This window comes from Capra hircus, assembly GCF_001704415.2.
Source record: "Capra hircus breed San Clemente chromosome X unlocalized genomic scaffold, ASM170441v1, whole genome shotgun sequence".
Taxonomy (NCBI): Eukaryota; Metazoa; Chordata; class Mammalia; order Artiodactyla; family Bovidae; genus Capra; species Capra hircus.
The window spans coordinates 39,929,264-40,001,352 of NW_017189517.1; the positions used below are offsets into that span (position 1 = coordinate 39,929,264).

Consider the following 72,089-nt stretch of genomic DNA (forward strand, 5'->3'; position numbering starts at 1 on the left):
GAGCACTATATTTCCTGCTGCCCTAGCTGCTAACTCCCCTGAGTACCTGGTGCTGCCAGAACCTCTGTGACCCTAGCAGCTGCACCACCTCTGTACCTGCCCCTCACTGCACCAGACCCAAGTCCTTCAGGGACACCTCAGGAGCAAACCCCAGTGGACGACCCACATGCAGAGGTGGAAATAAAACCACAGTTGAAATCCAGGGGCAGTGTGGCTAAGGAAGAAGACCCAAAACCTTCCCATCAGCTGTACAAGCTGCAGGTTAAATTCACATGATCAATTAGACAGATTCTGTGTCTATGGAATATATAAAAGGACATTGAGTGCTCCCACAAGAGAAAATGCACTAGTTCTGATAGCTGTGAACATTCGGGGCAAGAAAACACAGGAGTAGGACCAGATTAGAGCTGCCCCCACAGGAGATCCAGAGACCAGCACAGTGTTGGAGGGCATGCTAGAGAGGTGAGGTGGACTGTGACTCCCAGGAAGGGAAAGAACTCTGACAGCAGTGACTCAAGAAAAATATTTATTATTCTTATCTTTTGACTTGTTCTGTAGTTTCTTTTGGATTTTTTTTCCTTTTTCTTCCCATCTCCCCATTGTTGTAGATGTCGATATTATTGGCACTATGAAATCTAAGAAAGCTTTTGAGTTCCTTTTTTTCAATTGCACATTTTATTGTTGCTATAAACCTGTCCTTATGTTGGGATTTTGAAGTTCTGTGGCGCTTTCTGTTTTTGTTTTTGTTTTTTTTCTTTCGTCTTCTTTTTGTTTTCCCATTTTTTAAAATTTTAATTTTTGAAACCAGGGAGGCCTGGCGTGCTGCAGTTCATGGAGTCACAAACAGTTGGACAAGACTGAGCAACTGAACTAAAACCCCGTTATTATCTTTTCTGCATTTGTTGCTTTGTTTCCTTTCCTACTGTTCTTTTCCCCTTGCAGTTAATCTTTCATGTATGTAAATCTTCTTTATCTACCTCTATCTAAATTTACATATCTATTCTTCCTTTCTTTTCTTTCATTCCTTTCCTCACAATATTTGTTAGTTTTGTTTTCATTGTTTTATTCCCCATTTGGCAACTTGCTTTAGTTCTGTTTTCCAGTTTGTGCTTCAGTTAGTTTTGTTCTTAACTGTTAGATATAACTTTTGGTTTACTTTGTTCACTAGGTCAATCTATAGTACTTAATTTTTGTTGGACTGCTTTGATTTTGCTTATGAGCGTATATGTATATGTGTATATTCAATTATTTTAATTATTATTTGTCTGATTTAGTAACTGCCATTTGTCTGGGGTTTATCTTTGTTTTCTCATTTTGGGGTATTTGTTTTAATCTCACTTAGTACCATAACAAACCACTGTGGAATCTTCTTTCCTGACCAAAGATCAAGCCATGAGCCTTTGAAGTTGTAGCAGTGACTCCAAGACCCTAGACTACCAGAAAACTAACCTAGGGAGTATCGAATAGTGAGAACTCCCACAAAAGAAGCCATTTGAACACAAGGCCCAGCATCAATGAACCACCAGTAGCACCCTGTGCAGGATGCCTCACCCAAACAACAACATAACAAAAACACAAACCCAATCATAAGCAGGCAGGATTGCCACCTCATTTAGCCTTGCACATGAGAGGATAAACAAAAAAAGCTCAACAAAAATATCACCCTATATGAAGCTTACACAAACCACTGCTCCAACCTTAGGAGGGCAGAAACCAAAAGAAAGGAAGAAATCAACCTTGAAGCCTGAGAAAAGGAGACCTCAAACACAATAAGTTTTTTAAAAAATAATGAAAAGGCAGAGAAATGTTGCACAAATGAAGGAAAAAACTAGCAACACAGAAGTCCAAAGAAATGAAGAGGAAATAGGCAAACTACCTGAAAAAGAATTCAGAATAACAATAGTAAAGATGATCAAAAAACCTTGAAAACAAAATGGAGAAAATGTTAAGAATCAATTAACAAAGACCTAGAAGAATTAAAAAATAACAATAGAAAGACAAACAACATAATTATTAAAATTAAAAATACTCAAGAAGGAATCAATAGCAGAATATCTGAAGCAGAAAGACGAATCAGTGAGCTGGAAGATAAATTGGTGGAAATAACTTCTGAAGAGCAGAATAAAGTAAAAATAATGAAAAGAACTGAGGATAGTCTCAGAGACCTCTGGGACCATATCAAATGCACCAGCATTTGAATTATAGGGGTCCCAGAAGAAGAAGAGAAAAAGAAAGGAACTGAGAAAATTTTTGAAGAGACTATAGCTGAAAATTTCCCCAACATGGAAAAGGAAACAGTCAATCAAGTTCAAGAGGCAAAAAGAGTCCATACAGGATAAATCCAAGGAGAAACACACCAAGACACATACTAATCAAACTAACAAAGACTAAACACAAAGAAAGAATATTAAAAGCAGCAAGGGAAAAGCAGCAAATAACTTACAAGGGAAACCCCATATGTTTAAAAGCTGATCTTTCAGCAGAAACTCTGCAGGCCAGAAGGGAATGGCAGGATATATTTAAAATGCTGAAAGGGAAAAATCTACAACCAAGATTACTGTACCTGGTAAGATTCTCATTCAAAACTGATGGAGAAATCAAAAGCTTTTCTTTTGATTGACAAAAGAAATCAATCTTTTATTTTTGACAAGCGAAAGTTAAGAGAATTCAGTAGCACCAAACCAGATTTACAACAAAAGTTAAAGGCACTTATATAGTTAAGAAATAGTCAAGATACAGTCAAAAGAAGAAAAAGATCTACATAGTGAACCCCAAACAATTAAGAAAATGGCAATAGGAATATATATATCAATAATTACTTTAAGTGAAAATGGATTAAATGCACCAATCAAAAGAAACAGACTGGCTGAATGAATACAAAAACAAGACTCATATATATGCTCTCTACAAGAAACACACCTCAAGCCTAAAGACACATATAGACTGAAAGTGAGAGGATGGAAAAATATATTCCATGCAAATGGGAAGCAAAAGAAAGCTGGAGTAGCAATCCTCATATCAGATAAAATAGACCTTAAAATAAAAAAGATTACAAGAAATAAGGTAGGACACTACATAATGATTGAGGGATCAATCCAAGAGGAAGACATAACAATTGTAAATATCTATGCACCCAACATAGGAGTACCTCAAAACATAAGACAAACACTAACAGACAAAAAAGGAGAAATTAACAGTAACACAATAATATCAGGAGACTTTAACACCCCATTCACACCAATGGATAGATCATAAAAACAGAAAATTAATAAGGAAACACAAGTCTTAATGATACATTAGATGAGATGGATCTCATTGATATCTTCAGGACATTCTTCTCAAGTGCACATGGAACCTTCTCCAGGATAGAACACATCTTGGGTCACAAATCAAACTTCAGTAAATTTAAGAGAACTGAAATCATATCAAGCATCTCCTCCGACCACAATGCTATGAGACTAGTTATCAATTACAAGGAAAAAACCTGTAAAAACACAAACACATGGAGAATAAACAACGTGCTTCTAAATAACCAACAGGCTACCTAAGAAATCAAAAAATTTATAGAAATAAATGACAATGAAAACATGACAACTCAAAGCCTATGGGATGAAGCACAAGCAGTTCTAAGAGGGAAGTTTATAGCAATACAATCCTACCTCAAGAAACAAGAAAAACATCGAATAGACAACCGAACTTTACACCTAAAACAACTGGAAAACAAAGAACAAAAGAACCCCAAAATTAGTAGAAGAGAAGCAATCATAAAGATCCAAGCAGAAATAATTGAAAAAGAAATGAAAGAAACAATAGTAAAGATTAATAAAACTAAAATATGGTTCTTTGAGAAGACAAACAATTGACAAACCTTTAGCCAGAGTCATCAAGAAAAAAAAGGAGAAAAATCAAATCAATAAAATTAGAAATAGAAATGAATAAGGAGAGGTTACAAGAGACAATGCAGAAATACAAAGGATTGTAAGAGACTATTATAAACAACTATATGGCAACAAAATGGATAACCTGAAGAAATGAACAGATTCTTAGAAAAGTTCAATCTTCTAAGACTGAACCAGGAAGAAATAGAAATTATGAACAACCCAATTACAAGCACTGAAATTGAAGCTGTGATCAAAAAATCTCCCCCAAAACAAAAGCCCAGAACCAGATAGCTTCACAGGAGAATTCTATCATTTAGAGAAGAGCTAATGCCTATCCTTCTAAAACTCTTTCAAAAAACTGCAGAGTAAGGAACCCTTCCAAACTCATTCTACAAGGCCACCATCACCCTGATATCAAAACCAGACAAAGACAATACAAAAAAAGAAAAATACAGGCCAATATCATTGATGCAAGAGTCCTCAACAAAATTTTAGTAAACAGAATTCAGCAACACATCAAAAAGCTCATACACAATGATCAAGCTGGGTTTATTCCAGGGATGCAAGTTTTCTTTAATGTGATACACCATATTACCAAATTGAAAGGTAAAAACCATACGATAATCTCAATAGATGCATCAAAAGCTTTTGAAAAAATTCAGCACCCATTTGTGATTAAAACTCTTCAAAATATGGGCATAGAAGGAACCTATTTCTACATAGTAAAAGCCATATATGATAAGCTAACAGGAAACATTATTGTCAATGGTGAAAATCTGAAAGCATTCCCCCTAAGATCAGGAACTAGAGAAGGGTGTCCACTTTCACCACTATTATTCAACATAGTTCTGGAAGTCCTAGCTACAGCAATCAGAGAAGAAAAATAAATAAAAGGAGTCCAAATTGGAAAGAAGAAGTAAAGCTCTTACTCTTTGCAGATGACATGATACTGTACATAGAAAACCCTAAAGATACCATCAGAAAATTCCTAGAGCTAATCAATGAGTTTAGCAATGTCATAGGATACAAAATCAACACACAGAAATCACTTGCATTTCTATATACTGACAATGAAAAATCAAAAAGAGAAATTAAGGAATCAATCCCATTCATCATTACAACAAAAAGAAAAAAAAATATCTAGGAATAAACATATGTAAGGAGACAGAATAACTATACACAGAAAATTATAAGACACTGATGAAAGAAATCAAAGATGACATAAACAGATGGAGAGATAGTCCATGTTCCTGGGTAGGAAGAATCAAGAGTGTGAAAATGACTATACTACCAAACACAATCCACAGTTTTAATGTGATCCCTCTCATATTACCAGTGGCATTTTTCAAAGAACAACAACAACAAAAAAAAAAATTCACAATTCATATGAAAACACAAAAGACCCTGATAGCCAAAACAGTCTTGAGAAAGAAGAATAGAGCTGAAAGAATTAACCTTCCTGACTTCAGATTATACTACAAAGTTACAGTCATCAAGACAGTATGGTACTGGCACACACACACACACAAAACAGAAATATAGACCAATGGACCAAGATAGAAAGCCCAGAAATAAACCCATGCCCCTGTAGTTACCTTGACAAAGGAGGCAAGAATATATAATGGGGAAAAGACAGCCTCTTCAATAAATGGTGCTGGGAAAACTGGACAGCTCCATGTAAAAGAATGAAATTAGAACACTTCGTTACACCAAACACAAAAACTCAAAATGGATTAAAGACCTTAATGTAAGACCAGAAGCTATACAACTCTTAGGGAAAAACATAGGCAGAACACTCTATGACATAAATCAAAGCAAGATCCTCTATGATGCACCTCCTAGATTAATGGAAGTGAAAACAAAAGAAAATAGATGGGATCTGATTAAACTTAAAAGCTTGTGTACAGCAAGGGAAAGTATAAGCAAGATGAAGAGACAACCCCCAGAATGGGAGAAAATAATAGCAAATGAAACAACTGACAAAGGATTAATTTCCAAAATATACAAGCAATGCTAGAAAAATAAACAACCCAATCAAAGAGTGGGGAAAAGACCTAGACATACATTTCTCCAAAGAAGACGTACAGATGGCTAACAAACACATGAAAAGATGCCCAACATTGCTCATTATTAAAGAAATGCAAATCAAAAGTACAATGAGATATCATCTCACACTGGTCAGAATGGCCATCATCAAAAAGTCTATAGACAATAAATGCTGGAGAGGGTGTGGAGAAGAGGGAATGCTCTTGCACTATTGGTGGAAATGTAAATTGATACAGCCACTATGGAAGACAGTATGGAGATTCCTTAGAAAACTAGGAATAACAGCAATCCCAATCCTAGGCATATACCCTTAGGAAACCAAAATTGAGAGACACATGTATCCCATTGTTCACTGCAGCACTATTTACAATAGCTAGAATATAGAAGCAACCTAGATGTCCATTGACAGATGAATGGATAAAGAATTCGTGGTACATATACACAGTGGAATATTACTCAGTCATTAAAAGGAACACATTTGAGTCAGTTCTAATGAGGTGGATGAACCTAGAGCCTATTACACAGAGTGAAGTAAGTCAGAAAGAGAAAGATAAATATTGTATACTAACGCAAATATAAGGAATCTAGAAAAATGGTATTGAGGAATCTATTTGCAGGGCAGCAATGGAGAAACAGACATAGAGAATAGACTTATGGACATGGGGAGAGTGGAGGAGAGGGTAAGATATATGGAAAGAGTAACATGGAAACTTACATTACCATATGTAAAATAGATAGCCAACAGGAATTTTCTATATGGCTCAGGAAACTCAAACAGGGGCTCTGTATCAACCTAAAGGGGTGGGATGGGGTGGGGAGGCGGGAGGGAAGTTCAAAAGTGAGGGGATATATGTATACCTATGGCTGATTCATGTTGAGGTTTGACAGAAAACAACAAAATTCTGTAAAGCAATTATCCTTCAATAAAAAAATAGTAAATTTTTAAAAAGAACATAAAATGGAATCACAAAACATACCTAATTAATTCAAAAGAAGGCAGAAGAAGAATAAAAGAGTAATAAAGAGCAGGAGGGTTAAATATTAGTAGCAAGATGGTAGATTTAAATCAAATTACATTAATAACCACATCAAATATAAATGGTCTAAACACTCCTTAGCTAGAGACTGAAAGATTGAATACAAAAGCAAGACTCAACCATATACTGTCTATAAGAAACCACTGTAAAAATAAAGGTACACCAAAAAAAAGTGAAAGGAAAGAAACAATATATCATGCTAATATTAATCAAGAGAAAGATGGAATGGCTGTATTGATATCAGACAGTACAGATTTTAAGTAGATAACTGGTGTCCATCAATTAGGACACTCAATATTGTTAAGGTCTCAATTCTCCCCAAATTGATCGACAACAATCCAAGTAAGCATCTTAACAGTCTTTTTTGTAGAAATTAAGTAGATTCTAAAATTTACAGGGATATGGAGAGAAATTTGAATAGCCAAAACAATTTTGATAAATACAAAGTTGGAAGACATATATCTAAACTTATTATAAAGATGTGTTAAACAAGATAGTGGTGTGTTACTGTAAAGATAAACAGAACAATGGAATAGAAGACAGAATCCAGGAGCAGATTACACTTGGACAATTGATACTTTACAAAGGCGATTCTTTAGAGAAAGGTTAGTCTTATCAATAAATGTTGCTGGAGCAATTGAATATCCATGTTAAAAATATTAAACTGGAATCTAAGACACACTATGTACAAAAATTGACTTAAGATAGATCATACAACTACATTTAAAACCTAAAACTACACAAAATTTAAAAGAAAACATCGAAGAAAAATTTTCTTACCTTCAGTTAGATGAAATTACTTAGATATGACACCAAAGCAAACTCCATATGTTGTCAGACATATCAGAAAAAAAGAAAAACCAGATTATCAGTGGATGTTATTTTTTAGGTGAAGAATTTTGGAGCAAACCAGCCTTGATAAAATTTCCCACTGCTGCTGCTGCTGCTGCTGCCAAGTCGCTTCAGTCGTGTCCGACTCTGTGTGACCCCATAGATGGCAGCCAACCGACCAAGCTCCGCTGTCCCTGGGATTCTCCAGGCAAGAACACTGGAGTGAGTTGCCATTTCCTTCTCCAATGCATGAAAGTGAAAAGTGGAAGTGAAGTCACTGAGTCATGTCCAACTCTCATCGACCCCATGGACTGCAGCCCACCAAGCTCCTCCATCCATGGGATTTTCCAGGCAAGAGTACTGGAGTGGGGTGCCATTGCCTTCTCGGAAAATTTCCCACAGACTACTAAAAATCAGAAAATCTCGAATCCATGAGGAATAAATCCATTGTTTCTCCTTCATCCATATCTTTCTATGCCTTAGAATTGTAGGAAGAAATAAAAGAACAATTGGACACAATCAAAATACACCAGTGATTTTCTGAATCTAGTAATAGTCAACCCTATATATATTTGTTGTCTCAACAAGAGAAAAAACAACTTTCCTCTTCTAAACCAGACCCTTGGGTATCAGGCTGTTTGTTTCCATCAGGCTATTGGGTTTCCATCATCTGATGTCTTCAATCATCTGATCTCACCAATCTCATCTTTCACTTGCCAAACACCAGAAATGTTTATAATTTTTTTTTTGGTGGGTCAGGGGAGGGGAGGAGGACACCATTCAAGGATATGAACATGTCTATCCACCTTAAAAGATTGTGCTCTTTCTGTAAAACATAATCTCTTAATCTCCCAGGACCTCAGTGTTCATTTCTGTAAAAGGAGAAAGGAAAAATGGCCTTGTTTTTAAAGTAAAATACATGTGTGTAGATAATATGTAAAAAACCTGGAAAATATAAAACAGTAATTAACAGAGTACATCAGGGTAGACAGTCAGGAGGTGGAAATCCATGAGATACAGGATCATATCAACTTCTATACAAGTCTGTACTCTCCACATTTTCTTTAAAAACATCCGTTATATTTGCTCTCAGAAAAAATGAGATAACATTTTAGAAACATAGGGACTGTCTTGTTAAGACTATCTTTTAAATGATGAAAGAATATTTTAATGTGTGCAAGCTCAGTTGTGTCGAGTTCTTTGTGACTCCATGGACTGTAGCTCACGAGGCTTTTCTGTCCATGGAATTTCCCAGGCAAGAATACTGGAGAATGTTGCCATTTCCTCCTCCAGGGGATCTCCCTAACCCAGGGACTGAACACTCGCCTCCTACATTGCAGACAGATTTTTTACCACTGAGCCACCTGGGAAGCCCAGATATTTTGATATGAATATTCAAGTAAATTGTTAGATAAAATAATTCCCATTTCAATTAGCATTCATATGTGTGAAAATTTAGGAAAGATAAAACTACAGACACTAACAGTGAGTATCTCTGATGTGTTGTAGTAGACAATATATACATATATGCATATATATATATATCTTCTTGTATTTCTGCATTTTCTATAACGTGTAATTATTCTACAGAAAAATATTGGCAATAAAGACACTATACTCTTACTGTACCTATTGTATCTTTCTCATCCTTCTATATTATAGGTGATAAAAACCCATAGACTACTTTTCCCAGATGCCATTTCCAGCTTTGTGTCTATTAGGTTATTTCAATGAGAGGTACTATCAGGAAACTAGAAAGTGAGAGAAAGAAAGAAGCAATTTTTCTGTATTGTTTTTTCTTTTCTTTTTTTCTCTCTTTTCTTCTCTCTCTTTTATTTCCCTCCTTTCCCTTTCCTTCCCTCCCCTTTTCTTTTCTTGATTCCTGGTTAGGCAGAAAGGGCCTAGTTGTGCAGTTAAGTCATGGATGCTCGGGCAGCCTAGGCAGCAGTGTGCTCCAGACTCTAGTTCTAACTGTAGCCACGAGAATTCCAGAAAGCTGACACAGCACTTATCTGCTCTGATTCCCATAGTTTCAGTGCACTCATGTCCTTTGGCTCCAGTGACAAAAATAACAGGTGACTTCAAGCATGCAAATTTCTACAACATCAGTGTTGCTTTCTCTCACACACATGAATACAGGCAGACACACTTACATTGTAAAATAAATTAACAATGAGAATATGTTGGTCTTGGAGTATTATGATATTACTCGTATAGTTCTTTTCTTTCAAGTAGAAGCCGCCTCTACTTTTCATGCATGAGGCCTCCTGTCTGATCCCCACATTTTTCTCTTCATTCTTATATCTCTATTGCATTCTCACGACAGGATTCATTTTTTGACATAAAACATTCCTTTGCTGATTCTTCCTCTGTCTTGTCCTTAATCCAGTATGTTCAAATATTGCCCATTCAAAACAAGTTTTCAAGCCCCCTTGGACCTTTAGGAGGAAAAGACAAGGGCCTCAAAGGTGAGAATAACTAGTAATCCTAAAACAAAAGAGTCTGATTAAAAGAAAACTAGGAATTAAATGTGCACCGATACCCCAAGGACTTTTCTGGAGCATAGAAAATCTATGCTAGATTTCTTGTCCATAGTCACATGTATTAATGGGCCATGTGTATCTTCAAATACTCTATGGTTCATTTTAGGCTTCTTTTTTCCTTTCCCCGCTTCTTGCTATGCCTTCTTTATATGGTAGTGTTAGTTCCATACTTGCAATTCTTTTCCATAAGTTTCCTGAAAATTCCCAGGTATTTTCTTTTCATTTGAGCTATAGTATTGTTTTGATTACATCTATCAACTCCTGAGATAGGTATTAAGATTACTCTAATTTTATACTTACATACTCAAAAAAACTGAGGTATATAGAAGTTAAAAAACTTACATGAGAACACATGAATAATAAATAGCAATCTGGGGAATAAATTCATATTTATCAGATTGTGTATCCTATTGAAAATATCAAATACATAACATTCCTGCATGCACTTCCCTGACAACTCTCACAGACTAAGTATAAAGCCTTGTGAACAACTATCCATCTATTTATCTACCTACCTACCTATGATCTCTAGATGATATCTATCATCTCATTTTCTAGATTTTCTCATCTAGAAAATGAAGAAAACCTCTGTTCAAAGTGCATACAGGAATAATTCTGGTCCAGCTTGGTCTTTCTTTTATGGGCCCCCTAGAGAGTAAGATAATTCCTTCTTACTTTAGAGTCCTCAAGAAAGACCAGAAAGGGACCAGCTTTGGGGTGTTAATCCCAAGAAGAGTTGTATCACACTGCAACTCTCACCTGTGATCTCAGAGTGTAGCAACAATTGGTTGTTGTTTTTCAAATTACCTGTGTGCTGTGATTGGGATTTCCCTGGTGGCTGAGACAGTAAAGAATCTGCCTGTAATGTAGAAGACTCAGTTTCAATCCCTGGTTTGGGAAGATCCCCTGGAGACGGGAATGGCAACCCATTCCAGTATTCTACCCTGGAGAATTCCATGAATAGAGGAGCCAGGTGGGCTACAGTCCATCAGGTCATAAAGAGTTGGTCACGACTGAGTGACTAACACACACACACACACACACACACACACATTGTGATAATGTAATTGTCAATTCTTCATCACCTTTACTTAAATTTTTTAAAGAAATTTACTGTAGCATCACCCTAAGTGGTCTAACTCATAGGATCATTAGCCATTGGCAGTATCTAAGTTTTAGTACTGACTGAGCAAAACAAAATCCCCAAATAGGGCAACTCAAAGTTGTATTCCTGGAGGTCATAGGTCAGAGGGTTCTCTGTGGGAGTTCATTTCTCTGCACTAGAAGCACTTTTTCCTTCACTGCTGTGTTCCCCCACATTTGACTAGGGATTTCTCAGCCCACTTTGGCCCTGGCAGTGACACTGACTAGCTTGCATTTCTCTTTATGTGAAGACTCAACTCCAGTAAATTCTTCTATCCTGCTTTTGCACTTAAGATGTGCCAACATTTAGGCAGTATGTGTGCCTATGATCATGCTGTTTGTTCATAGCCAGGCTTGGATATTGGTCAAGGCCAATGACTTAGGGACTATTATATACTTTGTATATAGTCTGATAAAAATTCTTTTTTAGATAAAGTTATCTCTAACATGTGTCAAAATTTATTAAATTGCTAGTGAGGGAAACAGCAAGACAACAAAAATGTTTAGAACAGAGTGTGCCTGTTCCAAAAGGACATTGAAATGGAATGTTACAAAGTTGGAGACTATGAATACTTACATAAATGCCAGCTATTTTTTTATACTAATTCAAGTTTCCTTTTACGAAGTCTTAAACACATAATGTCCTTGCCAGTTGTTACTAAGGAAGCTTGTAGCAATAGGGTTCACCCTAACTATCAGTCAGAAGATTTTAAAAAGCAGGGCATTTACGCAGCAAATGTTCTGAATATATCTGCCTGAAAGTGAAAGAAAGTGAAGTCGCTCAGTCCTGTCCGACTCTTTGTGACCCCATGGACTGTAGCCTAAAATGCTCCTCCGTCTATGGAATTTTCCAGGCAAGAGTACTGGAGTGGGTTGCCATTTCCTTCTCCAGAGGATTTTCCCAAGCCAGGGATCAAACCTGGGTCTCCCACATTGTAGGCAGATGCTTTACCATCTGAGCCAAAACGGAAATCCATATATCTGCCTGAGATTGGGGTTAAGCTTGCATCCTCCAGCAATAGTAAATAAGAGGACCATCTATCAGGAAAGCATGAAACAGTCAATAGAAATTGGAAACAGAATACCAAATAATAATTTAGTATCAGCAATTTTTTTTCAAACTGAAATGAAGATGCAAAATATACAGTTTGTCCATTTCTTCACTTCAGTTCAGTTGCTCAATCGTGTCCGACTCTTTGCGACCCCATGAATCGCAACACACCAGGCCTCGCTGGCCATCACCATCTCCCGGAGTTCACTCAGACTCTAGTCAGTGATGCCATCCAGCCATCTCATCCTCGGTCGTCCCCATCTCCTCCTGCCCTCAATCCCTCTCAGCATCAGAGACTTTTCCAATGAGTCAACTCATAGCATGAGGTGTCCACAGTACTGGAGTTTCAGCTTTAGCATCAGTCCTTCCAAAGAAATCCCAGGGTTGATCTCCTTCAGAATGGACTGGTTGGATCTCCTTGCAGTCCAAGGGACTCTCAAGAGTCTTCTCCAACACCACAGTTCAAAAACATCAATTCTTTGGCGCTCAGCCTTCTTCACAGTCCAACTCTCACATCCATACATGACCACAGGAAAAACCATAGCCTTGACTAGACGGACCTTAGTCGGCAAAGTAATGTCTCTGCTTTTGAATATGCTATCTAGGTTGGTCATAACTTTTCTTCCAAGGAGTAAGCATCTTTTAATTTCATGGCTGCAGCCACCATCTGCAGTGATTTTGGAGCCCCCAAAAATAAAGTCTGACACTGTTTCCACTGTTTCCCCATCTATTTCCCATGAAGTGACGGGAGCGGACGCCATGATCTTCGTTTTCTGAATGTTGAGCTTTAAGCCAACTTTTTCGCTCTCCACTTTCACTTTCATCAAGAAGCTTTTGAGTTCCTCTTCACTTTCTGCCATAAGGGTGGTGTCATCTGCATATCTGAGGTGATTGGTATTTCTCCCGGCAATCTTGATTCCAGCTTGTGTTTCTTCCAGCCCAGCATTTCTCATGATGTACTCTGCATAGAAGTTAAATAAGCAGGGTGACAATATACAGCCTTGATGTACTCCTTTTCCTATTTGGAACCAGTCTGTTGTTCCATGTCCAGTTCTGACTGTTGCTTCCTGACCTGCATACAGATTTCTCAAGAGGCAGGGTTGGTGGTCTGGTATTCCCATCTCTTTCAGAATTTTCCACAGTGTATTGTGATCCCCACAGTCAAAGGCTTTGGCATAGTCAATAAGGCAGAAATAGATGTTTTTCTGAAACTCTTGCTTTCTCCATTATCCAGCAGATGTTGGTAATTTGATCTCTGGTTCCTCTGCCTTTTCTAAAACCAGCTTGAACATCAGGGAGTTCACGGTTCACATATTGCTGAAGCCTGGCTTGGAGAATTTTTAGCATTTCTTTACTAGCATGTGAGATGAGTGCAATTGTGTGGTAGTTTGAGCATTCTTTGGCATTGCCTTTCTTTGGGATTGGAATGAAAACTGACCTTTTCCAGTCCTGTGGCCACTGCTGAGTTTTCCAAATTTGCTGGCATATTGAGTGCAGCACTTTCACAGCATCATCTTCCATGATTTGAAATAGGTCAACTGGAATTCCATCACCTCCACTAGCTTTGTTGGTAGTGATGCTTTCCAAGGCCCACCTGACTTCACTTTCCAAGAGGTCTGGCTCTAGATTAGTGATCACATCATCATGATTATCTGGGTCATGAAGATCTTTTTTGTACAGTTCTTCCGTGTATTCTTGCCACCTCTTCTTAAGATCTTCTGCTTCTGTTAGGTCCATACCATTTCTGTCCTTTATCGAGCCCATCTTTACATGAAATGTTCCCTTGGTATCTCTAATTTTCTTGAAGAGATCTCTAGTCTTTCCCATTCTGTTGCTTTCCTCTATTTCTTTGCATTGATCGCTAAAGAAGGCTTTCTTATCTCTTCTTGCTATTCTTTGGAACTCTGCATTCAGATGCTTATATCTTTCCTTTTCTCCTTTGCTTTTCACCTCCCTTCTTTTCACGGCTGTTTCTAAAGCCTCCCCAGACAGCCATTTTGCTTTTTTGCATATCTTTTCCATGGGGATGGTCTTGATCCCTGTCTCCTGTACATTGTCACGAACCTCAGTCCATAGTTCATCAGGCACTCTATCTATCAGATCTAGGCCCTTAAATCTATTTCTCACTTCCATTGTATAATCATAAGGGATTTGATTTAGGTCATACCTGAATGGTCTAGTGGTTTTCCCTACTTTCTTCAATTTAAGTCTGAATTTGGGAATAAGGAGTTCATGATCTGAGCCACAGTCAGCTTCTGGTCTTGTTTTTGTTGACTGTATAGAGCTTCTCCATCTTTGGCTGCATAGAATATAATCAATCTGATTTCAGTGTTGACCATCTGGTGATGCCCATGTGTAGAGTCTTCTCTTGTGTTGTTGGAAGACGGTGTTTGCTATGACCAGTGCATTTTCTTGGCAAGACTCTTAGTCTTTGCCTTGCTTCATTCCACATTCCAAGGCCAAATTTGCCTGTTACTCCAGGTGTTTCTTAACTTCCTACTTTTGCATTCCAGACCCCTATAATGAAAAGGACATCTTTTTTGGGTGTTAGTTCTAAAAGGTCTTGTAGGTCTTCATAAAACCGTTCATCTTCAGCTTCTTCAGCATTGCTGGTTGGGGCATAGACTTGGATAACTGTGATATTGAATGGTTTGCCTTGGAGATGAACAGAGATCATTCTGTCGTTTTTGAGATTGCATCAAAGTACTGCATTTCAGACTCTTTTGTTGACCATGATGGCTACTCCATTTCTTCTGAGGGATTCCTGCCCGCAGTAGTAGATATAATGGTCATCTGAATTAAATTCACTCATTCCAGTCCATTTTAGTTTGCTGATTCCTAGAATGTCGATGTTCACCCTTGCTGTCTCTTGTTTGACCACTTCCAATTTGTCCTGATTCATGGACCTGACATTCCAGGTTCCTTTGCAATATTGCTCTTTACAGCATCGGATCTTGCTTCTATCACCAGTCACATCCACAACTGGGTCTTGTTTTTGCTTTGGCTCCATCCCTTCATTCTTTCTGGAGTTATTTCTCCTCTGATCTCCAGTAGCATATTGGGCACCTACAAACCTGGGGAGTTCCTCTTTTGGTATCCTATCATTTTGCCTTTTCATACTGTTCATGGGGTTCTCAAGGCAAGAATACTGAAGTGGCTTCCCTTCTCCAGTGGACCACGCTCTGTCAGACCCCTCCACCATGACCCGCCCGTCTTGGGTTGCCCCACGGGCATGGCTTGGTTTCATTGAGTTAGACAAGGCTGTGGTCCTAGTGTGATTAGATTGACTAGTTTTCTGTGAGTATGGTTTCAGTGTGTCTGCCCTCTGATGTCCTCTTGCAACACCTACCGTCTTACTTGGGTTTCTCTTACCTTGGGCGTGGGGTATCTCTTCACGGCTGCTCCAGCAAAGCACAGCCACCGCTCCTTACCTTGGAAGAGGGGTATCTTCTTACCACCGCAGTTCGTGACCTTCAACGTGGGATAGCTCCTCTAGGCCTTCCTGCGTCTGCGCAGCCGCCACTCCCCGGGATGCTCCTCCCAGCCACCAGCCCTGGCCTCGTTTGATTAATTAGCTTTTTACAATTTTGACTTTAGCAAAAATTGAACATAGCTTTACTTTATACACTGTTATTACAATCATGGTAATCAGTAAAGTTTGTACTTATATTGACATTATTCCTTTAATTCAACCTCCAACATCTAGGAAGAATGTTCAAATGAAATTCCAAAATGAATCAATCTAAATGGTAACAAACTAATTTTGTCTATGAATCTGGGCTTTTAAACTGTGTTCTTTTGCTATATACCTTGATATATTTACATAAATGCATCAAGAGTGGTACCAAAACTGAATTCCCCCTAAAGCTAAGTTTGTGATTAACCTCTCTATTCACAACTTTATTCCCTTTCTTCTCCTGTGCCTGTTCCCCTCAAGACTGAAGAGTATGGGGGCTTCCCTGGTGGCTTAGTGGTCTTCCTCAATCTGCCTACCAATGCAGGGGACATGGATTCAATTCCTGATCTGGGAGGATCTCACATGATGAGGATCAACTAAGCCCAGGTGCCACAACTATTAAACCTGTGCTCTAGAGCCTGGGCAGAGAAGGCAATGCACCCCACTCCAGCACTCTTGCCTGGAAAATCCCATGGACGGAGGAGCTTGGTGGGCTGCAGTCCTTGGGGTCACTAAGACTCGACTAAGACACGACTAAGCATCTTCACTTTTCACTTTCATGCATTGGAGAAGGAAATGGCAACCCACTCCAGTGTTCTTGCCTGGAGAATCCCAGGGACGGGGGAGCCTGGTGGGTTGCCGTCTATGGGGTCGCACAGAGTCAGACACGACTGAAGTGACTTAACAGCAGCAGCTAGAGCCTGGGAGAGCAACTACTGAGCCCATATGCCCTAGAGTCCATGCTCTGCAATGGGAAAGTCACCACAATGAGACGCCCATGCTCTGCAACAAGAGAGTAGCTCCTGCTTGCCGCAACTAGAGAAAAGCCTGAGCGGCGATGAAGACACAGCAGAGCCAAAAATAAATCAATCAATAAAAATTATTTTTTTAAAAAAGATTGAGGAGTATCAAAGTAAAGAAGGTATTGAAACCATATACAAACCCCAGTGTCCCTGTCTTATGAAAAAAAAGATTGGCTTTCGTCTCCCAGGCCTCCCCAGAGTCTTGAAAGGCCAGCTCAAAAGTTAATGATTAGAAAATGCGAAGATGTAGAAACAAAGAGTAGCTGTTGAGCAGAGAAACTGGTAACAAAGTAGACTGTAAATCCACCACAAAGCAGAATCACCAAACTCCCTGTTCCCTGGAAGATAATAGATAAAGGTCTGACACACATTCCTAAATTGTTTTTACAGGAAGCAGACTCCCACCAGATGAAAGTGCTTGATATTCTCTATTCTCTCGTGAGAGTCCCTTGGACAGCGCAGAGATCAAACCAGTCAATCCTAAAGGAAATTAACCCTGAATATTCATGGAAGGACTGACGCTGAAGCTGAAACTCCAATTCTTTGGCCACCTGATGTGAAGAGCTGACTCACTGGAAAAGACCCTGATGCTGGGAAAGATTGAGGGCAGGAGGAGAAGGGAACGACAGAGCATGAGATGGCTGGATGGCATCACCGACTGAATGGACATGAATTGAGCAAACTCTGGGAGATAGTGAAGGACAGGGAAGCCTGGCATGCTGCAGTCCATGGAGTGGCAAAGAGTAGGACACAACTTAGTGACTGAACAACAACAACAAATGCAAGGAGTTCGGGCATCCCATGTTCAAAAGACCTGCACTCAATGGCTTTCAAGAAAAGAGTTTTAAAGGCAGTGTTAAGGAAGGGGCTACAGGGTGCTTGATCAGCTTGCGCACAATTCTCAGATTTATTGGCAAGGTTAAGTTTAAAGTGTCACCAACCTTCCGCTTTCAACCTGAGATATACATGCTTGCAGTCAGCAGTTTTCTCATTATTATCTTAAATATTTAATGGAAGTAACAGTAGCTTTTCTGAGCAGTGAAACCAGTATATAGGCAATCGAGGAAGTTCAGAGTAGTCTTTTTATGAGATTATAATCCAAAAATATGCAAATCAGAGAGAAGACAAATAAGAGCACTACTTGGACTATGAGACTATAAAGCAGAGATCTCCACATATTTTTTTTGTCATCACTACTGTAAAAGACTCATTGATACCTCCCATAGTTCAATATTTTATAAAGTATGTGATTCTTCAATACAAATAGTTTTTAAGAATAATTTAAAATACTTATAAAGTTTTTGAAAGAAAAATGAAAATAAATTAATTTTGATTATATACTTCATATATCCCACTGGATAGTCTTATATGTGCTCTGGAATATGCATAGCTTTCTGTGGGGATCATTTCTCTACTACCAGTTTAGACATGTAACTCTGCTGTTTGAAAACCTGAAATGTTCTCTATCAAACACTTCCCAAAATATTGGTTCCAATTTACATTCTAGTAGTGGATGTTTCTTCAAGTTGTTCTTCATCCCTTAACAACAACTGAAATATTTGATATTTTATATTTTGATATATCTTTTTTCTATATTCTGCTAATTTCTTTTAAAACCATTTTAATGCCAAAGAAAATTAAAATAACAGAAATAAAAGGGCAACCCTCAGAATAAAATCTTTTCATTCTAAATATCAAAGTTTCTCAAGGTCTTACAATTTTAAAGAACAAAGTTTATCCATTCTCTATTCTCGATATTGTTATATTACAATGAACAATGTTTCTTAGTATAATGTCCTTGATAAAGAGCAGAACTGATCCCACAATTTTGCAGAAATTCTCATGAAAAGAAAGCTGCTTTGATGGAGTGGCAGTATTGAGAAGCCTTGGTTTTTGAAACTGTATCAGAGCACTTGAGAGAATGTGCTGGAGAGAATGTGCTGTTAGAAATCATATTTGACACCAAGAGCCCAAATACATAGACTTTAATCTGGGAGAGCTCAAAATGCCTTGTATGCTGTAAGAGCCTCAGGAAGAGCTGGCCATGCTTAATCTCACTTCTGTTAAAGCTAAACAAAATTTTCTTGTTTGCATACTCATGTATTTCTATATATTTCTACAGTATTACACATTTTGAGGTTATTTAGTGGGTACACAAAAGTCTACAAAATTGTCATATCTTGAAAATAATGAACAAATAAAAATAAAACAAATGGAATAGCAAATGAAAGCAAAATGTCAGCTTTATTAAGAGGGGAAAATAAATTGCAGAATATTGCTCATTTTGGGGTTTTTCCAAGTGGCCGCTAGTGGTAAAGAAACTGCTAGTGGTAATGAACCCATCTGCCAATGTAGGAGATGTAAGAAACACAGATTTGATCCCTGGGTTGGGAAGATCCCCTGAAGGAGGGCATGGCAACCATTCCAGTATTCTTGCCTGGAGAATCCCATGGACAAAGGAGCCTGGCAAGCTACAGTCCCACGGCATCACAAAGAATCAGACATAACTGAAGTGACTTAGCATGCATGCACTCTCATTATGAGAATAAATATGTAATAGAAACACAAATTTAAGCAATTTATTCATCACCTAGAGGCCTTTCTAGTCTAGAAGAATCAAAGAGAACCTAGGAGTTTCACTGCTTGAACTTCTTAATAGGGAAGTAATAGGACCTTCCCAGGTGGCACAGTGGCAAAGAAACCACCTGCCAAAGCTGGAGACGTGGGTTTGATCCCTGGGTCAGGAGGATCCCCTGGAGTAGGAAATGGTAACCCATTCCAGTACTCTTGCCTGGAAAAGTCCATGGACAGAGGTGTCTGGCAGGCTGCAGTCCATGGGGTCAAAAAGAGTCAGACAAGACTGGGCACACAAATATCAGAAGTACGAAAGAACATCTTGCATTGTCTGTGAGTGTTCTTTGCCTGATTCTACTATGTTGATCATTTCTTTCTTATTGAAATATAACAGCTAGTTTAAGGATATTTTTGTTTATCCAGTCACATACATTCAAAGCATCTCTGCTTGTGATTGATATTTGTCTGTGGCTTATTGTGATTTTACCATTCTTTTTTTTTTTTTTTCAATTTCAATATAGTCAGATTTTGTTTGGGGATTTTTCTTCAGAAATGGCCGAAGTAAGGAAGTATTCAGTTCAGTTCAGTTCAGTCGCTCAGTTGTGTCGGACTCTTTGCGACCCCATGAATCGAAGCACGCCAGGCCTCCCTGTCCATCAGCAACTCCCAGAGTTCACTCAGATTCATGTCCATTGAGTCCGTGATGCCATCCAGCCATCTCATCCTCTGTCGTCCCCTTCTCTCCTGCCCCCACTCCCTCCCAGCATCAGTCTTTTCAAATGAGTCAACTCTTTGCATGAGGTGGCCAAAGTACTGGAGTTTCAGCTTTAGTATCATTCCTTCCAAAGAAATCCCAGGGCTGATCTCCTTCAGAATGGACTGGTTGGATTAGTAGACGTGAATGAAAGAAGAGACATACTGTAATGTGGTCCAGGTTCAGATTCAAAATTGTAAAAAATTAATTCTATCTAAAATAAAGTTATTAATCCACTACAATCCCAGTCAAGACACTTAGCATGATTTTAGTGAAGCTTGACTGTCAGGTCTTAAATTTACCAGAGATAATGTAAAAGAGAAAGCCTGAAAAAATATGTAAGGAACAGTTAACTGTATCTTTATTATATGAAAAAGAGATTTGCTATCTCTTTTTCTTTCTCCTTTTTTCAGGAAAATACAGACCCTAGGGGTTTGAAAGAAAATTGAACAGGCATATGTTTCCAATACACTTTAAAGTTCTTTAAAATGAACACTTCTTTCCTTTAATTGTATTTCAGTTCAACTTGGAGATTCTCCTCCCTCTAAATGAGGGAAGGACCTCCTGCTTTCCCCATCACAGGCAGGGGGCGGAGCATCCTCTAGAAGCTTGGAAGAGTGAGCCGGCCCTGGCCAGTCTTGGGGGAGGAGCAGCGTTAGACTTCGGAGGCCTCGCAGAAGAGAGAAGAGAGGCTTAGAGGTAATGGCTGTCGTGGAAAGATAGTTATTTTCGGAGATTTCTGGAGACTTGGCAGTAAAGGTGAGAAAAGAAGGGACTGCTGCTTTGGAGTGGTGGAAAAGGAGCTTTGTTTTGTGAGAGTCGTAGTTTCTTTGAGGGAATTTTGACTGAATTTTGTATTCCTTCGTGATATTTTAAAACTCCACACTTTAAGAGTGGGGGAGGTGATCAGATTACACCTGCGGAAAAAAATACTTCTGGAGGTTGCAAAAGCTGACATTCGAGTAGGGCATTTTATGTTTCAGTCAAAAAGCAGTAGTAACAGAGATAAATGATGAAACAAAACTTGAAAAATTAATCTTCCTTATTTAAAAAAAGAGATTATGCTGTGATAATGAGAAATGAAGTTATTAGTTGGGAGTGTTGGGTTTTTCTATTACTTTGTTTGTTGATTGTATTTCCAACAAATCTTGCTGTTTTGGCGGAGTTTGTATAGTAATAATCTGAAATAGTGTATAACTGCGAATTTAAGTACTGAAGACAGTAAGGAGTTTAGTTTATTGTCAGGGAATACTCATTGTCTTAAAAGAATCACTTTGTTTATGGATGTGTAAAGGATGATCATTGTCTATGTCTCTACTTAGCTATCAAAAGAATGATATATTCCAATTTATACTGTAATACAAAAATATCTGTAAGTTCATGAGCTGAAGAATAATAGGCTTATACATATATAATAAAACACAACAATATGTCTAGTAATATGTCTAGTAATCTAACAATATATCTAGTAATGATGTCTAAGGAAAAAAAGAGGAAATTTTCCACTACTTTGCCCAGATTTCACTTAGCGTGAGTAGCTATGTCAGCATAAAAAAATTGAGATGAGAATTTAAAAACATGGGGGAAAAAGCTATCTGCCAAAAAAATAAGTAAATATGGAAACAAGGAAAGGTTCAAATTTGTTAGTGGAGAAATATAAAGTAGTGTATTCTAATATGTAGAATGAGGAAAAGAATATATATATATATATGAATACATTATTTGAAATTACATATGTACACAGACAAACACATATGATGAGGGAAAAATAAAGGGGATTTTGCTCAAATATAAACAGTAAACCAATTCAGGGGTTGGAGTAAGAATGATGTGTATTTTCTTCTTTAGACTTTTATATACCTTTAGTTTTGTTTTGTTTTTTGTTTTTGGAAGCATGGGATGGAGCTGAAAGAAAAATCCATTTTGTTACAGACATTTAAATACTCAAACACACCCCATTGTCTTTAGCTAAAGGTGGATTTTTCTGTGGGTCTGAGAAGGCTGGTTATCTGGTTGCTTGTGCTTTGCTTGCAGTTCAAATATTTAGACTACTGTCCAGACTTTGGTTCAAGCAGAAGATATTTATTTGTATTTTTATGTACTTTTGAGAAAGAATTAAAAAAATGTTCAAAGCATATTATGGAATAGTCATGTAGGATAGTTCACCATAATTTTGAATACTATGCAGCTATAAAAAGAATAAGCTAATATAGTGAGCTAAGTGCAAAAAATAAAAGATATAGAAGGTATATTCTAAAAATAAGCACGTTGCAGAATGGCCTGTAATAATATTGGTACATTATATGCAAGAAAATTTTGGAAATATGCATGTACTTTATTAATTGGAGATATACAAGTATAATTGCCATTTCCTTCTCCAGGGGATCTTCCTGACCCAGGAATCGAACCCGGGTCTCCCGCATTGCGGGCAGACGCTTCACCATCTGAGCCACCAGGGAAGCCCCAAGTATAATTGGAAACAGAACATTTCAACTTTTTATATATTACATTTCTCCATTTAAAAAATCTTATTCTGAAAATAGTAAGCTTGAATCAGATTCATTATGAGAAAATGAGATAAAATTTGAGAAATGTAAGATTATCTTGTAAAAGTTACTCAGAAAGAGATGATGTGGTGGTGGTGGTGAAGTCACTAAATCATGTCTGACTCTTGCGACCCCATGGACTGTAGGCCACCAGGCTCCTCTGTCCATGAGATTCTCCAGGCAAGAATACTGGAGTGGGTTGCCATTTCCTTCTCCAGGGGATCTTCCTGATCCAGGAATCGAACCCAGGTCTCCTGCATTGCAGACATGTTCTTTCTCAACTGAGCTATAAGGGAAGCCCAAAAGATGATGTAGAAAATATTTATTGATGTGAGAAGATGTTAAAATATGTTATTAGGAAGGATAAAAGTCTGGTTTCCAAAAACATGCACATTTATTAACATGTTTAAGAAAAATATATAGAGCAAGTCATTATAGTTTGACCATTATTGTGAGAATTTGCTTTCTTTCTTGAAAAATCAAAAGACGAAGGAAGATACACAATATGCACGAAGGATATAACAACAAACACTAAAATGAAATATAATCCCACTTTTATATGCCATCTACACAACTCTGAAGTTGAGAATGAACAAGTCTAGAAGCAAAAAAACAAAACCAAAAAACCCATCTAGAAGCCTGAGAAGGCTACAGTCTGGTTGGTATAGTTCCTACCCTTCCTGCCCAAAGCCCTGAGTGTCTGCAGTAGTTCTGGCTCTAGTCACAAGATGGCACTCACCAGGTGTCCTAAATTTTCTTTCAGGCAACCATATTTATGAAGTGGACAGACAAAGCAATGAGATATAGTTTCCGTTATGAGACAATATGTAGAATGTGATTGCAGTTCGTTGAAAAGTTGCACATGTATAAAATAAAAACACACCAAGACTGATATGAGAATTCAAACAGAAAGCATTAAAAAAGTAGTTACACAGATTGAGCCTATAGAGATGCACAATTCCCTTTTTTCCTGTCCCCAAAGCATACTTTTCATGAGGAAGATTATTTTAGTATCAACCTAATAACATAACTGTGTCACAGAGAACATTTCAAATACCAAGAACAAGAAGGAAAATAAACAAGGCCTCTGCATCACAGTTGAGATTTTTATCTCATTCCTATGTTTCAGAAGAGCATGCCTGCTAAAGTTTTGGTAGGGAAACTTCTTTACAGCTTTTCCATTTAATTGGTATGCTTCCCTGTCTCCTTTTGGACAGCTTAGGTTAATGTCTGAGATGCACATGATCTGGGGAATCTGTGTATGACACCAGTTGAGCCTCAGAAGGGCAGCACGACCACAAAACGGCCAAACAGGGAGAAGGCTCTGCTGGACAAACAGCTGGAGTAAGAATAAAAACAACCAGATCACAGGGGCATACCCTGCACGATCCATGTGATATTGGATAAGGTTCTTCCCATCTTCATGAAATATTTCACATTAAAAACGTGTTGAGAACTTGGGGTAGAAGAGGTATAGTTTATTTTGTTTGCTGCTCAGTAGCCATAACATTTTAAATTAAAAGACACATTTCATACTAAAATTATGTTAGGTTGATAATTTGAGATACAATTCTTTTACCCCTGTTCTGTAGCCGTAATGTTTTGTAATTAAAAGCCATTGCTTCTAGTTTTGGGGAAAATATCTCATGTGTTTAACCACTATGAAGAAACAATTGGAGAGGCTATTCAGGTGTCTACCAGAGGTTGCAGCCAGGGACCTGACTCTATAATCCTTGACAGCTTTGCTCAGTTGTTGTCACCACATACTAGATAGCATGTTGTTGTCATTTAGTTACTATGTTGTGTCTGACTGTTTGTGACCCTGTAGACTGTAGCCCACCAGGCTCCTCTGTCCATGGGATTTTCCAGGTAAGAATACTGCAGTGGGTTGCTATTTGTTTCTCCAAGGGCTTTTCCTGATCCAAGGACTGAACCCACGTCCCCTGCACTGGCAGACAGATTCTTTATCACTGACCCCCTAGGGAAGCACTAGATAACATAGTTACAAGTATTTCTTAAGACCTGCCTAAGGTCTCACAGCCTTCCTCAAATAGACTTCTGTACACTCTCTTGAATAAAGCTATTGATGCCGAACCTCATTATCTGTGTCCATGAGATCTTTGATTGCTTTGGACAGGCAAGGCAGCACTAGCAGCTTTGGAAACATTAAAGCCCAGAATTCCGTTGTGATAACCCTGTGGGATTTAAAAGGCCCAAATTATCCAGGAACACAAATAATGTCCTGCCACTTCCAAAGCCCCTCCCACATGCATTCTTTTCTCAGAGTACAACAGAAATAATAAAGATGTGACATTGGGTTTGTGCTATCATAATTCTTCTTGTTTTTCTTCCCCTCCCCTCCAAAAGATGTCAATGTCTCTAATCTCTTCTCTCTGATATTATTCTTCTGATTTGTAGCTTGTCTCCATCATCATTGTCCATGTTCTTTCTGCTTAGGGTAAACTTCTTATCTAATCCTTTTTTTTTTTTTTTGCCATATTTTAATCTAATCCAGTTGGCGCCTGTTGAAAACACTTTATTCCGGCTACTTTGTGGGTTTCAGAGGATAAGAAGGGGCTACAGCAGGTGAGTGCCATTTACCAGCCCTACTGCAGTAGAGTTAAGGGTCCTTCAAAAACTGCTTTTCTAAAAAACTAGGCAGCTAGAACTGGATCAGTGTCCTGAGAAATTTTCCAGGACACTGCATATCTGTTGATTGAGTTCCTGTCTATATCCTGGTGCACTAACTGAGTATGTTGCAAATCCAGTTTCTCTGTGGTTAATAAAGATTTCTTTTACCCGTTTCCATATCCTTCCTGTCTCATCTAGCTCTCACTACACACTTAGCTACTAAATTCTTTTTTTTTTAATTATTGTATCTTTAAATGTGATTTCATATTTAGACAACCTAGGTTATTGTCAGAGATGCTTTTGAGTTACACGTGTTTCTTTCTTTCTTTCTTTTTTTTTTTTTTTTTTTTTTGAGATACTCGGGCTGAAGACTTTATTTTCCAGGTCTGGGGACCATGGCTCGGCTAATGACAGTATCCTTGTTGAAAGTCAGTTGCCCATAGAGACGTGGTTTTACTCCTGAACTCTTGGATCTCTTCCATTGATCTGTATTAGTACCACACTCTCTTGATCATTGTTGCTTTCTAGTAAATTTTGAAATCTCAAAATGTGTGTCCTCCTACTTTATTTTTTCTTAATTGGGATCTAGTATGGAGACATGACAAGTTAGCATAGTTATTAAGGATTTGAAAATTTTCTCTCCACTCAGCTAGTAAAGGTCTCAAACCCACAACTGTCTGCCTGCTTCCTTGTCATAATACCTCTGTGACAAACTTAAAGGCTAAACATTGGGTTCTGCTGAGAGAAATCCATACCTCCTCACTAAAGAACCCTTGATGTCCTTTACTCAGATTGCTTAATGGAATAATTTTGATCTAGCCTGACCCTCCTGTTATGTCTGTGAAAGAATGATGGCTTCTCTCTTTACAGCCCCTGATGCACAGTTTTCTTCCTCTCTGTTTGTTAATCACAGGAAGAGCTGTGTCATACTGCAGCTCTGTTTCTCTAACCTGAATTAGTCAGAGGTGCCAAGAGACAAGGGTCGTGTTTACTTGTTCATCGTGATGATGGATGGTGTTGTGAGGGCTTCACCAACTTTACCTACATTTGATATATATATATAACTATATATATTGTTTTTGAATTAGCAAAACATTATCTTAAGAGAACTAACCCTCAGAATGATCCATTTGGCAGTATATAGGTTTTGTCACTTCCTGGGAAATGACACCCTTAGTTTAAAGGCAATAAAAATCTAAATTTCACTCAATTTCTTGAATATTTTGTGAACAAAAATGCTCAGTAAAGAGGATATAGAATTGCAAACAAAAGCACAAGAACAAGGAGTTGCCAATTGTAAATGAGGATTGGATGAAATGAACACTTCTCTCCATAACCAGTGATTATCAGTTGTCAGACTGCCAGGTCCCTGTGACACAGAAGAGAGATGTTGTAACTAGTCTAGGGTTGAGTGAAACTATAATGCAGATTTGGTCAGTGTAAGAGCATAGTGCAGAAATATATTTTTTAATTTGTGTGAGAATGTAGATGTATGTGAAAGATGGGGAGTTCATAGATAAGTATGGCAGTTATTGAAAATTGTGTTTCACCAGCATGTTCACCAAGAAGGACATAGATGAAGTAACACTCACTGGGGGTTGCAGTCATTAATTCCCCTACAATCAGAAAGTGAATGACAGAATCTTTTGTTCTACTCCAGAATACTCAAGAGACAGGATTCCAAGTGCAGAGAGCCGTGAGTACTGATCAAGAGAACATATCTTTCTGTGTGGAACTCAGGTAAAACTGGGTTTGGAGTGTTTTGTTTTGTTTTTTAAGTTTACCATCTTAACCATCTGTTTAAAAGTCTCTGTTGGATTTGTGACAGTACTCCTGTTTGATGTTTTTGATTTTTGGCCACGAGAGATGTGGTATCTTAGCTACCTAACCAGGGCTCAAACCTGTGCCTGCACTTAGTCACTCAGTCGTGTCCGACTCATTGTGACCCCGTGGACTGTAGCCTGCCAGATTCCTCTGTCCATGGGATTTCCCAGGCGACCATACTGGAGAGGGTTGCCATTTCCTTCTCCAGGGGATCTTCCCAACCCAGGGATAGACCCAGGTCTCTTGGACTGTGGATTCTTTACCATCTGAGCCACTAGGGAAGCCCTCAAACCTGTATCCCCTGAATTGAAAGGTGACACCTTAATCACTGACCACCAGGGAAGTCTCTAAGACTTTTGCCTTAATTTTCTTTTGCCCTCTTCCCAGCTTTGTGACCTTGCACATGAGCAAGAGTACCCATTTTCTGTTTTCAACTCTCCATTGAATCATTTTTCCCCCACTTCATTACAAGTGAAATTTAAATTTCATTGCTGTTTACATTTGCATTTCTTTATTAGGGAAGGTTAATATCTTTATGGATTGTTTAGTTTTAATTTTCATTTTGGATATTTGAGTTTGAGGAGCCCCATTGAACAGCATATCCCCTTTCTCTGCTGAACAAATTGAACAAACTGATATAAAACAAATGGAGTTGCAGATAGAAGCCTAAACATCAGCTTTTGTACAAGGTGAAAGTAAGCTGCAGGGCATTGATTATTGAGGCAAGTGGACTTTAAAACAGCAAATTTAAACAATTTTACCAAACAGCCTGGAGGTTTGCAACTATATGGGAAGGACAGAGGTCCCTGTAGTTGCACTGTATGAGCTTGCTCACAGGGAAGTTAATATTGGGTAAGAATTTTTCCCTCAGAACATTGTGAATTGTCTATTTATGTCTCTTGCTCATTTTTTTAAACTTCACTCTTTTCCTTATTAATATATAAGAGCTACTTTAGGGCTATTTTTTTAATCAGAACCAGTTTGTCAAATTTATTCTTGTGTTTTCAACTTGATTTATAGTGTTTTTAAACCATAAATTTTTTTTTTCAGTTTTAGTATGTTCAGAGATATATTTCTCATCTCTCTCTTCAGTAAGGATTTTGGTAGATGTTTATGTGTAAAAAATGACTTGACTTGAAAAAAGCTGAAACTTTCTGAAGCATGAATGAGAGAAACTGAGTAACAGAGAAACATATCATGTCCCAGGGCCAGAAGAATTAACACTGTACAGTTTTAATTCTCCACAAAACAGTGTATTCATTCACTGTAATCACAAGCAAGGACTTAGCAGGTCTTTTTAGTGGACCATGACCAGTTGAGTCTTAAAATCTTTTGTAAAAATGTGAACAGAAAGGGCAGGAAAATATGTAAGAGATATTTTCAGCTGGGTCTTTACTATATGATAAAGGGATTTGCTGTTTCCCTTTAGGAAGTCATCTACCCTTGTGGTTTGAATGGAAATGAAAGAGACACAAGTTGCCATTTCTCTTTCAAGTCCTTTAGAAATGAACGTTTTTCTCCTTTAAGTGTATTTCAGTTAACTTGGCTATTCTCCTCCCTCTAATTGAGGTAAGGCCCCCTCCTTTCCCCATCACAGGGAGGGGGCGGAGCATCCTCTGAGAAGCTTGGATTTGAGCTGTGCCTGGCCACTCTTGGGGGAGGGGCTGCATTTCACGAGGCTGCAGCTGACAAGAAGCTTCAAGGTAATGGCTGTCTTAAAGCTAGTTTTTTTCTGGGGATTTCTTTGGGCTTTAGTGTTACGGTGGAAGAAAATAGAGGCTGTTGCCTGGGAGGGGTGGGAATAGAATATATTTGGGGGGAAATTCCCGTTACTGTGACAGAATCAATCCCTTGAAAATTCAGTTTCTCCGATATTTTTTGAAGTCCACAGTGTGGGAATGGGTGATCAGATTACCGCATCTAAATTAAGACTTCAGTGAGGCATGCTGTTCATGTTAATTTTTTACGTGGCATTCCATGTTTCTATCTTTGGTACAGATTTTATTGAAGTGTTTATTATTCTACAAAAATAACTGACAGGAAAAATGTAACCATAAAAAGTGCTTGACATGTAAAATATAAATGTACAAGGAACATGGAAAAGATTCAGATATGCTGTTGAGTGATCAACAATTTGTTTTAAAAAAACGTGTTATTAGTAACTAGATTTCCATGTTAATAGTCAGCATCTCTGGAGTATTCAGATTACTGGGGATTTCAAAATACATTTTTAACCAGTTTCAGCATTTTTAGAACTGTTTTATTCCATGATCATTTTTATCATTGATAAATGATTTTTTAAAAAGTAGAGCAAAATGATACTGAAACAAATTTGTACACTTTGGTTTTAGACACATAATCATTCATAAACACACAGACATGCAGCCATAACTAACCCCCCCCCCATCTTTTGCCGATAGTTGAAATTTTCCTGGACCTGATCAAGTGCGTAGCCTGATTGCTGTGTTGACTACAGCCCTGTCTGTGTCCTCCTTGCAACTCATTCTTTCAGACAACAGGTATGACCATGGTCAGCAATAACCATTTTTCCGTATCTTTAAAGTTGGATTGTTTCTACTAGCCATTTAAAAAAACATGTGACATGGTACATCCATACAGTTACATTGAACGTTTTATAGCTGACAGACAGAAGTATGAGCATGTCGTGATTTGAAAAGATGTCTGAAAAGTAGTATTAGGTGCAAATGAAAATCGCAGAATGGCAAACACCATACTGTGTCATTTAAAGATAGAGGACTGTGTTAATACAATATGTGTAACATCAGGAAAAATAGAAGGGTACCTTCACTAAATGGGATTATTTGTATAGTTTGAGAGACAGTACAGTCCTTACTCTCTCTATTAAAAAACATTTTTTAACAATATCAGAAAAAGAGTTTCAGGTAAAATGTTATAAATTAGGGGGAAATTACATTTGAAGTGATTCAAACAAAATCACTTTGGAAATATTTATAAGGAAGATTTTTCAAACTGTGCTTGAGCACAGTAAAAAGCTGGTTTTAAAGTAATATGTATTCACACACACATATATATATATAAAGATATTGAAAGATAATTCAGAAAACAATGATATTGATTATTTTTACAGAATTGTACTTTCTTTTAAAAATCATATCTTTTCACTTTTCAGTAACCATGCATATTTTTGTCAGACCATTGCAACTAAATGCATTAGCATTCCATTTTTTTGTGATGCATAACGAAACTCTAAATTTTAGTATGGTATATCCTAGAAGCCTGAGAAAACTGCTGGCTTGCCAGGATGTAAGTTCCCACCCTTTTGCTCTAAAGATCTAGTAGTAACAGGATGCAACTCTGGTACTGCTCACAAGATGGCGCTTCCAGGATTTTCTAGATTTTCTCCAGGCAACTAATTTTTTGAAGTGAGCAAACAAAGCTGTGAAACGTATTTTATATTAGCAGACTACAAGACAGCTTGTAGAATTTGGTTTTAGTTTCACTGAAAAAATTGTACATGTCTGGAAGACAAAGCCCCACCTGAGGACTGATGTGAGAACTCAAAGCAAAAAAAAAAAAAAAAAAGCAAGAGAGAGAGCTACACAGATTTGGCCTATAGAAAAGGATAATGCAGTTGTTACTTTCCTTCTTTCCTGCCCCCAAAGCACACTTTTCATGAGGGAGATGATTTTAGTATCAACCTAATAACATAACTGTGTCACAGAGAACATTTCAAATACCAAGAACAAGAAGGAAAATAAACAAGGCCTCTACATCACAGTTGATATTTTATATCATTCTTGCTTCAGAAGCGCATGCCTGCTAAAGTTTTGGTAGGGAAGCTTCTTTACATCTTTTCCATTTAATTGGTTTGCTTCCCTGTCTCCTTTTGGACAGCTTACCTTAATATCTGAGATGCACATGACCTGGGGAATCTTCAGGAATCTGTGACACCAATTGAACCCCAGAAGAGCAGCGCAGCCACAGAAGTGCTGAGCAAGGAGACGGCCCTGAGGTGGACAAGCAGCTAGAGTGAGAATAAAAACAACGGGATCACAGGGGCCACTCTGCACGGTCCGTGTGACATTGGGTAAGACTCTGCACATCTCTTGTTAAAACATGGTTAAATTGAGAATATGGAGTGCAATTTGTTTTGATTCTGTTCAGTGACCATGTTTTAAATGAAAAATCACAAATTATATTCAGTAAAGAATTAGACATATTAAACTCCTGTAAGGAAATTATACAAATGACACAGCCCCAGTCCAGGTCATAACACCCTTGTGTCCCCCAAGGCCTGTGGTGGCCATCTGAGGAGAGCTGCTGGCTGAGATTGATACCAGGTAGAATATTTCTGTGCTTTGAAGTTAAAGTAGGTATCTTCTTTTAAAAAAAAAAAAAAAAAGAAGAAGTTCTGCAAATGAGTATGATGATGTCTACTTATGGAAGACTTGTAGGTTTCAGCCAGCTGTCTGACTCTCAATAAATTCTTGAAAACCACCCTGTCCAATAAATAGCCATGACAGTCATTCCAAATATCTGATTCCTAAGCTCATCCTCTTAATGAGATCATTGTGCTCTTGTCTGAATGCAAGAGACACAAACCTCAGGATCTGTGTCTGGCTGCCTTGGGTAGATAGGGCAGTACGATATCTTTAAAAAGTTAAAAGATTACCTTAGAATAAACCTCGAGGTCCCAAAATTTCAAAACACCCTGTAAAAGCAATGGTGTCCCTGATGCATTTCATTGTTCAACACTCCCCTTCCTGAAGCTCCTGTCATCACACACTCATTCATTCTTTATATTTAATAGCTATAATATGCCTAAATACAGGGGCATTATAGAGCTATTTCTCTTTTCTTATATTGTTAAATATTTTCCCCAACCACAGTATGTTTCTTTGGTGCCCAGTATTTATTCATCTTTTTGTCTGCTCTATTTTTATTTTCCACCTTCCTTCTCCTTTGACAAGGAAAACCCCTTTGCTTATTCTCTTTCCTTTTTCTTTAAGTGAATATCGCTCATTCAGAATTGTGTGTTTAAGCTTCCTTGCAAGTTTTCAGGAGGATATGTATAAGCACAGATGGAGGAAACTAGTTAGTAGCCCTAAGGCAATGTATGTGCCTTTGTGTGCTCAGGCACTCAGTCGTGTCCGACTCTTTGTGACATATGGACTGTAGCCCACCAGGCTCCTCTGTCCATGGAATTTTCCAGGCAAGAATATTGGAGCAGGCTGCCATTTCCTTCTCCAGGGGATCTTCCCCACCCAGGAATCTAACCCCTATCTTCTGCATCTCCTGCACTGGCTGGTGAGTTCTTTAGCACTGAACCACCTGGAAAGCCCCAGACCTAAGCAATAGATGCCTCTAAAATTACTGTTTTTGTGGTTAACCAGGCACACAGACCAATGACCTAAAGATTTTTCTAGATGATTGAGAGTTCACTGGTTGATTTCCAGTTTATATCTAGAGGTACCAATCAATCACATGCACATTCAGATCATCAGTGGCTCATTTTGAACATCTTTTCCCCTTCCTCCTTATGTTCATATCTACTTCTTGCTATGCACTTAGACTGTTAACTGATCTTTTACAAATTATTTTAACCTTGTAATCTGTTTTAATATATGGTAGTACCAGTGGTTTCTTTGGTGAGCTATTAAAGTTAGAACTCAGTCCCAAACCCATGCCTGAATATGTTTGAGAACTTCTAACACATAACAGGAGAAGGCGATGGCACCCCACTCCAGTACTCTCGCCTGGAAAATCCCATGGGCAGAGGAGCCTGGTAGGCTGCAGTCCATGGGGTCGCTAAGAGTCAGACACGACTGAGCAACTTCACTTTCTCTTTTCACCTTCATGCATTGGAGAAGGAAATGGCAACCCACTCCAGTGTTCTTGCCTGGAGAATCCCAGGGACGGGGGAGCCTGGTGGGCTGCTGCCTATGGGGTCGCACAGAGTCGGACACGACTGAAGCGACTTAGCAGCAGCAGCAGCAACACATAACAACCTTGCCATAACACTTGTCTGAGAAACTCTGAAGTTTAGAGAGTATATCTTTAACAGTCTCTCATATCTCCTCAGTAAAGAACTGATAAGTACCTTTATTCAGAGTGCTGACAGGAATGAATTTGGTCCAGCCTGGATCTTTCTTTTACTATGGATTCTCAGAGGATGATGGGGGTGGGGATCACAGTAAGAAGGGAATTCCCTTTATCTTTAAATCCACCAAGGCAAATCCAATGAAGGTCTTTCTCTTTGCTTGATAATCCTGTGCAGAGCACTGCAGCCTAGTTTATCTGCTTAAATACTGAGAGAGTAATAAAATTTATTTGCTGTGTGCTGTGATTATTACATTGTGGGGTCCTCATCTATCTTTCTTTCATTTCATTTCTTTTAACGTTTTCCATCCCATCATCCTAATTTTTGAATTCCTAGTAGCATCATCCATGGGCACTTTGTTAAGTTTTTGCGTTACTCGGGAAATAAAAAATTCTCCAAACATGGCAAGTTTATATTTTTGTGATCTCTAGGTCACTGGTTGGTCTTTTTTTTCTTTTTTTTTCCTATCATGTTTACATACATTTGACCAGAAGTTATCATGTCCCTTTGGCCCTGGCAGTGATTTTCTGTCTGGCTTGCCTTTTTCATACCTGAAATGCTCACCCTTAGTGAGTTTTCTTCTGATGTCCTTCCCCTTTAGGTGGACTGGCATTTGACCAGTTCAGTTCAGTTCAGTTGCTCAGTCATGTCCGATTCTTTGCCACCCCATGAACTGCAGCACGCCAGGACTCCCTGTCCATCACCAACTCCCGGAGTCCACCCAAACCTATGTCCATCGAGTCGGTGATGCCATCTAACCATCTCATCCTCTGTTGTCCCCTTCTCCTCCTGCCCTCAATCTTTCCCAGCATCAGGGTCTTTTCCAATGAGTCAGCTCTTCGCATCAGGTGGCCAAAGTATTGGAGTTTCAGCTTTAGCATCATTCCTTCCAAAGAAATCCCAGGGTTGATCTCCTTCAGAATGGACTGGTTGGATCTCCTTGCAGTCCACGGGACTCTCAAAAGTCTTCTCCAAGACCACAGTTCAACAGCATCAATTCTTCGGCGCTCAGCTTTCTTTATAGTCCAACTCACACATCTATACATGAACACTGGAAAAACCATAGCCTTGACTAGATGGACCTTTGTTGGCAAAGTAATGTCTATGCTTTTTATTATGCAGTCTAGGTTGGTCATAACTTTCCTTCCAAGGAGTAAGCGTCTTTAAATTTCATGGCTGCAATCACCATCTGCAGTGATTTTGGAGCCCCCAAAAATAAAGTCTGACACTGTTTCCCCATCTATTTCCCATGAAGTGATGGGACCAGATGCCATGATCTTCGTTTTCTGAATGTTGAGCTTTAAGCCAACTTTTTCACTCTCCTCTTTCACTTTCATCAAGAGGCTCTTTAGTTCTTCTTCACTTTCTGCCAGTGAATATTAATAATAAGAACTTAACTTTGTTTACAGACAGTTGCAACTCTTTGTGCCTGTGCCTTAGCAGTCATTCACTATTTTGAATATCCATTTAGAATCTAAAATATCTTGCTTTACCTGTGCTCATGGCCCCCTCGTGGTATTTGGTAGTATTCCAAATGTACCATTTCTACTCTTTTACATGGACCTTATAAACTAAAAAATATTGACATTTGTTTATTCTATAGCCATTCTGTCTCTCATATGTTATTTGGCTTCCACTTTCTCACTGGGGATGTATTCTTAACCAGACCTCTCTCTCCAGATTATAGCACTTTGGCTTCTGCTCCTTCCTTTCCTTCTGCTCATATGGTTGAATGGCATGCCAGAATGTCAGTGGAGTTAAAGACTGCCAATAAGGATAAATTTCACAAGCTGTAGAGTACTGGTGTCCTCCAGATTCTTGACATTTGTCTTGTGTTAACTAACTTCAATGAAAGAGATACTTAGTGGAGATTTGAATTTGTGCAAAGAGTTACAGAACTGCATCAAAAGTCAGGTACCCACCAACATTTTTAAGGCAAATATAAAGATAGAAGTTAATAAAAATTAGTTAACACATGGAAGCAACCTAAATGTCCGTTGACAGAGGGATGAATAAAGAAGATGCAGTCCCTATATACAATGGATTATTGCTCACCATTGAAAAGAATGCAATAATGCCATTTGGAGCAGCATGGATGAACCTAGAGATTATCGTACTAAATGAAGTAATTTAGACAAATATCATATGATATCACTTATATGTAGAATCTTTTAAAATGATACAAGTGAACATATCTACAAATCAGAAGCAGACTCACAGACTTTGGTATGAGTAAATATATGGTAAACAAAGGGCAAAGGTGGGGAAGGGGTACCTTAGGAGTTTGGAATTTACATATACACACTACTGTATATATTAATAGATAATCAACAAAGGACCTGCTGTATAGAACATGGATCTCTATTCAGTATTCTTCAGTAACCTATAAGGGAAGAGCATCTGAAAAAGAATGCATACATTATATGTATAACTGAATCACTTTGCTGTACCCCTGAAACTAACACAACATTGTAAATCAACTGTGTGCTCAGTCATGTCCAACTCTTTGTGACCCCATGAACTGTAACCCGCCAGGCTCCTTTTTTCATGGGATTTTCCAGGCAGGAATACTGGAGTAGGTCACCATTTCCTCTTCCAGGGGGTAAATCAGCTATATTTCAGTATAAAAATTTTAAAAAATATGATATTATACATGTTTCAATGCCGTTCTTCCAGTCGGAGGGGCGTTCAGGATTGGGAACACGTGTACACCCGTGGCGGATTCATGTTGATGTATGGCAAAACAAATATAGTATTGTAAAATAAAATCTGAAAAAATAAAATAACAAAAAAATTTTAAGATAAAGATGCTAAGCTAAGCATAACAAAAAAATTACTTAAAGAGGTTAAACAAATAGAATATTTAATATGTTCTTTATACACTACAGAGGATATTTTTACACATACCTGTGGTACTCACAACCTCTTTAGGTAATCATTGACCAAAGTACAAACAAAATTCCTATATATATTCCCATTATGCTCACTGTAAAACATCAACTTGTTATATAGGTTATATTCTGATTGGACACCTTTTTAAGACTCAGATTTATTAAGGTGTAGTTTACATAGAGTTAAATTCAGTCCTTTTGGTATGCAATTCAGTGAGTTTTGACAAACATATACAGTCATATAATAACCAGTACAGTCAGGCTATAGAATAGTTCCATTACTTCAAAATGTTCCTTACTGCCTCACTGTAGTCAATACTCTCTCTCTACCCCAGTTCCTAGCAACCGCTTGTCCGATTTCTGTCCCTATAGTTTTCATTTTCCAGAATATCATATAAGTGGAATTATACAATATTTACCCTTTTGCATCTATTTCTTTCACTTACCATAATGTTTCTGATAATTTACTCATGTTGGTACATGTATCAGAGGTTTATTTCTTAAATTAGCTTACAGGTATTCTGTTGTTTTACAACTTATATATTCACTCACCAGTAGATTTATAGTTTTTGCTGATTATGATTAAAGTTGTTGTATACATTCCAGAGGCCTTCCCCAGTGGCTCAGCAATGAGGAATCCGCCTGTGATGCAGGATACATGGGTCTGATCCCTGGGTCAGGAAGATCCCTTGAAGGAGGGCATGGCAACCCACTCCAGTATTCTTGCCTGGAAAATTCCATTTGAGCTAATTCATTTTGAGCTAATTTTTGTGTATGGTCTTATCTAAGGGTCCAGGGTGAACATTCTTGCATATAATGTCTAATTTTATGCCATTATTTGTTGGAAAGACCATTACTTCTCCATTTAATTACCATTGTCATAGACCATATTTGCTGGTTTGTTTCTATTTTATTTATCTATATGTCTATCCTGTGCCATTCAATACACTGTTTTGTCTACTGTAGTCTTTAAATCAGGTAGTGTAAGTCTTCCTACTTTGTGTTTTCTTCTCAAAATTACTCTGGTTGTTCTCCTAGTTCCTTTGCTTTTCCATATACATCTTAGAGATACCTTCTCAGTTTCTACATGAAGCCTGCTGGGATTTTGATTGAAATTGCAATGATTCTATAGATATGTTTGGGGAGAAGTTACAGCCTAGAAATAGTTCATCTTTTAGTCAATGAACTTGATATCTTTCTCCATTTATTCAGCTCTTCCTTAATTTCTCTTACCATTTTTAAAGTCTTCAGTGTGCAAATCATGCACATATTTGTTAGATTTATTCTAACTTAGTATTTCTTTGGGTTTGATATTACAAATGGTACTTTGCTAACTTTCAACTTCTAATTTTTATTCTATAGAAATAAATTATGTTGGCCTTATAGCTGATGATATTGATAAACAAGTATTAGGTTTAGTAGCTTTTGTTTTCTTTTGTTAAATTCAGTGGAATTTTCTGCATAGATTATCATGTTGTCTGCAATTAAAAACAGCTTTATTTCTTCCTTTTCATTCTGCATGTCTTTATTTTTCAGTTGCTATTTATTGTTTAGGATCTCTAATATAATGTAGAATATAAGTGTTGAAAGCAGACATCCTTGTTCCTAATTTTAGGGGAAAAACGTTCCATATTTCACTATTAAGTAGGATTTTAACTTCAGGCTCTTTTATAGATGCCCTTGATCAAGTTGAGGAGATCCCTTTAATTACTGGTATGCCAACATCTTTTTATCATGAATGTCTGTGGAATTATGTCAAATGCTTTTCTGCATCAGTTGAGAGGACCTCTAATATTCTTTATTTAGTCTGTTGATATGGTGAATTACATTGATTTATTGGCAAATGTATAACCATCCTTACGCTTCCAAGATAAACACCATTTAGTCATAATATTTTATCCTTATGATTTATCCATAATGATTTTATAATCATTTTCTATGTAATTCTATATCATTTCTGTATCTGTATCATTGGATTTGTGTCTTTGTTTCTGAGGCACAATTGATCTGTAATTTTCTTTCCTTTTATACTTTTTCCTCTAGTATGAGGTTAATACTGGTATCATAAAATAAGCTGGAGATTGTGTCCTCCTTTTCTCATTTCATTACCATCTGACTTGCATAACAAACTTTTTGCTTAGAGTGCAGCCTGAATGCCAGAGGCTTTTTCTCAGTGGTCTTTTTCAATTCTAAATTTTCAATAGTTCCTTTACATCTGTGCCACATGTTGGGGAGGGTGGTGTCTCTCTTCATGCCCTTGCCTGTTTTCCAGCAGTGAGCTGCTGTTATTGTTAGATGCTAGGTTCCTGGTGAGGCAGGGAGTGTTCTTTGGTTTTTTTGGTTTTTTGTGTTTTTTTTGGTCCAGCTTCAGCTTTAGGGAGGATCTGTGTAGCTAGATCTGATGGTTGCACTTTTCTCAGCATTCTTTCCTCTCCAAATGGCAGCTAACCTCTGATTTATATCTAGTGTTAGTCGCTCAGTCATGTCTGACTCTTCGTGACCCCATGGGCTATGTAATCCACCAGGCTTCTCTGTCCATGGAATTCTCCAGGCAAGAATACTGGAGTTGGATTGCCATTCCCTTTTACAAGGGATCTTCCCCACCCAGGGATTGAACCCCGGTCTCCTGCATTGCAGATAGATTCTTTACCATCTGAGCAACCAGGGATCTAAGGTTGATATCTTCCCCTTCCTTAGCAGTAGCTGACCACTGCTTTTTATTCATAGAGAATCCTGAATTCAAAGGTTTCTTGCTCCTCCTCAAGGGCAGAGGTTTTTTGCTTTGACTGCTCCCCAGCAGCTATGGATTTCTGCCTTTGTCTTGGGGATAGAAGGGTTTCCCATCTTCCCTTCCCTGGGAAGGTGGCTTTTGATTTTTCCCTGGTGGCTTAAGACTTTTGCTTCCCATCATAGAAGGGTTTGTGTAAGTGTGTGGGGTTTCATGTCTGTCTGCCAGCAACAGTTGATTGCCTCTTGCGTACCTGAGCCACTGACATGGGCTCTTTGGGTCTTCTGCGTTGTCCACAGTCATGTTTGTGTGCTTCTGGTTAAGGACTGAAAAATAACTTGGCAGTGAATGTATAAGTGTCTTGGGTGCCACATATTCCAAACTACTGAGACACTAGCCCATTAAGAGTTTAAGATTTTAAAAATTCATTAAGTGTTTCAGCTGACTTTTTTTTTTAACTTGCTTGCATGACAGCTACTTCTGTCTCCATGCTTTGCCAAAGGGGCTGGTTATCCTTTGGAATTCATTTTACCTCAGTTCTGTGATGAGCTCAAGGGATATTATGGTTTTGTGGATTACTTACATTTTTTATCATTAAATTATGGGTGACATTATCTTATGGCTTATTGTATCTTAAGTCAAAATGGAACTGATGCTTTCTAATAATATGTGTATGGGTGTTATTTTTGTTTTCTTTGTTATGAAATCTGCTTCAAGAAGAAGCATATTTCTAAGGCATATTTTTATAAATAGTTTATTTTTATACAATAATTATTAAATTTTTCCATTTAAATTTTTATTTGTTATATATGTTATAATCATATATATGTTTTTTATATATGTTAAAATCATACTTAAAGCGTCATACACAATACATGATTTTTTGTATACACTTCTTTGGATTTTACACATGTGTAAATTCATAAAATCACTGTCACAGCCAGGATGTGGAAGATTCTATCACCCTGACAACTTTCTGTGCCAACCATGTGTAGTCACACCCTCCATCTACCTGTAATCCCTGACAGCCACTGATCATGTCACTGTGTTTTCCTCTTTCTGAAAATGTCACATGAGTGGAATCATACAGTATTGTGGTGGGCACACCCTAAGTGACCCACCCTCTTATGTGACTCCTTCCTCTTATGTATAGCCAGAACCTATGACTTGCTTCTAATCAGTAGACTATGGCAAAAGTGATGGGATGTCACTCACTCTTATAATTATGTTATAAAAGACTAATTTATGTTAAATTAGATACAGGATTCTCTATTAAGTTTCCATGATTTCTAGTACATAGCTATTTCAAATTCACTAATTAATTCACCATTCATCCAGTCCACATTTATAGAGCATTCTTCATTTGGTTGAGGTAGGTTCAGTGTGTTTTAGTGATTAAAAGCATGGACTCTTGAGAGTCAGAGTACCTGGATTCCAATCCCATGTGCCCAGTAGTCTCTAGGTATCCTTGTAAAAGTTAATTAACCTCTCTTATGCCTCATCTATAAAGTGGTAATACTCAGAATGCCCACCTAACAAGATTTTGTGAGAACAGAGGGAGATGGCATAAACAGAGCACTTGGCAGAGTGCCTGGCACATGGTAAGAAAACACTTGTGGTCTCTGTCATGCTTTGTCGTATTATTAGTAATATTACTATTCGTGTTATGCAGAATGACTCGGGCATGGGACTCTCCTACCTGAAATAGCCATCTAATAATTCAATAAAATAATATGTCAAGTGCTGGGAACAATACCTGGCACATGGAAAACTATAGATGTTAGATATTATTATATCTGTAGTTATTCTATATCTTCATTAATAGTAGTAGTAGTAGTAGCATTAATTATTATTGGTTATCCTTCTTCTCCCACTCCTTCTATAGAACAAAGAAACATAAAATATTATCCAAGGAATTAATCTTTTCCTTTGTATTTTGTTTGAAAATGGTGAGGTGTTGTAGTATTTTCTGATTTAACCCAAGTGGCTCAGTGGTAAAGAATCTGTCCCTGCCATTGCAGGTGACACAGGAAATGTGGGTTCAATCTCTGGGTTAAAAAGATCCCCTGGAGAAGGATATGGCAACCCACTCTAGTATTCTTGCCTGGAAAATTTCATGGACAGAGGAGCCTGGCAGGATACAGTCCATGGGGTTGCCAAGAGTCAGACATGACTTAGTGACTGAGTATGAAATATAGAAAATAGACAAAACAAACACAGAAGAGTATAATCTTAATGTAATGACCATATTTTGTGTGCACTTGACTTTTCTAAAATGTGTGAAATGAGAAGACAGAATGAGAAATATTACTTGTAAAATATATAATTGAATATATCTCTTCATTTAAATAAATGCATATTTATACTAACCTGGTAATCCTCTTTAAATTATGTAATAATAATTTGAAAGCTTTGAAAAGATTAATTCTATAATAATATTATTATTTTTGTTGGTAATCATATATAAGATCAACTCTTTTTCCTACTACTAGAGACTAGAAAACGCAGTGACCTAGGTAAGATAGAAGCGTATTGTTCCACTGGGTTAAAGTGATTGGAATGGGATGGACCCATTATTCAGGGGTTCAGGATCTTTCATTCCTAATGAGTTGCATCCTTTTTCTAAATCACTTCTTGGTCCAGAATGGCTGTCTGAATCCTGTTGTGGTCAAATTCTAGTGGGGAGTAAGAGAAAGAGGGAAAGTGAGGGAAAAAGAAAAAGCCCAAGAAGACAGTTTTCCCCTTTGGAGGTACTTTCTCTAGAATCTTCACAACTATTTCTGCTTACATTCTTCGGCAAGAATTCCATCTTGTGGCCAGGGCTTATTTGGAGGTTTGTGGGGAAAAAAATATTTTTAGAGTTTACACTGCCACCTTGAATGCAACTGGAGTTCTGTTAATGACAAAGAATGCAAAAAGTGAATGTAGGGTGGGCAAATAGAAATGTCTGCCCTGGTCTTTATAAATATGATACACAGCTGAAAAAAGAAAAAAAAATTAATCAAACAACGAAAGTTCATAAAAGATGGAAAGGGAAAACTTCCTCTGGCAGAGAGAATGCTACCTGTTCACCAAGTTGTGTTTCATTTTCCTCCTGAGTCATAAGGAGACTACATTCCCCAGCCTCTTTAACGTTTTATCTAGTTGACCGTGGCCAATAGTGATATTTGCCGGTCCTGGCCTCTGAAACCTTTCCTGGGATTCTCCAGTGGCCATCTTCATGAGATCCTTTGTAGTTGTTGTTTAGTCACTTTTAAGTCATGTCTGACTCTTTTGCGACCCTCGTTAGCGAGGTGCAAAGACTGTGGAGGACTTAAAGGCCAAAGAAGATGGTAGGGTCAGAGAATGGAGGAAGTTTGAGTCTTTTAATGCCTGCTTAGAACGGACACTCCTCTCCTTCTCTGGCCGCTTGATAACCTCTGTTGAACTTTGACATCAGCATTAGAAACTCTTTTGGGGCTGAGCCTCTGAGATTTAGGGGTGGTTTATAATACAAATGGAGAAGGCAATGACACCCCACTCCAGTACTGTTGCCTGGAAAATCCCATGGATGGAGAATCCTGGTGGGCTGCCGTCCATGGGGTTGCTACAAGTCAGACACAACTGAGCGACTTCACTTTCATTTTTCACTTTCACGCATTGGAGAAGGAAATGGCAACCCACTCCAGTGTTCTTGTCCGTCCCCCCAGGGACGGGGGAGCCTGGTGGGCTGCCGTCTATAGGGTCGCACAGAGTCGGAGACGACTGAAGTGACTTAGCAGCAGCAGCAGCAGCAGCATAGTACAAAAGATTACATACTGTAATTATTAGAGCCATCAATAAAATTCTAGCCTGGAGATTAGCCTCATTATTATTACATATTTTCTAATATTAATGCTTACATAGAGGTGGTTTTACATACAAACACATTTATATATAAAATAAAGTATATAAAATAAAATATATATATACATGTATATATATTTATATACATTTATATATTATATAATACAGAGGCCAAATAAAACACTACATCCCCCAAATTATCACAATGAGATACCGCGTTACACCTATCAGAATTGCTATTATCAAAAAAGAACACAACAAATTTTGGTGAGGATGTGGAAAAAAGAAAACCCTTGTATACTGTTGGTGGAAATGTAAACTAGTGCAGTCTCTTTGGAAAACGGTATGGCAGTTTCTCAAAATAACTAAAAATAGAAGTACCATATGACCCAGTAGTTCTACTCCTGTGTATATATCAGGAAAAAAAAACCCACTAATTTGAAAAGTTAAATGGATAAAGAAGGTGTGGTATATGTATAATGAAAATTTTACTCTTTTATGGCTGAGGAGTATTTCATTGTATATTACCACACCTTCTTTATCCATTTATCTGTTACGTAGTTAGGCTGCATTCATATATTGGCAATAGTAAATAATGCTGCTGCTACAAACACTGGAGTGCATGTATGTTTTCAGATTAGTGGTTTTGTTTTGTTTTTTGGATATATTCACAGGAGAACTACTGAGTCATATGGTATGGGACTGCCCTGGTGGCTCAGATGGTAAAGATGGTCTACAATGCGGGAGACCCAGGTTCGATCCCTGGGTTGGGAAGATCCCCTGGAGAAGGAAATGGCAATCCACTCCAGGACTATTGCCTGGAAAATCCCATGGACAGAGGAGCCTGGTAGGCTACAGCCCCTGGGGTGGCAAAGAGTCGGACACAACTGAGAGACTTCACTTCACTTCACTTCATGCTAAGTGAAAGACAAATACTGTATAATATCACTTACATGCAGAATCTAAAAAATACCACGAACTAGTAAATATAACAAAAATGAAGCAGACTCACAAGATACAGAGAACAAACTAATGATTACTAATGGAAATAGAGAAGTGGGAAGGGGCAGTATAGGAGTAGGGGATTATGAGGTATAAACTACTATGTATAAAATAAGCTACAAGGACTATTGTACAACAAAAGGAATATAGCCAGTATTTTATAATAACTGTAGATGGAGTATAATCTTTAAAATTGTGAACCACTATGTGTGAAAGTTGCTCAGTCGTGTCCAACTCTTTGAGACCCCGTGGACTACACAGTCCATGGCATTCTCCAGGCCAGAATACTGGAGTGGGTAGCCTTTCCCTTATCCAGGGGATCTTCCCAACCCAGGGACTGAACCTAGGTCTCCCACATTGCAGGCAGATTCTTTACCAGCTTTGCCACCAGGGTGCCTGTGAACCACTATATTGTACACTTAACAACAAAAAATGATTATGTATTTTGAGTGCTAATATAGAGTTGTTTCCATAGATACCTAGTCAAGACTAATAAAAGTGTTTTCTAGACATCTCTAAAAAAGAAATAAAGTAGAACTTACTGTAGATACTCACCAACCACAGAAAACTAAGGCCTTGGCTACTTTGTCAGAGGGATACCTAACATCATCCAAAGTTTGGGAGAACCCTAGAACTGAGGTCTTCACAACCCATCATATCTTGTGTCCCTTTACATCTCACATTCTGGAGTTGAAAGTGGCTTACACATTGAATGCTGTCAGACATTTGTTAAGTATGTGTATTTCTAGATGTTGAATTGGGTTCTAAATTAATCAGGAGCATGTAGTCATTCTTTTTTTTAAATTAATTTATTTATTTTTATTTTTATTATTATTTTTTTAATTTTAAAATCTTTAATTCTTACATGCATTCCCAAACATGAACCCCCCTCCCACCTCCCTCCCCATAACATCTCTCTGGGTCATCCCCATGCACCAGCCCCAAGCATGCTGTATCCTGCGTCAGACATAGACTGGCGATTCAATTCTTACATGATAGTATACATGTTAGAATGCCATTCTCCCAAATCATCCCATCCTCTCCCTCTCCCTCTGAGTCCAAAAGTCCGTTATACACAGCTGTGTCTTTTTTCCTGTCTTGCGTACAGGGTCGTCATTGCCATCTTTCTAAATTCCATATATATGTGTTAGTATACTGTATTGGTGTTTTTCTTTCTGGCTTACTTCACTCTGTATAATCGACTCCAGTTTCATCCATCTCATCAGAACTGATTCAAATGAATTCTTTTTAACGGCTGAGTAATACTCCATTGTGCATATATACCACAGCTTCCTTATCCATTCATCTGCTGATGGACATCTAGGTTGTTTCCATGTCCTGGCTATTATAAACAGTGCTGCGATGAACATTGGGGTACATGTGTCTCTTTCAATTAATGTATTAGTTTACTTTTACTACATATATATAGTGTGTGTTTATTTAGTTTATATAAAAAACTTTATATAAAAAAATATATAACAATAAATTTATATATAAATATGTATTAGATAATACAGAAGTCAAAACACTTCATTTCCAAATATTTTCATTTCCAAAATTATCCCTAGCAATATTTTAAATTAGCTTTCTAAGTTAAATCAGCTGAATTTTAATCTAACACAGGAGAATTTTAATGAACAAAATGTGCAAGATATGTTTCAGACATACAGAAAAACAAATACATGCAAATTTTTAAAAATTAATTTTTCCCACATTGATTTGTGTGAGTGAAAAATACTAATAAAATATAAGAAGGAGGATTTGCCAGTTATTGATTAGGGTATATGAAATGGGCATTTGTCTGCAAACCAGTGATTTCCAGCCTCTGGTCAGAAATACCCATGTTCCCTTGAAGATATATCTAGAAATTTCTGAAGCATTTAAGAAAAGAACTGAATAAAAGGAGAGACATACCGTGTCCTGAAAATAGATTTAAAAATTATAAGTCATGTTCCCTAAAACGGTATACAGTTTTAGTGCGATCCAAATAAACATCCTTAGTGAACTATTTTAATGAAGCATGACCAGCTGGGTTTTAAATTGACCTACCAAGGTAAGATGCAGAGAAGGCAAGGAAAAAAAAATAACATGGTGAAGTAGTTTAAATCAGACTCTTTTTTAAAGTAAAGTGATTTATACCTTTTTTTTTTTTTCCAAGAAATCACCACCCTAAGTAAGGGAAATTAAACAGACACTTGTTGCTAATTCACTTTCAAGTTCTTTAAAAAGGAACATTTCTACCCTTTTATACTTCAGCTATTTAATTTGGCAATTCTCTCTCTCCTAATTCAGAGAAAGACCATCTGTCTTCATCACAGGGAGGGGGCACAGCATTCTCTGAGAAGCTTCAGAGTGAGCTGTACCTGGCCAGTCTTGGGGGAGGAGCAGCATTTCACCAGGCTACAGCTGACAAGAAGCTTCAAGGTAATGGCTGTCTTAAATCTAGGTATTTTATAGGGATTTCTCAGGAACCTAGGATGAAGATGAGAGAAATAGGAACAGTGGTCTTAAAGTGGTGGGAAAGGTGTGTGGATTTGAGATAATTGTTGGCATTTTGAAAGAATTAATCCTTTGGAATTTGTGTATCTCCCAATCCTTTAAAAGTCTACAAGTGTAAGAAGGAGTGATCAGATTACAGCCTCTATATTGACTTCAGTGCAGCACAGGCATTCATGCTAATTTATTGACTTGGCATTCCGTGTTTATATTGCTAGACATTCTGTTACTGTTTGAATGTTTAAGCATTTACTAATTTACACAGAAAATGATGGATAAAAATGTATGGCAGCATGAGGGGAAATACTTCTATAATTTGATTGGCACATAGACTATGTGTGTGTCACCTGTACATGAACATGGAAAGGGGAACAAGTGTGTATTTGAGTGAAGACACTTACACATATATATGCATGTATATTCGCATGATTTAAAAAATCTGGGAGAAAATAAGCTCCCATGTTATTCAGCATTTCTGGATAGTCGTTACTATTTTAATATTAATTCTTAGCCAATATCAGCATCTCCCCATGATTACTTTTACAATCATGAAAGAAAAATGAAGCTGACAGCATATCCAGTTTGCTTCAAACACGTAAGGATTCATAGACACACACAGACATGCAGACATAACCCCTCATCTTTTGCCAATAGTGCAAATTTTCCTGGACCTAATCAAGTGCGTAGCCTGGTTGCTGTGTTGGCTACAGCCCTCTCTGTATCTTCCTTGCAACTCATTCTTTCAGATCACAGGTATAGCTGTGGTCAGCAATAACCATTTTCTGTATCTTTAAAGTTTTTTTAAGACTGAGACAAAGGATTTGGTTTATTTCTGTTAGCAGTTTTAAAAAATATTATAGGCCATGGTGCATTCATACAGTGGAATACTATGTGTCTAGAAAATAAAAATGTAAATCTCTATATGTAGAGATTTGAAATGTCTGAGAAATAAAGTGAAAAAAGTAAATTGTAGCATACAATTGTAGCATTATCTCACAAAATTAAATATGTGTGTTAGCAGAACATATATATGCTACTATATAGTTCATGCAGCCAATTCTGGGAAAACATACCTGCCATACTGTTAACATGAATATTTATTTGTGTAGTTGGACAGACAGGACTAGCTTTACTGCTGTCTAATTTTAGAGTATTAATATATTCTTACACATTTACTTGTTTATGTCATCAGGAGAAATACTGAGATAAAATGTTACAAATGCGAGAAAAAAAAACTCATTTAAAGTAATTCATAAACCATGTGAGAAATACTTAGGTAGAATAATGTTCAGACAGTTCTTATTGAGATCTGATGTTGTTTTGAAATGGTATGCATTTATCTATACATGTAAAAAAAAGTCTGGAAAATGGAAAATATTCAGATTATTTATATAGAAGCTTGTGCTTAGTTTTACCTACATCTTTTTGCATCTTTTTGATTTTTAATAAGCTTCTGCATGTTTTATAACCAGAAAGATTATAGTTGAAGACATTATGATCCTCTTATCCTACACAGCAAACCCCTTGACATTAGAAAGTTCTATAAGCCTGGAAAGACTCCTGGCTGGCTAAATGTAGTTCCCATCCTTCTCTCATAAGAAAAATCTGAACTTAGCTCTGCATATAGCGCCTGCAAAATCTGCAGTTCTGCTTCTGGTCACAAGATGGTGGCGGCCAAATTTCCTAAATTTTCTCCAGGCAACCATTTTTATGAAGTGGACAATAAAGCAATGAAACGTATTTTGTATGAGTGAACTGTGAGACAGCATGTAGAATAAAATTCTGTTGAAAAAATTATATGTGTAAAGGACGAAAAACTCACATAGTGGTTGATTTGAGGATTCAAACAAAACCTGTAGTCTTGTTCATAGTAGTGTGTTATGTGTTTAGTCGCTCAGTCATGTCTGACTCTTTGCGACCAGGTTCCTCTGTCCATGGGATTTTTCAGGAAAGACTAATGGAATGGGTTGCCATTTCCTTCTCCAGGGTATTTTCCCCTGGGATCGATTCCTTGTCTCCTGTGTCTCCATTGCAGGCAGATTCTTTATCCTCTGAGCCATCAGGAAAGGGCATAGTAGACACAAGGCAATTGTTGCTTCCCTTTCTTGTCTTTGCCTCACACTTTTCCTGAGAAATATGATTTAAGCATGAACCAGATATCATAACTGTATCACTCAGAAGTTAAAATAATATAAACAAGGAGGATAATAGACATCGACATCATAGATAAGATTTCATTTCATTCCTCTGTTTCCAAATGACATGTGTGCTCAAGTTTTGGTAGAAAAGTTTCTTTATGCCTTGGCCACTTAATTTAATTCCCTGTCTCCTTTTAGACAGCCTGTCTCCTTTTGGAGTAAGAATCAAGACAGCCAGATCACAGAGCCAGACCCTTCCTGATCCACGTGACATTGGGTAAGGCTCTCTTCATTGTGCAAAATACTTCACGTTAAAAACATGTTGAGAACGCAGGGTATAATTTATTTTGCTTCTTTCTCTAAAGCCTTAGCAATATTAAAAACTACATTTCATATTAAAATCATGTTAGGATGAGAATTTAAGATGTAATTCATTTTGCTCCCTGTTCCGTAATGTTTTGTAATTAAGAGTAATAGCTTCTACTTTGGGGGAGGAATCTCAGGTGCCAAACTTCTATGAAGAATTCATGCCAGAGACTAATCAGATTTCACCTGAAGTCCTAGCCAGCCACCTGACTCTCAAAAAATCCTTGATAATTACCCCATCTAATATGTGAACCTGGCAGCCATTCTGAATCTCTGCCTTCTAAGCTCATGCTATTCACAAGGTCATTGTGTTGTGGTCTAGGTTCAAGAGATACAGACCTTATTATCTTTGTCTGCCTGCTTTGGGTAGATAGGGAAGCATTTACAGCTTAAAAATTATAAAGCTCTGTGTTTAGCTAGAACAGTGCTTCCAAAGTGTTCTTAGACAAGTAGCCTCAGCATCACTTGATAACTTATTAGAAGTACAAAACTTTGGATCCTGTCCAGAGCATCTGAATACAATTCTCAGGATAGGGCCTAGAAATCTAGTTTTAATAATTCTCCAGATGAATTGGATGCACACCAAGTTCAGAGTCCTGCTTCTCTAGGTATAACATTAGGGGCACCAGTCCCAACATGTCTAATACATAGAGTTCCTGACACACCACTTCTGTCATCATGCACATAGAGTCACATTTTAATAATCATGTGCAATAATGAAAGTAAGTTCTTTGAGATGTTATAAAAACACTTTTCCAGTTCTTATCCCGCACCTTATATTATTCTGCATTTTCCTCCTGCATCTGATGCCCCACTGAGCACTGTCCTTTCATCTGTCTCTTCTCTATTTGCAATTGCTCACCTACTTTGGCAAAATGATTTCATTTGCTGATACTCTTCTTTTCCTTTTTGCTATTTCAGTATCTTCCATATTGTCCATTCAAACAACGTGTTCAAGCATCCTTGGGAAGTTCAGCTGGAGGAGAACAGGCCACACAAGCTATAAACACTTTGTAACTCTTTGTAGTTCTAAAAGGGGCATTGGTCAAAGTATTGTTTGTGGTAGGGACTTCCTTCATAGTAACGAGAATAGCCAGACACGTAAATCTCTGATATTAACCTCTTGGCACATAAATCTAAATCATAATGGATGCTGAGTATGTCTTATGCAATTGGCAAGACCAGTTGTGGCCAGCAAAAGTTTTGTCCAGATCTGAGGCTTCATCAGATAGTAAGAGAAAAAAGGTATTTTTCCTGGAAGTTCAAATACTCTCACTGGATGAAAAAATTCAAATGGAAAGCACAGAAACAAAGATCCTAACTAAATCTCAAGTTGAAGCTATTGCCTCCTCACTAGCCACACAGTCAGAGGTCGGTGACCCACCTGGAGAGGAAACAGCCTATGCCAGGTCGCTAAAAATGGCACTAGATATTCTGAATGCGAGAACAAATTTGATTCAAGTAAGCAGTTCAGATGAGGAAGAGACCACTATACTGTCTCAAAACATACCACAAAAGCCATCTGATTCACCCCCTCGTAAAAAGTATCGGAAGCATGAAGGAGAAGGAGACTTACCAAAGTGTTTGGAGGAAAATGAAAATTCAACAACCCTGTTAGTATCATCAGAGAGTGATGATTCCCTGTATGATGATAAATCACAGGTGCATGCAGTGATTGATAGTATTCCAAATGAAATGGAAACAAAATCATCACAAAACCTCAGCTGGTGCCAGACTTTCCCTTCACTTTCAGAAGATGAGGATGAAAAAGAGAGCAAGAAAAAGATTGACCTCTCAATTTTGCCTTTGCTTTCCACAATTAAAGAGGAAGATGTATATGTTAAAGAAGAAAAATTCAGTTCAACTTTACCATCAGATGGCTTTATTGTGCCCAAAGCTTTAAAAGAGGATCCAGAAGACATCTACCCAGAGGCCCCAGCCACTTCCTCTGAATGCTTTGCCCTCTCAGAGAATATTGATGATCCTGGAGAGGGTCCCTCTGATCCATGCTCAGTTGCCAACCAGAATCAACCTACTGTGGAATCAGAGATGGGTGCTGAGGCATCCCCTCAGCCTTCTTCACGGGAACATCAGGTTTCATTTAGTGCCTCTAGCCATTCTGGGGATTATTCACTCCTCGGGAGTAATGAAAGAAATTTTCAGAGACTGGATTTTGAAGAATTTGAGGAAGAATTTCAAGCTTCTGACAAGTCAGCACGTGCAAGTTCGATTGCTGCATCCATATTAGATGACGATGAAGAAGATGAAGAACTTCCCCGTTTCCTTTTTCATTATGAGCAACGTTCATTTGAAACAGGGATGATTGTCTGGTTTAAGTATCAAAAATATCCATTTTGGCCATCAGTGATAAAAAGCATCAGGCGAAAAGAGAGAAAAGCAAGTGTGATTTTTGTTGAGGCAAATATGAATCCTGAAAAGAGAGGTGTTAGAGTGCCTTTTAGAAGGTTAAAGAAATTTGACTGTAAAGAGAAGCAGGCACTAGTGGAGAAAGCCAGGGAGGAATACAGTGAAAGTATTGACTGGTGCATCTCGCTTATTTGTGACTACAGAGTTAGATTAGGTTGTGGTTCTTTTGCCGGCTCATTTTTTGAGTATTACGCTGCTGACATTAGTTATCCAGTTAGGAAAATAATCAAACAGGATACCTTCAGGAATTTATTTCCAAAGCTGCAAAATGAAAATACTGGGAGATCAATGTCTGTGATTTCCCAGACCAAGAAAATGTCCTTCCAGAAAATTCTTCCAGACCGAATGAAGTCTGCTCGGGACCGAGCCAACAAGAACCTAGTGGACTTCATCGTGAATGCAAAGGGAACAGAGAGCCATCTCTTAGCCATTTTAAATGGCACGAAAGGGTCCAGGTGGCTGAAATCATTCTTGAATGCACATAGATTCACACCCTGTATTGAAACATACTTTGAAGATGAAGATCAGTTGGATGAGGTGGTGAAATATTTGCAAGAAGTCTACAAACAAATAGATGAAAAAATGCTGACTCGGATAAGAGATGATAAAATTAAATTTATCCTGGAAGTTCTTCTGCCAGAAGCAATCATCTGTTCAATTTCTGCTGTTGATGGATTAGATTACCAGGCAGCAGAAGCAAAGTATCTGAAGGGGCCATCTCTAGGATACAGGGAAAGAGAATTATTTGATTCAAAAATCTTGTTTGAAAAGAGGCGGAAACCGTTAACAAAGGAAGATCATTAAATCTTCTGAGGGTCCAGTAACAGGGAGCTTCCATAGATTCTAGCTTAAAAGAAAAATCTCTGAATTATTCTAACATATTTTTTCCAGAAATGGGAGACTTTAGGTGATATGTTCCCTTCTTTTTGCAATATCTAGAATCTATGACCTGTTCTGCATCTTCATTTCCTTTTCTTTCAATTCTTCAACATCAAATTATTAACATATTCCAGCAGTTCTACTTTCCTGTGCATTTTTAGAAAGCATAATTCCAATATGATTAATAAAGGAGAGTACTATTTTGTTTTTTGACATTTTTGTGTCTATGCTGTATAGTTAAATATAGTGTGCGCAATCATTTTAATATTAAAGTTGCACCGGTATGAGATATTAAGCAAGATAATTAGAAAAAAGCATCAATCATATATTTTTGCTTAATTTTTATAAAATATTAGACTTTCTCTTAAGATAGCTGAATTATTTTTCCTGCCAAGCTTATTTATTTTTGGAAAAATATCTCTGAGATATAGAACCAAAGATAGAGATGCTTTGCTATATATTACAACTGAGTGCAATTGCTTTTGCAAGAAAACAATCTGGACTTCAAAAATAAAGTAAATGGATTATCTGCATGCAGTCGGTGTGTGTGTGAATAACATCACAGCATGCAGGAAAGAATTTCGGCAGCCTTGAACAAGATTATTCATTCTACAGTTCCATGAAGTTCCATGTGTGGGAGTGTCTATTGTTCAATAGCCAGAACAGTTTCTTAAAACAGACAGGCTTTCGCTTGCCTTCATAACTAACATTGGCTCTATCTTAATATAGCCTTCTGACCACATATAGAAGGCAGTAGAATCATTGTATTCATGGTCTGGCTACTCTAGATGTATGAGTCCAGACTGACTGCTTAAGAGCCCACCTCATTTGATATAAACTGTAGAAAATGCAAGCACTTTGTTCTGAATCTTGTATTTCCAAATACAGACTTGCTTGCTTCAAACCAAACATTTTTTTTTATCATCTGGCTTGTTTGTACAGTAGTTCCAGTTGCTTTCAATAATATAAATTCCAACTGGTAAATCATTCCACATTACTAGAAAGAATAGATGGACCAGAATCTGTGAACTTGGAAATGGGTCACATAAAAAGTCTCTGTTTGGACAAATATGACAATTATCCCAACATGTTTAAAATACACAATTGAAAGTTAAAGTCTGAAGTCAATACACCGTTTATTCTAACTTGAAACAAGACTTTTAGTGAGAATAAATATTGAGAGCTATTTTATTTTAAAAACTTGATGTAAAATTAAATCCTAAAGGCTTAATATGAACCTGTCTGCATTTTTCAAAGTGAGACAAATGTCACTCCTGGGGTTTTGTTATGTGTTCACATGGCCTTGTGTTTATGTAAAAATTGCAGAAATTTGATGTTTTGCTTTTCAATAAAACTATTATACCTTTCACCTTGGATGTTTACTTCACCATACTTCAGATTGTGCAGCTACAAAAGTGGTGTCTCTGCATACATGCGCACACACACATATGATTTGTTTGGAATTTTTGCTTATTGCAGTTGTCATAATTTTAATGCTGTTATACATTATCTGTCATTCTAAATAAATACTCACTGTTGTGATTGATTTTGTGTTATTTTAAAAGAAAACCTTCAAAAGTATATAAGCTTCAGATTCCACAGAACCTTTTCTAGACCCTGTCTCCTGCCTGACAATGACCAAGACTCCTCGGGCGTACAGCCTGAACCAGTCCACATCGTTTACTCATGATCCTGAGGATCATTTGACAACAGACCATCACCACAGTATATGTGGGCCTTATATCCTGGGAAAACACACACTGTATTTGCTCTATAATATTGTGTTCCTTTGAATATAATATATTACCCACCTTCTGTTTTCTCAGTGGAGCTAACTCTATCTCCTTGGTTCTCATATTTTCTTTACTACCTAGTTCATTTATTCATTCATTTAGTCATACGCTTGTGAGTCAGAAAAAAAGCGATGTGTGGTTTAAAGCTCTGCTCTGGGTATTTAAGATGCCAGATTTAAAGTGAACCAGATGACCTTCAGTTCAGTTCAGTCGCTCAGCTGTGTCCGACTCTGCGATCCCATGAATCGCAGCACACAGGCCTCCCTGTCCATCACCAACCCCCGGAGTTCACTCAAACTCACGTCCATCGAATCGGTGATGCCATCCAGCCATCCCATCCTCCGTCGTCCCCTTCTCCTCCTGCCCTCAATCCCTCCCAGCATCAGAGTCTTTTCCAATGAGTTAACACTTCCCATGAGGTGGCCAAAGTACTGAAGTTTCAGCTTCAGCATCATTCCTTCCAAAGGAATCCCAGGGCTGATCTTTAGAATGGACTGGTTGGATCTCCTTGCAGTCCACGGGACTCTCAAGAGTCCTCCAACACCACAGTTCAACAGCATCAATTCTTTGACGCTCAGCTTTCTTCACAGTCCAACTCTCACATCCATACATGACTACTGGAAAAACCATAGCCTTGACTAGACGGACCTTTGTTGGCAAAGTAATGTCTCTGCTTTTGAATATGCTATCTAGGTTGGTCATAACTTTCCTTCCAAGGAGTAAGAGTCTTTTAATTTCATGGCTGCAGTCATCATCTGCAGTGATTTTGGAGCCCAGAAAAATAAAGTCTGACACTGTTTCCACTGTTTCCCCATCTATTTCTCATGAAGTGATGGGACCAGATGCCATGATCTTCGTTTTCTGAATGTTGAGTTTTAAGCCAACTTTTTCACTTTCCTCTTTCACTTTCATCAAGAGGCTTTTTAGTTCTTCTTCACTTTCTGCCATAAGGGTGGTGTCATCAGCATATCTGAGGTGATTGATATTTCTTCCAGCAATTCCAGCTTGTGCTTCCTCCACCCCAGCGTTTCTCATGATGTACTCTGCATATAAGTTAAATAAGCAGGGTGACAATATACAGCCTTGAGGTACTCCTTTTCCTATTTGGAACCAGTCTATTATTCCATGTCCAGTTCTAACTGTTGCTTCCTGACCTGCATATAGGTTTCTCAAGAGGCAGGTCAGGTGGTCTGGTATTCCCATCTCTTTCAGAATTTTCCACAGTTTATTGTGATCCACACAGTCAAAGGCTTTGGCATAGTCAATAAAGCAGAGATAGATGTTTTTCTGGAACTCTCTTGCTTTTTACCTTAGTCATCTTAGATCACTTCTTCCTCATAATAGTGATACACTTCATCATAATAGTGGGAAATATTTCTTAACATTATAGACTGTCTCTATTTGAAAAACAGAGCCCAAAGATTCCCCATATTTGTGAGTTCCTGGGTGTCTGGTTTGGGGTAAAGGAAAGTGAAAGAAAGTGAAAGTGAAGTTGCTCAGTCGTGTCCGACTCTTTGCAACCCCATGGACTGTAGCCCACCAGGCTCCTCAGTCCGTGGGATTTCCCAGACAAGAATACTGGAGTGGGTTGCCATTTCCTTCTCCAGGGGATCTTCCTGACCCAGGGATCAAACCCAGGTCTCTGGCATTGTAGGCAAATGCTTTACAGTCTAAGCTACCAGGGATTGCATGTTGGGATAAAGGAAAGGCACCTAAATAGCTCTTAGGATGTTTTTTATATTGTGGCATATATTGAAGTAAGGGAGATGTGCCTCAAATATACATTTATTTTCCTCCTAAAGGCTACCCACTCCAGTATTCTGCCCTGGAAATTTTCATGGACTGTATAGTCCATGGGGTCACAAAGAGTCAGACACAACTGAGCGACTTACACTTTCACTTTTGAGTGAGTTGGCATGAGTTTGACTTCCAGCTCAGAGTGAATTCAGAAATCCCTTTCAGCCTCGAGTGGTTTTTAGAGCAGGCTCTAAGAGTGCCCTAAACTGGATCTGTAATCTAGGTTTGTGTGTCTTAATGGGAATACACAGCCTGTCATTTACCCTAATCCATTGGATTAAGAAAACACTCATCACCAGTCATAAGACAGAATGCTGAGTAGCAGACCCTGATTCTAATTGCAAGGTTGCAGACCTGCATGGAAATTGTATTCATAACACTTCAGTTTAGTTCAGTCGCTCAGTCGAGTCCGACTCTTTGTGACCCCATGGGCTGCAGCACGCCAAGCCTTCCTGTCCATCACCAACTCCCGGAGTTTACCCAAACTCATGTGCATTGAGTAGGTGATGCCATCCAGCCATCTCATCCTCTATTGTCCACTTCTCCTCCCACCTTCAACCTTTCCCAGCATCATGGTCTTTTCAAATGAGTCAGCTCTTCACATCAGGTGGCCAAAGTATTGGAGTTTCAGCTTCAACATCAGCCTTTTCAATGAACACTCAGGACTGATCACCTTTAGGGTGGACTGGTTGGATCTCCATGCAGTCCAAGGGACTCTCAAGAGTCTTCTCCAACACCACAGTTCAAAAGCATCAACTCTTCTGCGCTCAGCTTTCTTTATAGTCCAACTCTCACATCCATACATGACTACTGGGAAAACCATAGCCTTGACTAGATGGACTTTTGTTGGGAAAGTAACGTCTCTGCTTTTTAATATGCTGCTTAGGTTGGTCATAACTTTCCTACCAAGGAGAAGTGCCTTTTAATTTCATGGCTGAAGTCACCATCTGCAGTGATTTTGGAGCAAAAAAAAATAAAGTCTGACACTGTTTCTACCATTTCCCCATCTATTTGCCATGAAGTGATGGGGCTGGATGCCATGATCTTAGTTTTCTGAATGTTGACCTTTAAGCCAACTTTTTCACCCTCCTCTTTCACTTTCATCAAGAGGCTCTTTAATTCTTCTTCACTTTCTGCCATAAGTGTGGTGTCATCTGCATTTCTGAGGTTATTGATATTTCTCCCAGCAATCTTGATTCCAGCTTGTGCTTCATCCAGCCCACTGTTTCTCATGATGTACTCTGCATATAAGTTAAATAAGCAGGGTGACAATATACAGCCTTGACATACTTTCCCGATTTGGAGGCAGTCTGTAGTTCCATACCCAGTTCTAACTGTTGCTTCCTGACCTGCATACAGATTTCTCAAGAGGCAGGTCAGGTGGTCTGGTATTGCTATCTCTTTCAGAATTTTCCACATAACACTTAGATCTCTATCTCAATATATGCATCCTAATAAGGAAAGAGTAGACCTCTGAGACCTGGAATAGTAATGAGTGCAAAAATCTTGAATCCCTATCATCCCCTGTACACTCAGTCTGGCAAAAGTAGCCCCCTAACCCTAACTATTGGAGAGCAACCTCCCTGTCCCTGGAAAACAGGGCAATAGCCTCATCTAAGGCAGCTGCCTTGAAAAGACTGCTTGTCTTACTCAACAGCCAACACTGATGTTTTTCACTGCTTCCAACTCATGGCAAGGGTAAGGTTATCACAGCACAAAACCAAAATACAGTCTCTCTTCAGGTGGAATATCCAGAATGAGCTCTAGGAACTGGCTAATAGGTGCTTGTGTGAACTGGGATAATACATGTTAGAATGGATTTGAGGACTCACTGACATGGGAGTACATACTTATGACTCAGAGGTCAATGACCTGGCGCTGCCTTCACATATGTTATTTGGGTGACATCTTGAAGCCTGGGCAACAGGCTATGTATGGTAAATGAGATAGAAGATATTAGAACTTGCTTGCCAGAGTACTGAGGAATTGTTGAGAATGTCAAAAGGAATGAAGGCATTAGAAATAATTACCTTCATAACATGAATAACAGGAGACCTATCTCTAAAGTATATTTCCTTCAGAGGGCAGAGAAGACACTACTATAATAAAGCTGTGAGGAGGAACACTTGACATTGGTGAAGGGGAACATTTGTCATTTTTATAAATGTCAATGTATGCTCTCCTCTGCAAGTCATCATTAGAAGTAAACTGTGTTCTAATGGAAATAAGATTTCAGAACCCAGGTTGCTGCACAAAATCTCAGGGACAAGTATAATTACCATAATGGGAAGCACAGCCAGAGTGGAATCAAACTAGTTTGACTGACAGAAGTCTGTGGTAATGCTTTATTGATAGTATTCCAGGGCTAGTATATGAACAGTTCTTTTGCATGAAAAGAAAAACCTGAGACTTGACAAGTCAAAAAGTCTGATGTTAACAGACTTGGTCCCCTACCACGTTTTCAGATCTGCAGTGCAAGTTCTATTACTCAGGCCATATGCCTCAGTATATCTTATAATGCTTACAGTATCTATGATGGATAAGGAAGCATTATCTAAGTCATTCTAAGCCATAATATGGGAGTTACAACACAGAATCCTGAGGTTCTGAGCAAATTCATATCTCCTATGTCAGTAAACTACTTGCCAATTAAAACATAGCTCCTTACATGCTATTGAGTTCAGTAGAAATATATAGAGAGTGCCTTACCAAGAGATAGCAAGTAAGGTGCTATATGACAGGCGCTGCCCACCACAAGCTGAACGTTATGATACTCACCAAGTGATAAGATCTGGCAAGCTCAATAGCAGTCCATAGTACCATGGACACACTCCAGGATCCAGCCTGAGAAAGCACAAATAAATTGGCTGACTGCACAAACCCTCATGCCTTTGACTGCTGTTACAATGATGCCCCTCATGAGGCAGGGGGTGGTCTATGAACAACTACTGGAAGAGGAAATTATTAATCTCAAACAGTGCACGGATGTGTGAGCATTAAATATCAATGATAGCTGTAAATGGACTGCCACCACACTTCAGTTTCAGTCAGAGTAGAATAATGTTGAAGCAGGAAACTTCCTGTTGGCAGAACTGTGAGTATTACATCAGGTTCTTCACTCTAATTAATGGTCATCCAAGGAACTGACTGTAGAGAAGGCATTTAAAAACCAGGTGTTTCTGATGACACATGTGGATATCAAACAGCTTCTCTCCTCAGTCATCGTGGTTCTGGCACAGTGAGCCCATGAACTATCCTGGTGGCAGGGTTGGAGCCTAAGCTTGAGTTCAACAACACTGGCTCTCTCCATGGGTGATCAAGCTACTCCCACTTCTAAATGTATAACTCCCCAAGAGCAACATCTGATGCTGGGCACTCAGTTCCATCCCTTCCTTCAAGGATATCATCCAACTACCTCATTCTACATAGAATACACTGCACCCACTCTATCTTAGAGGTGGTAGTTATTCATCATCACAAATATAGATGCCAACTTTAGACCCATAGGGTCAAGCACCACTTGCCTGTAGTGATGTGCAGTTTCTAACATACCGTTGTTTGACTTTTCCTCCTTCCTTGCTTAACCATGTTGGTGTTGTTCAGTCACTCAGTTATGTCTGACTCTTTGTGACCCCATGGACTGCAGCACACCAGGCTTCACTGTCCTTCACCATCTCCCGGAGTTTGCTCAAACTCATGTCCATTGAGTCGGTGATGCCATCGAACCATCTCATCTTCTCTTGTCCCTTCCTCCTCCTGCCTTCTATCTTTCCTAGCATCAGGGTCTTTTCCAATGAGTTGGCTCTTCACATCAGGTGGCCAAAGTATTGGAGATTCAGCTTCAGCATCAGTACTTCCAATGAATATTCAGCGTTGATTTCCTTTAGGATTGACTAGTTTGATTTCCCTGTTGTCCAAGGGACTTTCAAGAGTCTTCCAACACCATAGCTCAAAGGCATCAATTCTTTGGCACTCAGCCTTTTTTATTGTCCAGCTCTCACATGTTTTCCTTACTCTGACTTACTAGAACCACTTTCCAAATGAGCTACTCAAATGAAAACTTTTGTGTCACACTCTGTTTTGTGCACACGCAGGCTAAAATAACCTGCAATAATTAAATATTTTATAAAATATAAGTAGGCATCTTTGGATCAAAGTGTTTATTTACGATTTAAAACTTATTCATATATGAAAACTATTAAAAAATAGCAATTTTCCAGTTCTGGCAACGATGGAGTCCAACATTTCCCCCATCCCCTTTATCAGAATCAATAACTTATTTTTTCACATTAGAAAACTAGAGAAAGAAGAGCAGCTTAGATCCAAAACAAGTAGAAGAAATCAAATAAATATTAGAGCAGAAATCAATAAAATTGAAAACAAGGAAACAATAGAGTAAATTGATGAAACCTAAATCTGCTTCTTTGAAAAGGTTTTGATAAGATTTTAGCTTAGATAACCAAGAAAAACAGAGAAGATACAAATGACTAGTATCAGGAATGAAAGAGGGGACATCACTACTGATTCCTTGGATGTTAAAAGAATGATAAAATTCTATCAATAGCACTATAAGCACAAATTTTAAAACTTGGATGAAATGACTCAATTCCTCAAATTTAAAGGAAAATATGTATTTCATTCATGTATACTTAATGCTTTAAAATAAAATTCACATTCTCTTTCTCAACATAAAAAATCATTGGTGTCAGATACTAAGTAACAGTAATTGTTTAAATTTAATGTATATTTTCCCATAACTATAAGTACTGGAGCTTCAGCTTCAGCATCAGTCCTTCTGATGAATATTCAAGACATTTCTTTTAGGATTGACTGGTTGGATCTCCTTGCAGTCCAAGGGACTCTCAAGAATCTTCCCCAACACCACAGTTCACAAGCATCAATTCTTTGGGGCTCAATTTTCTTTATGGTCCAACTGTCACATCCATATATGACTACTGGAAAAGCCACAGCTTTGACTAGACAGACCTTTGTTGGCAAAGTAACGTCTCAGCTTTTTAATACACTGTCTAGGTTTGTCATAGCTTTTCTTTCAAGGAGCAAGCATCTTTTACTTTCATGGCTGCAGTCACCATCTGCAGTGATTTTGGAGCGCAAGAAAATAGTCTGTCACTGTTTCTATTGTTTCCCCATCTATTTGCTATGAACTGACAGGACCACGTGCCATGATCTTCGTGTTTTGTTTTTTTTTTTATATAAATTTATTTATTTTAATTGGAGGTTAATTACTTTACAATATTGTATTGGTTTTGCCATACATCTACATGAATCACCACAGGTATATACGTGTTCCCCATCTGAACCCCCCTCCCTCCTCCCTCCCCGTACCATCCCTCTGGGTCATCCCAGTGCACCAGCCCCAAGCATCCTGTATCATGCATCGAACCTGGACTGGTGATTCGTCTCATATATGATATTATACATCTTTCAGTGCCATTCTCCCAAATCATCCTGTCCTCGCCCTCTCCCACAGAGTCTAAAAGACTGTTCTATACACCTGTGTCTCTCTTGCTGTCTCACATACAGGGTTATCGTTACCATCTTTCTAAACTCCATATATATGCGTTAGTATACTGTATTAGTGTTTTTCTTTCTGGCTTAATTCACTCTGTATAATAGGCTCCAGTTTCATCCATCTCATTAGAACTGATTCAAATGTATTCTTTTTAATGGCTGAGTAATACTCCATTGTGTATATGTACCACAGCTTTCTTATCCATTCATCTGCTGATGGACATCTAGGTTGCTTCCATGTCCTGGCTATTATAAACAATGCTGTGATGAACATTGGGGTACACGTGTCTCTTTCAATTCTAGTTTCCTAGGTGTGTATGCCCAGCAGTGGGACTGCTGGGTCAATGTTGAGTTTTGAGCTAGGTGTTTCACTCTCCTCTTTCACTTTCATCAAGAGGCTCTTTAGTTGCTCTTTGCTTTCTACAGTAAGGATACTGTCATCTGCATATCTGAGGCTGTTATTGATATATCTTTCAGCAATCTTGATTTCAGCTTGTGCTTCATCCATCCTGGCATTTCACATGATGTATTCTGCATATAAGTTAAATGAGCAGGGTGACAATATACAGCCTTCACGTACTCCTTTCCCAATGTGGAACTAGTCCATTGTTCCATGTCTGGTTCTAACTGTTGCTTCTTGACCTGCATACAGATTTCTCGAGAGGCAGGTAGGATAGCCTGGTATTCCCATCTCTTTAAGAATTTTCCAGTTTGTTGTGATCCATACAGCCAAAGGCTTTGGCATAGTCAATAAAGCAGAAATAGATGTGTTTCTGGAACTCTGTTGCTTTGCCTATGATCCAATGGATGTTGGCAATTTGATCTCTGGTTCCACTGCCTTTTCTAAATCCAGCTTGAACATCTGGAAGCTCTAAGTTCACATACTATTGAAGCCTAGCTTGGAGAATTTTGAGCATTACTTTGCTAGCCTGTGAGATGAGTGCAATTATGCAGTAATTTGAGCATCTTTGGCATTGCCTTTCTTTGGGTGAAAACTGACCTTTTTCCAGTCCTGTGGCCACTGCTGAGTTTTCCAAATTTGCTGACATACGGAGTGCAACATTTTCACAGCATTGTCTTTTAGGATTTGAAATAGCTCAGCTGGAATTCCATCACCTCCACTAGCTTTGTTCATAGCAATGCTTCTTAAGGCCCACTTGACTTCACACTCCAGATGTCTGGCTCTAGATGAGTGATCACACCATCATGGTTATCTGGGTCATGAAGATCTTTTTTGTATAGTTCTTCTGGTATTCTTGCCATCTCTTCTTAATATCTTCTGCTTCTGTTAGGTCCATACCATTTCTGTCCTTTAATTTGCCCATCTTTGCATGAAATGTTCCCTTTGTATCTCTAATTTTCTTGAAGAAATCTCTAGTCTTTCCCATTCTATTGTTTTCCTCTATTCCTTTGCACTGATCACTTAGGAGGGCTTTATCTCTCCTTACTCTTCTTTGGAACTCTGCATTCAGATGAGTATATCTTTTCTTCTCTCCTTTACCTTTCACATCTTTTCTTTCCTCAGCTATTTGTAAGGACTCCTAGACAACCAGTTTGCATTTTTGCAGTTCTTTTTCTTGGGGATGGTGTTGATCACAGCCTCCTGCACAATATTATGAAACCCCGTTCATAGTTTTTCAGGCACTCAGTCTATCAGATCTAATCCCTTGAATCTATTTGTCACTTCCACTGTATAATTTTAAGGGATTTGATTTAGGTCATAGCTGAATGGTCTAGTGGTTTTCCTTACTTTCTTCAGTTTAGGTCTGAATTTTGCAATAAAGAGTTCATGATCTTTATTGTGCCACAGTCATTTCCTTGTCTTGTTTTTGCTGACTGTATATATCTTCTCCGTCTTTGGTTGCGAAGAATATAATCAATCTGATTTTGGTATTGACCATCTGGTGATAGCCATGTGTAGCATCTTCTCTTGTGTTGTTGGAAGAGGGTGTTTGCTACGATCAATGCTTTCTCTTGGCAAACCTCTGTTAGCCTTTACCCTGCTTCATTTTGTACTCCAAGGCCAAACTTGCCTGTTACTCCATGTATGTCTTGACTTCCTACTTTTTCATTCCAGTCCCCTATGATGAAAAGAACATCTGTTTTTTTGTTGGTGTTTTTAGTTCTAGAAAGTCTTGTAGGTCTTCATAGACCTGTTCACCTTCAGCTTCTTCAGCATTAGTGGTTGGGGCATAGACTTGAATTACTGTGATATTGAATGGTTTGCCTTGGAAACGAACAGAGACCATTTTGTAGTTTTTGAGATTGCATCCAAGTACCACATTTGGACTCTTGTTGACTAAGAGGGATACTCCATTTCTTCTAAGGGATTCTTGCCCACAGTAGTAGGCATAATTGATATAAATTATTGGATTTCTTTTTAACATAATTCCTAAATTTCCCGTTATGACTACTTATTTTTGAAAAACTACCTTTTAGATGTCAAACCAATGGCAGAGATAATATCACTAACTTCAGTCGGCTTTGCAAGAAAACAACTTGTGTTTAAAAAGTAATGTTAATGCAGTCTATATGAAATCTCAACATGTAATAAATCATTTTGGCAGCCTTGAGAAAGATTGTTCACTATATACTTCTCTGAAATTTTATTTATAGGAGTATCACTTCTTCAGTGGCTGGGTAACTTCTTAAAACAGACAGATTTTTGTCTGTCTTTCTAAATGAAAGTGTCTGGGTTTCTTAATATAGCCATCTGACATGTAAAAAGCAGCTAGAATCATTACATTCAACGATTAAGCTACTCTATGAGTAGGAGGCCAGGCTGACTGCTTAAGAGCCCATCTAGTTTTATATAATCTGTAGGAAATTTAAGTACTTTGTTCTGATGCCTGTATCTCCAAAAACATAGTTATAAGCCAGGCAAGCATTATCACCTGGTCTATTCATAGAGTAGCTCCAATAAGTTTCAGTAATATAAATGCTGACTGGTAAGTCATTCCAAGTTCCTAGAAGGAGTAAATGAACCAGGATTTAAGAATTTAGAATTGTGTTACATAAAAAAGACTCCAGTTAGATAAATATGACAGTTACTCGAATATGGTTAAATACAGGCATACCTCAGAGATATTGCCGGTTCAGTGCCAGACCACCTCAATAAAATAAATATTACACTAAAGATAGTCACACAAATTTTTCTGTTCCCTAGGGCATATAAAAGTCATATTTACACTACAGTGTAGTCTTAAGTATGCAATAGTCTTGTGTCTAAAAAATGTACATGCCTTAATTTTAAAATATTGTGCTGCTAAAAAATGCAAACCATCATCTGAGCCTTCAATGAGCCATAATCTTCTCACTAATGGAGGGTCTTGCCTCGATGTTGATGACTGCTGATTGATCAAGGTGGTGGTTGCTGAAGGTTGGGGTGATTGTTGCAATTCCTTAAACTAAGAATGATTAAATTTGCCACACTGATTGACTTTCTTTCAAGAACAGTTTCTCATTACACATCTCCATCAGAGCTCTTGGATGACCAGGTGCATTGTCAATAGCCATAATATTTTGAAGGGAATCTTTTTTTTTTTTTTTTCCTGAGCAGTAGGTCTCAACAGAGGGCTTAAAATATTCACTAAATCATGCAAACAGTTGTGCCGTCTTCCAGACTTTGTTGTTCCATTTATATAGAACACAGGCAGATTAGATTTAGCATAATTCTTAAGGGCCCTAGGATTTTCAGAATGGTAAGTGAGCACTGGTTTCAACTTAAAGTCATCAGTTGTGTAAGCCCATAATAAGAGAGTTAGTTAGCCTGTCCTTTGAAACTTTAAAGCCAGGTATTGACTTTTCTCTAGCTATGAAAATCCTAGATGGCATCTTCTTCCAACATAAGACTGTTTCCTCTGCATTGAAAATCTGTTGTTTCATGGACCTGCCCTCATTAATTTTCTTAGCTAGATGGTCTGGATAACTTGCTGCAACTTCTACATCAGGACTTGCTGCTTCACCTTGCACTTTGATGTTACTAAGATGGTTTCTTTCCCTAAACTTCATGAACCAACTTCTAGTTTCAAACTCTTCTTCTACAGTTTCCTCACCTCTCTCAGCCTTCACAAAATTGAAGTTAAGACCTTGCTCTGAATTAGGCTTTAGCTTAAGGAAATGTGACTGGTTTGATCTTCCATCCAGACCACTGAAACTTTTTCCATATCAGTAATAAGGCTGTTTCACTTGTTTCTCATTCATGTGTTCACTGGAGCAGCACTCTTAATTTCCTTCAAAAGTGTTTCCTTTGCACTCACAACTTGGCTAATGTTTGCCACAAGAGGTCTAGCTTTCAGCCTATCTCACCTTTCAAAACACACCTTCCTTACTAAGTTTAATCATTTCTAGCTTTTGATTTAAAGTGAGGGAAAAATCACACCTTTCTCAATAAGCTTAATTATTTCTACCTTTTTATTTAAAGTGAGAGACAAGTGACTTTTCTTTTCACTTGAACACTTTGACACCATTGTAGAATTATTGATTAGCCAAATTTTAAATTGCTGTGTTTCAGAGAGTAGGTAGGCCTAAGAAAAGGGATAGAGACAGAGGAATGACAGGTTGGTCAAGCGATGAGAATGCACGCATTTATTAAGATTGCCATCTTCATGAGTTCATGGAGTCCCAAAGCAATTACATTAGTAACATCAGAGATCACTGACCACAGATCACCATAGCAAATATCATAATAATTAAAATGTTTGAAATACTGTGAGAATTAACTAGAATGTGACAGAGACACAAAGTGAGCAAATGCTGCTGGAAAAATAGAACTGATAAATTTGCTTGATTCAGGGTTGCTGCAAACCTTCAATTTGTAAAAGATACAATATAATATTTCATTTTCTTACATATCCAAGTATGTTTATAAGGAAAATGGGGCTTCCCAGGTGGCACTAGTGGTAAAGAAACTGCCTGCCAATGCAGGAGACCTAAGAGACACGGGTTCAATCCTTGGGTTGGGAAGATTCCCTGGAAAGGGGCATGGCAACCCACTCCAGTATTCTTACCTGGAGAATCTGGTGGACAGAGGAGCCTGGCAGGTTACAGTCCTTTGGGTCACAAAGAGTCAGACATGACTGAAGCGACTTAGCACAATATTTCATTTGCAGCAACATGGATGGACCTAGAGAATATGTTACTTAGTAAAATAAGCTAGTCAAAGACAAATATTATATGGTATCACTTACATGTGGAAGCTAAAAAATAATGCAAATGAATGTGTATGTAAGAAACCTGTGAGTCTGTTTCTGTCACGGAACACAAACTGCCACTGCTGCTGCTGCTAAGTCGTTTCAGTCATGTCCGACTCTGTGCGACCCCATAGATGGCAGCCCACCAGGCTCCCCCGTCCCTGGGATTCTCCAGGCAAGAACACTGGAGTGGGTTGCCATTTCCTTCTCCAATGCATGAAAGTGAAAAGTGGAAGTGAAGTCACTCAGTCGTGTCTGACTCTTTGCGACCCCATGGACTGCAGCCTTCCAGGCTCCTCGGTCCATGGGATTTTCCAGGCAAGAGTGCTGGAGTGGGGTGCCACTGCCTTCTCTGGGAACACAAACTAGTGGTTACCAAAGGGGAGAGGGAAGGACAAATGAGGAATTTGGGATTAGTAGATACAAACTACTACACATAAAATAAATAAGCAAAAAGGATTTACTGTATAGCACAGATATGGAATTATATTCCATATCTTATAATAACTTATAATGGTATATAACCTGCAAAAATATCCAAATCACTATGTGTGCACCTAAAACCAAAAATATTTTAAATCAACTATGCCTCAATTAAAAACACAATATCTGCAAAGCACAATAAAATGAAATACAATAAAATGACATATGCCTGCATACACAATTGAAAGTTTAAATCTGAAGCCAATTAATTGTTTATCTTAACTTGAAACAAGACTTTTTTTAAAAAGTTAGAAAAATTATTTTTAAAAAAACTTGATATGAAAATAAATACTAAGATCTTAACCTAGGCCTAACTGCATTTTTAAGCTTTATGGTACATTAACTGCCCTCACATATGATGTCATTTACACATTTTTTTCACAGTAATGACTGTTGTAACTGAGTTTATCTAAAGAATGAGACCACTTTCTTGATTTCTCCCTCACTTTACAGGAGCTCCTTTAATAAAAATTATATTGCATTTCCTATTCAATGGGTGATTATTCATTTTCCTTCTACTTCATAAGTTAATGTTTTATGAAAAAGATAGACATTTAGGTAAATAGTTGCAAATAAAAATTGTTAAATGTTATACACATTTCATTATTGATTTCAATGTGTAACAGATAATATTTTTAAAATTATTAAGTGGCTTCGCTGAAATTGTGGTGTAGAGAAGTCCAAGGAACTTTCAATCCACTGAAGCAACAAATAAGCTTCCAAAAACCATGAGAATCAACATTTTTGAAACTATTGAATTTAATCAAACACGTTGAACATGAACTCAAATGTCCACTAACAGATGCACAAATAAACAAAGTGTGGTATATACATACAATGCACTATTATTCAGCCTTAAAATGGAAAGAAATCCTATCACATATTACCACATAGATGAACCTTGAGGATGCTATGCTAAGTGGAATAAGTGAGTTACAAAAAGACAAATTGCTGTATGATTCCACTTCTACTGTTTTTACTGTTCAGTTGCTAAGTTGTGTTTGACTCTTCGTGACCCCATGGACTGTAGCATGTCAGGCTTCCCTGTCCTTCACCATCTCCTGGAGTTTGCTCAAACTCGTGTACACTTAGTCAATGATGCTATCCAATCATCTCATCTTCTGTCATCCCCTTCTCCTCCCGCTCTCAATCTTTCCCAGCATCAAGGTCTTTTCGAATGAGTCGGCTCTTTGCATCAGGTGGCCAATGTATTGGAGCTTCAGCTTCAGCATCAGTCCTTCCAATGAATATTCTGGGTTGATGTCCTTTAGGATTAACTGGTTTGATCTCCTTGCAGTCCAAGGTACTCTCAAGCATCTTCTTCACTTCCGCTATGTATTTAAAATAGTCAAATTCATAGAAATATAAGTCGAATGGGAGTTACCAGTAGCTACAGGACAAGGCAAAGGGGAATCATTATGTAAGAGATACAGAGTTTCAGTTTGGCAAGATAAAAAAGTTCTGGAAATCTGTTTCACAAGAATATGAATATATGTAGCCCTGCTGAACTACACAATTACCGATAATTCTGATGGTTAACTTTATGTTATATGGCTTTTTTAACCACAATTTTAAAAACATGACACTTGGAGAGTCCTTAAAGAAGAAAGAAGTAAATAATTGCTGGTAAGAGCGTGTTGAAACACTTTTATTTTCCTGATTATCATCTGCTATTTGTCAGCTCGGAGGTGTCCATAAGGATGATAGTCTACATGCCTGATAGCCATGTTGCCAGAGGAGCAACATGAACCTTGTGTTCAGAGAAATGTGGCTGTGTATTGTGACCTGTCTGGCAGCTCCCTGAAAGCCGTTCTGAGGCTTCCCTTTTTTTGCATCCCTCAGAACCTCCTCAAGGTTTTGAGTAGCCTCTCTGGTGGTATATGTCGAAAACATGTAAAGAAAGGAACAAAGGCTTCTCTTGTGGTTCAGACAGTAAAGAATCTGCCTACAATGTGGGAAACCCGGGTTCAATCCCTGGTTTGGGAAGATCCCTTGGAGAAGGGAATGGCAACCTGCTTCAGTACTCTTGCCTAGAAAATTCCATGGACAGAGGAGCCTGGTGGGCTACAGTCCATGGGATTGCAAACAGTTGGACATGACTGACAACCAAGCACACATGTAAAGGTATATAAGTCACCATCTGGAGCAAGGAACAACAGACATGGCAAGAAGCAGACAAACTGAAAAGTCTTACAAGGAAGAAGCTGGGGAAGGAGATACGTGGAGGAATAAGGGTTTTGAAATGCTTTTGTTTATATTGAGGACTCTCAAAGGACACATGCATACCCAAGAATAGATGCATAGTTGCAAAAGACCTAAGAAGGCCAGAGCTTTAACCTCTGCTCAGGCTTAAGCCTCAATATAAGCAGGAAGTAAAACCTAAGGCTGACTTCTTAATGGCCTGGCTAAGCACTGAAAGCATGCCCCAACTCAGTCAGTGCACAAAGAACAGGAGAGATTTTCTTGCTTATTTGTTTGTGCTTTGTTCCTTTCCTCCTCTTCCTCTTCCTTATCTTCCTCCTCCTTCTCCTCATCTCCTTCTTCCTCTTCTCCTTCTTCCTTCCTCCTCCCCCTCTCCTCCTCCTCTTTCTTCTACTTGTACTTTCTCTTTTTCTACTGATTCCAGGCTTTTAAGGAAATCTCTGTCAAATTACTAGCTGGCCACTAGGCTAATGGAACAGAGACTTCAGTGACCACACACAGCAAACAATACACTCTTTGCAAAGACAGAAAAATTAGAAAAGTCACTAAGCAGAAAACTACAATATACAACAGCAGAAAAAAAATAAAATAAACCTGAGTAGAATAACCAAAAGAGAATTATAATATTAGATTTTTAAAATTAAGATACAAAGAAGGACATTATATATTTATAAAGGGGTCAGGTAAGGAAGAATATTTGACAGTTAAAAACATATACACAGGTAAAAATAAAACCCAAAAATATAGGAAACAGAAACTGATAGAATTTAAGGGGAAAATAGATTCTACAATAATATAGTCTCTATGTCCCACTTTCAATAATGGATAGAATTACAGAAATGATCAGTAAAGAAACAGAAGATCTGAACAATACTATAAACCCAGGTGGCTAAGATAGTAGTGTCTGCCTGCAGTGCGGGAGACTGGGGTTCAATCCCTGGGTCAGGAAGATCCCCTGGAGAAGGAAATGGCAACCCACTCCGTACCCTTGCATGGAAAATTCCATGGACGGAGGAGCCTGGTAGGCTACAGTCCATGGGGTTGCAAAGAGTCAGACACAACTGAGCGACTTCACTCACTATAAACCAACAAAGTATAATATATATTTGTATAACACTTTACCATACAACAGTGGAGCACACATTCATCTCAAGTGCACATGGATCCAGGATAAATCATATATTAGACAACAAAACAAGCCTCAATAAATGTAAAAAGATTGAAATCATACAAAGTATATTTTCTGAACATGAAAGAATATAACTAGAAATCAGTAACAGAAATAAAAATTCACAAAGATGTGAAAATTATGAAACAGACACTTAAACAACCACTGGCTCAAAAAGAAATTTAAAAGTTAAGTTGAGATGAATGAAAAAATGAAAAGCACAATATGTAAAAATCATAAGGTGCAAAACATGCAAGGCTCAAAGAGAAGATTATTATCATAATTGTCTATAATAAAAAGAAAAGTATCAAATCAATAATTTAACTTCATATATTAAAGAACTATAAATAGAAGAGCAAACTAAATGCAAGGCTAACAGAAGAAAGAAAATAATAAAACTTACAGCAGAGATATAAAAATAAAGAATAGAAAAACAATGGAAAGAATCAACAAAGCCAAAATTGGTTCTTTGAAAAGATCAACAGAATTGAGAAACTTTTATGTAGACTGACTAACCAAAAAAGAAGATAAAAATTGCTAAAACCAGAAATAAAAGTGAGTACATTACTACTGAACTTATAGAAATCAGAAGAGTAATAAGAATGCTACAAATAACTGGATGTCAACAAATTGTATGTTACCTGCAATGGACAAATTGTTAGAAATAAACTATCAAAAGTGATTCAGTCTGTACAATAGGCTCTAAGTTCATCCACCTCACTAGAACTGACTCAAGTGCATTCCTTTTGATAGCTGAGTAATAGTCCATTGTGTATATATATCACAACTTCCTTATCCATTCATCTGCCAACGGAAATCTATGTTGCTTCCATGTCCTAGGATGGAGGGGACATACATATACCTATGGCTGATTCATATTGATGTATGACAAGAAACATCACAATATTGTAAAGTAATTATCCTCCAACTAAAATAAATAAATATTTTTGAGTGATTCAGGAAGTAGAAAATATGCATAGCTCTGTAATAAATAATGATATTAAAATAAGTAATAAATTTTTTCTCAATTAAGAAAAGCCTGTGACCAGTCTTCACTGGTGAATTCTACCAAATTTTTAAAGAAGAATGGACATTTATCCTTCTCAGAATCTTTGAAAAAAGAGGAAATTCTTCCTTCTTCATTTTGTGAAGCCAGCATGACCCTGTACCTAAAGCCAGACAAAAACAACACATGAAAACTACAGACTAATATCCCTATGAATATAAATGCAAGCATCTTCCAAAAAAGACTAGCAAACTGAATTTTTGTTCAGTCGCTGAGTCATGTCTCTTTGCAACCCCATAAACTGCAGCATGCCAGCCTTCCCTGCCGGTCACTATCTCCCGGAGTTTGCTCAAACTCATGTCCATCGAGTCGGTGATGCCATCTAACCATCTTATCCTCTATTGCCCCCTTCTCCTCCTGCCCCCAATCTTTCTCAGCATCAGAGGCTTTTCCAGTGAGTCCGCGCTTCATTTCATGTGGGGAAAATATTGGAGCTTCAGCTTCAGCATCAGTCCTTACAATGAATATTCAGGCAAACTAAATACAACAGCAAATTAAGGAGATAGACACTATGACCAAATGGAATTTGTCTCAGGAATTCAAGGGCAGTTCATCATATAAAAATCAAGCACTGTAACACATCATCTTAATAGAATAAAGGAAAAAAACCCAAATGATCATTTCTACTAATGTAGAAAAAAAATTAACAATTTTCAACACCCTATCATGATAAAAACACTCA

The 72,089-nt window shown here is 38.0% G+C and overlaps 1 protein-coding gene across 3 annotated transcripts; it reads left to right on the plus strand.

The window, feature by feature from the left end:
• The first annotated feature begins 20,988 nt into the window (after nt 1-20,988).
• MUM1L1 (MUM1 like 1) lies at nt 20,989-53,716 on the plus strand. 3 transcript variants are annotated; one of them, XM_005700173.3, is made up of 9 exons: nt 20,989-21,098; nt 25,401-25,471; nt 27,177-27,256; nt 28,910-29,043; nt 29,761-29,859; nt 31,217-31,409; nt 46,161-46,292; nt 48,701-48,779; nt 49,790-53,716. In XM_005700173.3, exon 9 carries the CDS (start codon nt 50,015-50,017, stop codon nt 52,097-52,099), a length of 2,085 nt encoding a protein of 694 aa, XP_005700230.2. In that variant the 5' UTR covers nt 20,989-21,098; nt 25,401-25,471; nt 27,177-27,256; nt 28,910-29,043; nt 29,761-29,859; nt 31,217-31,409; nt 46,161-46,292; nt 48,701-48,779; nt 49,790-50,014; the 3' UTR covers nt 52,100-53,716. The 3 variants fall into 3 exon arrangements, with proteins under 3 accessions (XP_005700230.2, XP_013831636.2, XP_017899771.1); XM_013976182.2 differs by having other exon boundaries at nt 28,938-29,043; XM_018044282.1 differs by lacking the exons at nt 20,989-21,098; nt 25,401-25,471; nt 27,177-27,256 and having other exon boundaries at nt 27,548-29,043.
• The last annotated feature ends 18,373 nt before the right edge of the window (nt 53,717-72,089 follow it).

Excerpts from the sequence above, each read along its gene's own strand:
- MUM1L1 (XM_005700173.3), top strand. The coding sequence starts at position 50,015 with ATGGATGCTGAGTATGTCTTATGCAATTGGCAAGACCAGTTGTGGCCA.